This window comes from Pimephales promelas, chromosome 4, assembly GCF_988280905.1.
Source record: "Pimephales promelas chromosome 4, fPimPro1.hap1.1, whole genome shotgun sequence".
Taxonomy (NCBI): domain Eukaryota; kingdom Metazoa; phylum Chordata; class Actinopteri; order Cypriniformes; family Leuciscidae; genus Pimephales; species Pimephales promelas.
In genome coordinates this window covers 27,883,788-27,943,311 of record NC_142772.1, presented here as the reverse complement: position 1 = coordinate 27,943,311, position 59,524 = coordinate 27,883,788, and the positions used below count along the sequence as shown (strand labels likewise).

General features: G+C 38.6%; 1 protein-coding gene and 1 pseudogene across 1 annotated transcript; both read right to left on the bottom strand.

Moving 5' to 3' along the window:
* Positions 1-9,762: 9,762 nt before the first annotated feature.
* On the bottom strand, positions 9,763-54,278 carry antxr2a (ANTXR cell adhesion molecule 2a). The gene is made up of 17 exons (XM_039650005.2): positions 53,914-54,278; positions 52,194-52,265; positions 50,078-50,149; positions 49,752-49,833; positions 49,267-49,371; positions 49,113-49,181; positions 48,762-48,842; positions 43,890-43,950; positions 43,661-43,756; positions 42,195-42,264; positions 38,291-38,369; positions 38,038-38,133; positions 35,320-35,370; positions 33,979-34,074; positions 32,473-32,640; positions 32,219-32,299; positions 9,763-9,982 (listed from the first exon to the last, which is right to left on the bottom strand). Exons 1-17 carry the CDS (start codon positions 54,036-54,038, stop codon positions 9,944-9,946), a joined length of 1,443 nt encoding a protein of 480 aa, XP_039505939.2. The 5' UTR covers positions 54,039-54,278; the 3' UTR covers positions 9,763-9,943.
* Positions 54,279-57,081: 2,803 nt separating this feature from the next.
* On the bottom strand, positions 57,082-59,155 carry LOC148981717 (uncharacterized; annotated as a pseudogene).
* Between the last annotated feature and the right edge of the window lie 369 nt (positions 59,156-59,524).

Sequence of the window (59,524 nt, the reverse complement as noted above, 5' to 3'; positions counted from 1 at the left end):
TTTCTTCATAGCCGACTCAAAATCATGTTTTACTTTTATAACAAATGAAAAATATTATACGTATACAGATATATGGACAGTATACATAGCAAAAATCAGAGAAAAATATTTCTTAGCAGTGAAATTGTTTTTTTTTATAGTGTTTATAGTAAATGCTTATCTAATTGTTTGTTGACTATTTAAAATGCAGTTAATATAATCATGTTTATAATGAAAGAAATAATTTGAAAAAAAAAATACTAAAAAGAAATACTAAGGGATTTTAAATACTCAGATTGTTTAAGCTTGCTGTATATACACATAAAACTATAAACAAAAAAAATGTACATCATAGAAATATATATGCCATTATAATAATCTCTTGATTTTACACATTTCACAAGTATGATTATATCGACTGAAGCCCTGCATTTGTGTTTATTGCTAATTCTGAGCATCTGTTTGCAGAGATCCACGCTGCGCCTGCAGTGAGTCGTGACCCAATGCAGATCTGGTGGATGGATGCGTTTTATGGCCTGAGAGACACAAGGATGACATATACATGCTGAGGCAGAAAAGAGCATATTCAAAATTATGACTCTAAATTATGCATCAGGCAGTGGTTGCCAATAAAACAATCATTGCCAATAAACACGGTATTGGGCAATCTGTGTTATGAGCAGTCTGTAAATATATGATTTGTTATTTCGGAACTTGTAAAAATGGATCATGTAAAATACAGCTGTTGATTTTTCTAAAACGTGAACTTGTGTAGTCTTCTGGCAGGATAAAAACTTGAAGTGTATTGCACAATCTTGGGAGTTTTTGATATGGTTAGTCATCATATGCATACACACCTGGTAAAAACACAGATGTAAATTAGCTCAGTGTACAGAGCTGACATATGACTTCACTGCTGGCAGTAGTGAACAGTAATAGTGCTTCAGTCAATAACTGCGCTCTTGTTCTAAATGCAATATGTGGACAGTTAATTAAGCAGCCTTTGGTTTTAGAGTTAATTAATTGTCAAAGTGCATCAAAACAATGTAATTAGTTTACATGCCTATAGATCCTGAGAAGCAGTCACTGAAGAATAAAGATACCACCATCCCCTTAGTTTATGATGTACAGACCCTGCATGTTGCCCACATTTATTGTTTAAATTGGATGTTTTGCTCATGTGAAAATACTCAAAAGAATGATGTTTGGGTTTGTTTGTGTCTGGAAAAGTGAATGGGAAAAATGGGAAAAGGTTACATTTCATTCCTTTTTTTACACAAATAATTGTTCCTCTTCTGTTTTTTTAGACTCGTTCTATAAAAAATATGCAAAAATGATGATCAACACAATAATATTGGCATCATGTAATTCTCTTTCAGTTTCCTGGCTGCTGTTTACTTCTCTTGACCATCAAATGGGGTCCAGCAGATTGGTTGGGACAGACTTTAACATGTCACTGGGTTTTCGTCGTATGAAAAAGGATGACCTTCAAATAATGAGATGTGCCTGCAGGGCCCTCTCGCCTGCCTGTAAAGCACTCCACAGCTGTGTGTCTCTCTTTCTCCCTTTTCACTCTCTCTTTCTCTCCACCTCTCACCTGGTGTGCCCTGGGGTAGGGGGTGAGAGCGACCATCAGTGATCTCTACCCCCAACCTCCAGCCCCTGTCTATCTTCAACAGCATAAAAAAAACACAACATACTGGACTCTGCCCTATATAAGAACAGACAGCTTGAAACTACAGGTATCAAGGGATTCTCTCTGATTCATATAAAGGCTGTAGGATATTATTGCTGATATAATCTCATTGTACATATCTGAGGATTTAAAAAAAAAAAAGAAAATTTTTTTCCCTAATCTTGGCTTATGTTATGAGTGTTATCAAAAAGACGTAATATTACTTTACAGTATCCATTCATCCATCTGTTTGTCTGTCTGTCTGTCTGATTGTTTTTCATAATCAAAGGAAAGTATAATTATGATTTGTAGGGTTTTTGATTAATATTGAATGATTGAAGATAATATAGATAGGCTTAGACTAGATTTAAAAATAACAGATTATTTGATTCTGACGAAAATGGATAAAAAACGCAAAACACAAAAGGGATTTATTAAATGCATTATCGCATGAGATGAAGGTTACATTGAAAACAACAGGTGTGCTTTATTTTTGAGAAGCTGGCACCTTATAAACAGGTTTAGTACAAATAAATGTAGTGGTCTTAAATGATATAGTGACAAATAGAGATGCTAAAAGCGGTCTGTCCAGTTTTTAATTTAATTTTCCTGATGCGGCCATAGATCAGCACATAGCTGGCTTTACTAATGAACTTTTAGAAAAGATGTGCTTCATAAAACTGTAATTCATGGCTTGATCACTTCTATTCAGGGCTTGGAGTCTGTGAACCTACAGTATGTAATATTGATTGATGAAGAAATCTATCACATTGATCGTGAACATTTTCCACAATGAAAATGATTGAATTACAGCAGTTCGGCCTTTAATGGATCTTTGGCTCGTAAAAGGTAAGACATAAAGTCTGCTTCAGACCTGCTCAATTAAAACTGGGAGGGTAGTGGTCAGCCTTCTGCCGCTCGGGACATGAGTTATGGATGCCAGTGCGGCGTTTAAGAGTTGAAGTAGTTCAGGATACCAGATCAATGAAGATCAATCTTTGAGCTTGTTACAAACATGTTACATAATATTAGTTGTTATAACATATGTTACTATCAAGTGGAGTGCTGCTTCAAGTGCAGATTCAAGTTAGAAAAACATACCAAAGAAGGAGATCTGTGATCTCTGTTACTGTATACTGTATATGTTATGCAGCAAGCTTATCTCGCCTAGTTTGGAGAAACACTGACCACCTGGGGTATGACTAATACACACACACACAAACAAACAGTTTGCTGATGCGGCTGCTTCAAAGGCTGTTTTTGTGAACATCATAATCACATAACACACTGCAGCTGTTGGCTGTTAAGGATTATGGCGAAGGTGACGTTAGCCGGGGGATTAGCATATTTTCATTTCACTAAACAAAAGGGGTAAGGCATTACTTCTGAAAATATTTCTACAGTAATAATGGGTCATTTCTTCATAATGCTCTTTTATATACAATAAAAGTGAATGGTGACATGAGCCGGTCAAGTCCCAAAAAGGGATTAGTCCATATGAGCAATTTGACAGCTTGGTGTAAAAAAACTTGTATGATTTAAGGCTGCAAGTGTCATTTAGATTGCTGTTGCAGTACTTTCGGTTGCACTTACTTTTACAGTATGTGTACTTACAGTGTACTTAAGAAAATACTGGGTAATTTAAGCATTAGGTGTAGGTGGGGTCTTCTTACAAAGATATTGTAAGTACATGCGGGGAACAAAAAATACTAGTGCATTTTGTCTTTTTTGGACATACACGGTGCGGTCTGTCCTTTAAATGTTTTTTTTGGGGGGAAAAAGTCACTTATGCTTACCATTTGATTTTACCATCTATTGATAAAATCAGTAAAAACAACAATAATATTATTTCAAAATGATTATTACTCTGCTCAGGAAACATTTTGTATTATCAAAGTTGAAAGCAGCTGTGCAGCTTACTATTTTTGTGCAAACCATCATACATTTTTGTCACACTGTAGAAAAATAGTGTTGGTTTAACTTAAAAAAGTAAGTAACCTGGTTGCCTTAAAATTTTAAGTTGATTGAACTGGGAAAAAGTGAGTTAATACAATGAAGGAGATTAATTTAATCATCAGAAACTCAAAATAATAAGTTATCTCAGCTAAATAAATTATTTAAGTTGATTTGACAAAAGAAAATGTTGTGATAAGTTTTGAAAATATATTTTTTTTTACAGTTGCTGGATGAATAGATTTATGCATTTATTTAAAATATTTTTTGACTATTTAATACACCCTTGCTACATAATCATAATTTCTTACTATTGTGCATATATGCAGATCACACCTAGGCTATAGTGTATGTGTCCACAAAGAAGTAATTATGATGAAAAAAATAAATCATAATTCAGATTATTCTTTCATTGGTTTGTTTGTCCAAAAGCTTTGACATTGCATGAAGGTGATAAACATGTTATCACTGAACCCTTTGTTTGTTTTCATTTCTGCTGTTTTGAGGATTAACCAAAGTAAAGGTAGCAGGTTGATACTGCCATATCTTTGCTTTTTTCCCGCTGCTCACTGACCCAATTCATTAAGATGGCTTGCGTTCACCCCACCTTGTGCCTCTACCATTCACTGAGCATCAGGCATTTATAATCCCTGGATTTTATATCCACCAAAACAGCTTGGTCCCATCAGCAAATTGCGATGGCATATGGTATAGGTTTATGATTCATCTGGCACTTGCATAGCAATGAGGCCCCATCAGCCATCAAAAAAACAGGGAAAATATCGTAATGTTAAATGATGCCAGCGACTGGGAGAGGTGCTGCTGGGTGCGTGGGCGGCCTGTGTTTGTGCGTAGAGAACTTGGAGCATCTAAGGTAGTAAAGCGCCTCCTCTCAGTGCATCACTGCGGTGGGCAGGCTGGATTATGGGCGGTGTTGGCCGAGCTGGAATGGTCCGTGTTCTTCCGACGGCCCTAGTCAATGACAATTAAAACATTGTCCGACATGTGTCGCTGATTTGACAGCGAATCACCTTTTGATCCCTAACACTCTGCTAATGTTTAGTAACATCCTGAAAATGGGAAATAAAGGAAATCTTTAACTACTCTAGCATTTTTTCTGTTGCAGCCTGAAATGTTATTGCAAATTGCTCAAACATCTGCTGGAAAATTTTAAAAGCTGTTCTGGGCTTCAGATGACACAAAGGTTCTGAAAACAGCAGAAAAATCACCTCCGGTCATTGTTTCTTTCATGTCCATTAACTGAACTTCTCTGACCAGTGGCAAGGTGACTTCTGTTAGCTGCTGCAGGCTCCGCCCTCATTCGTGGCAGCTTATCGTTTCTCGTTTTGGATTGGCTAAAAGACATGCCAGTCATTTCTTGCAGCAAGCTGCGCAGAGAGCAATATTTTCACTCTCATGCTGGAGTCAAAAGTGAAGTGACACTCGTATGTTGTTTTTTAGCATTAACAGACGGAGCGATTCGCCCACCCCTAACCCTCCCAGCACCGAGGTGAGTGTGCCGGCTCTCAGTGTCAGCAAATGCCTCATGGTTGGTTTGCTTTGATTTTTTGAGCTACGCTGCAAAACATCATTTATAGGAGGGGAAATCACTAAAACTCCATGTAATTGTTTTAAGTAAAAACATTTTTTTTTTTAACATTCAGTAAAATACCATAACACACTAATCCCCCACCTGCACTTTCCACATGGTGCAGTTAAACTCTTCACTGCATGATCAGGACTTGGTTTTATCCACTTTGAAACACATTGCATAAAATCAAGTGTCAAGTCTAACAAGACTGTCTTTAAAAGAAACCAGCTGATTCCAGCGACCTCCCTTTGAAAGGTTAGTATTTCAGCAGGGTTAAATTACCGTAACCCACAATTCTTAGATAACTGTGAAAACTGGTATAACCTGTAAACTTAGACCAGCTTAAACAGAGAACAGCTGCATTAATCTGCCCTTTCTGTTTATGGCCATCGTTAGTTGAGAAGATGCTGTCGGATTTTGTTCACAAAGCACATACTGCTCTTTTAGAACAATATAAACATTATATGTCTGTGTTTGACCACACATTTTTTTTTTCAAGAAAATGTAATACTATAACAAGTTTCAAAGATGACATAAAATAACCAAACCACCTAATTATTTGGCAAAAAAAAGAAGTGGACCTCCTCTGGTGGAATAAATAAATAAATATTTGATGAAATTCAGAGCTTTCTGATCCCTCCTAAAAAAAACAATGCCATTGCAACTTTCAAGGCCGTGAAAGGTAGTAAATACATTGTTAAAATAGTCCATGTGACTACAGTGGTTCACATGTAATGTTATGAAGGATCTGACACATATAGAATTAAATCAAATTATATAATTATATAAAGTACATAAATTGTCAAATAAAGTCGTTATTTTTTATTTTTTTCCACACAAAAGTATTTTCATCGCTTCATAAGATTAAGATTGAACCACTGTATCACATAGACTATTTTAACATTGTCTTCACTACCTTTGGGCCTTTGAAAGTTGCAATGACGTTGCGGTCTATATGGAAGGATCACACAGCTCTCAAATTTCATCAAAAATAATCTTAATTTATGTTCTAAAGATGAACGAAGGTCTACGGGTTTAAAAACAGCATCAGGGTAAATTATTAATGACAGAATTTTAATTCTTGAGTGAACTATCCTTTTAATTCCAACAAGTCTTTGAAGAAAGTTTGAAGTTCCTCTTCATCAAACTTGGAGGATGAATATTTTTTTTATATAATTCAGCATTTACAGCCCATAAAATAGCTTTCAGACAATGTGAACCTGTGATAATGAGTCATGCCACTCAACTCAAAGCGTTTTCTTAGCTTAAGTGGAACATCTCATTTTGAGACCTAATGTTGTGTTAAAGGCACAAGTTTGGACTCTAAAAGAAGTGGTTTTATGTTCATAACCAGGTGCGTGAAACGTCTCTTACGCCTCATTTCAAGGGGAAATTATGAGCAGCACTGAACCCTATAAAGCTTTTGGTCACGCATTACTGGAGTATGAGGCACAGCTTGAGAGCAGGGTTAGGTGGGAATCCTGTAGGTTTAATGACGGTTGAGTGTATGCTTAACAAGGGCCTTGGATTGAGAACAATGAGTTAAGTGTGTAACCTATATCACAGCCTAGAATTAGGAGATAGACCTACTGTAAATGGGAGCATGTGTAAGGAACCAAACTAATCAAACTGTGTATTCAAAATAATGTTAGCTACAGAAGAAATGTGTGTTTAAAAGCGTTCAACACATTAAGTCAGTCCGCTAATAGTCAGATAAGACAGATAAGCAGATGTTTTGGTTTAGAGCAGTTTATCACATGAAAATATGGCTTTTAATAATTCACTATTACTGAGTGTAAGCTGTGCAGAATCATTTACAGTAATCTGCTTAAGTGTGATGCCTGATGAATCATTAAAGTTCAGTGTCAGTGATACTGACAAGTGCTTAGAATGGACACGGGGGTCATTTAAAAACAATGTGCCATTTATTTTATACAAAATGCAAATACAAAAGATACAAAAATGTTTGAAACTTCAATGCTGAATAGGAAAAATAAGATCATGTTATGTGCTAAATGCTATTGTGTGTATGGTGTGCATTACTTTCAGACAACAACTGCAGAAAAACAGATGACTAACATTGTGAACATAGTCTAATTGTTTATGGTGAATCTGAGTTCCAGCTCCAGCTTTCTGCAATGGATCAAACTATTTTTAGAGTTTGCTGCCGATTGCGAGGGCGAATTTTCTGCCCACTTCTTTTCCTTGTCGGTTTCTTTTTATTTCTGTGCATTTTACTCAAATTATTTCTGTACACTAACATTGCTTTAAAAGTAATTTTTAACAAGTGCACTAGTGAAGTTTATATCTGCAGACCAATTGGTGTCAGGGAAAAAAGAATCATGAAATATTACATTGTCAAAAAAAAGGGCTGAAAGTTCACAAGGGCTGAAAGTACTAATATAAACCTGACCTGGTTTTCAGTTCAAATAAAAAAATATCATTACTAATACATTGTTTCTTTACATTTTAAAGTACAAAAAAATAGTGCACAGTTGTCATCACTGAGTTGCTTAAAAACAATTTTTTGTAAATCCAATTTCTAAAAATTAAAAACTTTTTTCACCTAAAACAGGTGCAATTATCCTATTTTACAATATTCAGATTTTTTTTACATAAGTTATTATTAATAATATTTTTTTTTAGCTGGAGCTTATTTCAACACTAAAAGAATAAATCCAATTTGCTACGCAAAAACAAAAGGTTTGCAATAACTTCTCTTTCCACACACATTAGTGGCTATATAAAAAACAAACAAAAATAAAAAAACACACACACAGGAACCACAATCAATAAGAAAATATAAATATAACAATATAAAATGCATAAAACAAGACATAAAAATAAAAGGTAAATAAAAACAACAAATAAGATAAAACAAAGCAGAAGCTCTGGTGAGGTGGAAAAATAGCATGTAAGGAGCCGTTAAACACATCAAGCCATTTTGCAGCTAGTATGTAAAATACTCAACCAAACATTTTTTTTTTAAATTGACATTCTGTGATCTGTGACGTATAAAAAGAAACAAAAGCTGAATTACACTCACCTATCTATCCATTAAGTCCATTAGCTAAACTTGTACAGTAAGTGCCACTCTGAGAACGATTCCAAATGTTTCAACTTTTCTATGTATTTTTTCGGCTGTTTCTTTTTTTTTTTTTTTGGAGGGGGTGGAGGGGAACAATAATGAACGTCCCAACAATTATGACGCTACAAACAAAGAAATAATTAAACAAGGGCTTTTTTCCCCCGATGGTCCTGCCATCTTGCACACTTGCATGCCCACCGAGTGCGAGCGACTGCGCCCCATTCTGTTCCCCCCTCAAACTTGATGGTTGTTGAACTTATTTTTAGTGTCATTTGATAAGCTTCCCTGCTTGCACCGAGACATCCCACTGACCCAGCCACTGGTCATTGTCTATACCACTTCCCGTCAAAGCCGGCACGCTTTGTCAGATTTCGACTCGAATATCCATTTTGCATCTGAAGTAGCGTATCGAAAGTGACTGGATCGTTCGAGCCTTTTTCTTCAGCTGCCGCCCCCTTCCTCCCCCACAGTGTTTCCACTGACACTGACATCATTCACGATCGTCGTCATGACAGCGCGTTAAAGAAATCTAAAATAAATATATATTGCTCGCTTTTCTGTGTGCAAGTGGAGGGGGGAGTGCGATGTGGATAATTTCTGGAAATGAACAATACTTATCCGTCCGTCGCCCCTTTCGGTTTGATCTTTCGAGAGTATTGGACGAGGGTGTCATGTTAGCACAGCTAAGGAACTCCTTAATTGTACAAAATTCTAAAGTGGTCAGACCTCAAACAAAAGATAAATCTCTAAAGTTGCCTTTACACTAATCAAAGTTTGATATTCCTATCCCAAGAGAACTTGAGCACAAAATGCTTGTAGATCAGATGGATGGACGGTTGTATTGATGCTTTAAACCTTTTAACTGAGGGGCATGTTTCTGAATTGGGACCGTCTATGCATTAGTGAGCACAGAACAGACTGCCAAATAAGTGGGGAGGAAGCACCGACCACCAGAGTTAAATCTGTCCCTCAAAACCTTGCCGGAGAGCTTTGGTCACAGGGTGTCTCGCGGTGCAATAACGCTCTATTAATTTCTCTGCGCTGTCCTCGCACTGATAGAAAGGTGTCTTCACGAACTAAAGGGCAAAGTCTTACTGCGTCCAATACCTTAGGGCATTCTGTCTACAATTTGTCATGCGTGTGCACTTCTCAGTGTTAAAATGACAAGATCTCCAGTCAAAGAAGCCCCGCTAGGCATCCGACGATAGTGGGCTTGGAGAGATTTTTGTGAAGAGACATTGCCAAGAGGCAAAGTACTTCTGCACTCCATGAGCCTACTGGGATTAGTTCTACTTCCCAGCCAACGGCAAAGAGCCTCATCTGATTCTGCTTTTTTTTCCTCCTTTTTCTCTGAAATAGCCTCCGTCTGTGTCCATAAGATTAGTTTTTTATTTCCTCAGAAGGCACAATATGGTCAGAACACGAAAAAGCCTTTGCTGTGCATTAAAGCTGCAAAATCAGACACTTTTTGGGGGGTTAATCTATTTAGTCATCTGCTTGCCATTCAATAGCTTGAAAGAAGTTTTGGAAAGCCAATACGAAGATACTCTAAAGTGGTCAAAGAAGCGGTCATCTCGAGGAAATGATGCTTTTTTTTTCTGTTGTCCCATCTGATATACTTGGAAGTCAAAGTATTTCAGAGACCGGAGACTGTCGTCTATTGATGCTGCATCCGATTGAAATTTATACAGCGTCCCTAGAAGAAAAAGAAAAGGTCAGGAGAAGATTTATTTAATTAACTGACTGATTAAATCATGTATTTTTAGAGTATCATTGCATTTATAATAACAACAATTGTTATTAACATGTTTTTGTGCCTATTTAAGACATGTCAGGGTGGTGAAAATATGATAAAATGAAATATATAATATAAAACATAAAATGTGAAAATAAATATATATACATGAAAAAAAAACTTATTGGCTTTTTTTCTTTTCAAAATGGCCCTTATTTTACTTTTCCATATATATCTGATTCCCTTTAAAAAGTATTTATAAATAAATACATAGATAATAAAAAAATGTAATGTATATTATATTCAATTATTTAAATAACACATCAAGATTGGATAAATTCTAAATAAAATTACTTATTTATTTTTCCTTACAAATAACAACTGGATCACACCCTTATACCCAGACACAAACAAATAAAAACAACACAATAAAAAAATACTCTTTTTTACAGTACTTATGTTCAGTGATTAAATGAATCATAAATATGTGGTGTTTGCCCCTGTGCTCTATAGTTTGTGTTTCATCAAACGGATAAACTGGGTGCAATGGCACCAAGAGGGAGCTCTCGCATAGCGTATAACCACCATACACACTCCCAAGCACTCACTCCCACACACACACACACACACACAGGATTCATTAATGCTCTACTGAACCCAGGCACTTTTATCATTGAGAGTTAATATATTTCCCCCATCATGTATGATTGATAACTAGTGTGTAACAACCAACAATGAAAAACTAAAATCACAGTCGCCTGCCCTAGTTTCAAGTCGCAATTGGCATTAGATATTGGAAGAAACCCAGAGTCTTCATAGACTAACCACGAATAAAGGGCTTTACGTTGTCCCTGCATCGTAAGCCATGTGAGGCGCACCCTCTGCGATAGATCTCACTCCGTCAACAAATAAGGCACATCAGATGCTGTTTTGGCCACAGCCGATTGTGTGGCTAAGTTTACTGGATTTTGCAGGCTTTGAAGCAGGAACTCTGAAAGCTGTCCTCCTCCACCACAATATCCGTGAAGGGGCTCTGCTGTAAGATTCGACCAGGTGCAGAGCAATACGGTCACATCCAAACCCACGGTCAGACCCATTTTAACTCCATCGCTCCCGGGCAAGAGCACTTGGTGTTGGACACTATTGTCCAACACCAGACAGAGCCCACCTGTGCCATGAGAATAGAAGGACCATGGGCTAGATATTAAGGTGACTTTATTGGATAGGGTGTTGTGGGTAAAAGCGTATATGCTGAAGAGACATTTGTTTCTCACTCGAGACACGCAAAATGTCATATTAAAATGTAACATTTCTCTTGTGTTTGTTACATTGTATAAATAATATTGTGTTTTTGGTTTATCTTTACAAAATGATCCTGACTCCAAGCTTCAGAGTCTCTGTGTGTAGTCTTTGTGCTAAATTGGTCAATATGCACCTCAATTATCACAAATACCACGAAGAGACAAATATCAAACAAGTTGAGCTGAAAGTTGTTGAATGCATAAAAGCAGAAATAATTACACCACTCTGGAAAGACACTTGATTGGACTGATCAGATTTCTCATGGTTTCATGCCATCTTTAAGAGATCTCACAAGGCTCAGTTCATCAAGAGCTTCACCTCTGTGACCCCACACATATGCTACACCTATACAGATCAGTCAAACAGAGCCAGCCGGTTGGGGGGCCGTCATTATCGCTGCTCTTTGGAGCGCTCTCCGAGCCGCACCATTCAGACGGCCACCAGACTTTACAGAAAGATGTCCGCTGCTCTGATTAGCCGTGTACATGGGCACTTGTCCAAAAGAGTCTGCATGTGTTTTTGCATCTAATCTTCTGCTAGCCACTCTCTGGAACAGCTTGATTCCCCCAACCCTGGAACTCGCAGAGGAGACGTCTTGCACTTTCTGTTCTTTGGAGGAGTGAGATCCAGGAATCGAGAAAGGTGGAACTTGGAAAGCAGCCCATGTCTTTTTCAGGACCATCCCATTTCATCTCATATTCCACCAAAAAGATAAGTAAAATACTATGTACACTACAGACATGAATCATTGTGTGGCTGTTTGTCAAAATGGCTTTTTTTATTACTAGCTCAAATAGCTGATTCCCTTAAAAAGTAAAAGCAAATATATATATTACAAAAAATGAATAAATATGTATAATTTAAATAACGCATAGATACTTTTATTAATCAAGAATACATTAAATTAATCAAAGGTTACACTCAAACTTGTAAAATAATATGTCCAATTAAAATATATAATTTAAATGTATAATTTAAATAATATACATAGATACTTTTATTAAGCAAGAATGCATTAAATTAATCAAAGGTAACACTAAAACTTGCTAAAAACTTATATCATTTCAAATAAATGCTGCTCTTTTGAACTTTCTATTCATCAGAGAATCCTGAAAAACACTAAAATATTAAGCAGCACAGGTTTTTTTTTCCGTTTTGTTGATATAAAGAAAAAAAAGTAACAAAATCTTAGTATCACGATGATTTCTGAAGGATCATGACACTGAAGACTGGAGTAATGATGCTGAAAATTCAGCTTTGTCATCACAGGAATAAAATTACATTTGTAAATATATTCAAATACAAAACAGTTCTTTTAAATTGTAATAATATTTCACAAAACGACTGTATTTTAAAGGGTTTTCAATTCTTTCTTTCTTTCAATTATGCCTTATTTATAAAAACCTACTGTGACATTACACAGATTAAGCGCTGTCTTCTAAACCCTATCCGCATATTGAACATTTTAGAAGATCAAAATGGGACAGGAAGTGCAGCTGCAAACAGGCCTGGGAAATGCCAGAATGTGAGCAATCCTGCACTCTAGAGCTGGCCCCCACTATCTCCACACCCATGGTCCACATACGGCCCACATAGCACCGCCATCTGGTCTGGTGGAGATTCAGAACCAAGCCAAGAGAGCCTAAAATCAATGCCTGCTGACAACTTGGATACATTTTCCAGTTATTAAAAAGTGATATAGGCACTGAAACAGTGAATACATTAAACGCCTCAAGAAAAGGACAGTTACTTTGAGAAATCAGAAAAAAAAAGTGAAGAAGCTCACAATTTTACGGTTCTGAAACTGTAGCTGTCACGGGTGAATCAAAACGGATCCTCTGACAAGCATTAAATTTAGAAAAAAATCATGTCAGCTTGAGTCTCATGAGGCTACGGAGGGCCTAATAATGCTCTACCCGCGGCTTGCTTTGAAACTGAGAGTTGACAGCATGATGGTGATCCCTGTAATTTAAGTCCACAGCCACAATGTCTTTTGGAAGCACATAGACACCATAAATTACAAGGGGATAAAATACCCTCTCCTGCTGACAATATTTACAGCAAGTCCTGCTGGCTCAAATCAAGTCTTCTGGGTAAATAAAGTGGCATATGATCAGCAATCAAGAGCTGATGACTACCGGATTGACCCACGAGACAGAAGGAGAATGATGGTTTTTAATCTAGAGACACCGGTAAAAAACCCAACACTGACATTAGGTGTCATGATGTTTACAAATTGGTCATTACTGGCTCACATTTTTAGCATAACATTAGAGGCAAAGTTGACGGTAAACAACAACAAGAAAAAAACCCTCCAAACCATCAACCTCTACTAACAATGTTTGCAGTGACCAGGGAACACCATTGTCATGAAGGGTTGTACCTGGTCTTCAACAATGTTTAGGTAGGTAGCACCGTAGTCAAATTTACATCCACACGAATAGCCAGACCCACGGTTTCCCAGCAAGGGTATTGCCCAGAGCATCACACTCTCTCCACCAGCTTGTCGTCGTCCCACAGTGCATTTTGGTGGCATCACTTGAGCAGATATATGGCACACACATACACGGCCATCCATGTGATGCCTTCATTGCTCTTGTGCATCGATGAGCCTTGGATACCAACAATACTTGCCTTTTCAGAGATACTCTGACCCAGGAGTCAGAGTATCTCTTGCTGTAAAATTTGGCCCATTTCAAGGTTGCTCAGACTTTAATTCCTGCCCATCTCTTCTGGATCCAACATGTTGATTATGAACAACGACTGTTTGTTTACCATGTAATCTACCCAGACCTTAATACATAGCCTTGTTAGGAGATGATCAACGATATTTGCTTCACCTGTGACTGGTCATTATGTTTTGGCTCATCAGAGTATATACTGCTGTATATCCACCTTATTCTGCTCTAAACAATGCGCACTGCCATGGCGACGACTCCGGTTGCCAACTTCTGGATCGAGTCTGGTCTATGTTTTTTTGCCATGTGTTTTAGATTGTGTCATCCCCACATCGCTAAACTAAATCGAAAAAAAAAAAACATTCATCAAATGTGATCTGATCACGATATTTTTTATTAAATCGCAGATAAAAACAAAATGACCGTTTTTCTTTTCTTCATAACTTCCAAAGGATAGCTGATGCATGACTGCATGATCCCCCTAATCCAGCAATACATGAATATCCAACAGTTTCTATCACCCCGACTGCTGCAGAATAACAGTACTATAAGGTTAGGCTGGTTAGCCATTTGACTCCTCAAAGATGCATAGTCTATTTATTTCTCAGGCCTGTGAGGAGAGTTACATTAACATGAGACTACATTATACGCCGAGTTTCATTCATTTATGAGACCAAAGTCCAGTTTGCGCGCTGTCACCTCCGTCATGATCATCTATTGTTCACTACATACTTCTTATTTATTAAAACCAGGCAATTGGTTGATAAAACATTGATTGAAATTAACATACAATTAATTAAACACAAAATTCACTTTAAAGAAAGGTTTCTTTGTGGTTTCTCTTTAAGATCTCTGTGAAAGTTTAAAAGTCGCTTAGTTTCAGAACGGTCATGTCCGTGAATATAAAACGCATGTGTAGACTGATATTTTTCTAATGTCTGGACCACCGATCTATATAATATAGCATTGTATATACTATAGATGAGTGGTCTGGACTAGAGTACTAGCATTCTATGTAAACAGATACTTCAACAGGAAGTAGAAAAACGTTTAGTCAGTTGAACCCGCTATGAATCATGGGAAATAGAATGGGCGCAGAAAAAAAGGTGGATAGTACTCAGTGTTGTGGCTGAACACGTTCATTGGACGATAGTTTATGAACTCGTTAATTTTTTGGGCGAACGTGAACTGAAATTTTTTCATTCACACAATACATTGTGTGTCATTACATACTACAGTAAATAAGGACACACTACATTTCAACTATTCCTTTCTGTGACACATAGAATGTAAATATTTACAGTAATCGGCTCATTCAGAGATGCCGACACACTACAATACAAGTAGGTGGATTGTGTCTTTAATCTAGGGATGGAAAATCTAATGATTCAGTTTTGACTAATAAATTAGTTCAATAAATTCTGTCATCATTTACCCTAATTTTGTTCCAAACCTGTATGACTATTTATTGTGTAGACCACCAAATATATTTAGAATTTTCTTAAACAGCGTTAGTCAACGATGACAGAACCTTTCTTGTAAAGAACAAATTTCTGTTTTTCCAAATGTGCATCTTTCAAAAACTTCAATTCAACCTACTTGAATCCAATGTAAATTTGGGACCAATGAAGACTTATTACAAGGGTTGCTGATCATCTGATATCTGGAGATGACTTGCTCTGAGGAAGCAGTGTGTTGGAAGAGCTCAAGTTTACAAAGCTTGGTTTAGCTGCATGGTCACCAGAAAAGTCTTTCCCTGTGAAAGTAGCTTAAGCAAAGCTGCACTACATGTGCAGATGTTTTCTGCTCCCCATCCTGTCTTTCTTTCCCCGGGTTTGTCAGAAAAAGTGCACATCATTGCCAGCTAGCAGCTCTGGGCACCATCCCCTGGTTGTTTGAGAGAAAATGCCAGTCATTTTGGCGGAGCGCAGGCGCTCACAGACGGCACAGGCGGGCACAGATGGCACTAATGGACAAGCAGAATCCAACAGAGGGAGCAGGAACGAGCCACCGAGGAGAGCTATTCCAAATAGCGGCAGTGAAAGCCAGGCCCTGATCAGCTTTAGCAAGGTTACCACTGCAGCGTTTCATCATAAAGAATTTAAAGTGATAAAATAATCATAAGGATGAAGAAATCTGTTTGGCCGGATGCCAGTGGATCAGATGGAAGGAGATTGTTCCTAGTTAAATACATGTTCCAGTGTAACAAAACTTGAGACAGCAGGTATATGCTTCAGCTTGCCAGTTGACGAGTAGGAATTGGTTTTTTTTGGGAATGTTTTATGTTTCCAAGGTTGCACGCTTAAAATGATGTTCATTTTAGTCAATAATATACCGTTCATTTTTAGGCGAGGTAAAAAATGCAACTGAAAAATCTGCAAAAATCTGCAAAAGTAATTATGCATTAAAATAAAATAATATAATTGGTTACATATTACAAAATAAAACACTCCCCTCTCTGTGAACGTTCTTTTTTTCTCAAACAGTTGTTTTGAAAGTGAATATGCAGCAAAGTACATGAGCATTAGTTTTTTTTAACTGTATTTTACAAAAGAGACAGATGCAAATTGTGAGAGCTGTAATGCGCTTGTGGTTCTTCTGTTTAATCACTGAAACCTCTCAAGCCACTTAAAACTCCCCGTTCTCACTTCCATGCTTGTATCCCATTTCCCTTCTTCCCCTCCTCAGAGAAATCTCACGACACTGCAAATGAGCATCCAAACAAAGCTGTTGGGCTCATCTGTACTTTTTCATTTCTGGCCTCTCTGCAGCTTCAACTGGCCTGCAGTCAGGCCCCTAGACACGATAAACATCCAGCTGCACAAAAACCATAAGCTTGCATGCAAACTTAGTCCAAGAGAAAACACACTAACTACAATTTAAAAAGTAGGGCTGTTAAAATTAGCATGTTAACACATACGATTAAATATGTGTTAAAAAGTGAATATGTTTAAAACTCTGTTAATTCGTATCCTCAATCTGACACTTTGACTTAACCATAAACTCTCTTAGAAACATCTTATATAGAGAGGTGAATTGGGACTATTGCTATTGAGATGACTAGGAAAAAATATCCCAAGTATCCTGAATTAACCCTACATGTATAGAGTATATATAGGCTAAAACTACTTCTGTCAAAAGAAATGGTAATATTAACAATATTCTGCAAATATAAATGTAAAAACAAAGCCTTATTAAAAAAACATATTTTAATCAATGTTTTAGTTCACATTACGCCTTTAAAATATAAAAATGGGGGAAGGTTATCTTATATTTTCTTATTATATAATCTTTAATTTTACACAGGATTGACAATGGCAATTGTTACATAGGAGGAAGGATGGAAATAAAAATCGACCAACACAATATTGGCAATATGGTGGTAGTGGGGAGTGGGGTGGTGATGGTAATGACAATGGTAATAAATAATAAATGGTTACTTTGTTTAAGCATACACACACATATACATACCCACACTCACACCCACTCACATACACACTTAAATCACTCTTATGTCACTTCTGGAATTATGGATTTACAAGATTGCTCACTACTGCACTATGTTGGTTTGTATGTATGTCTGACTGTTAAATAAAAAATAAATAAATAAATAAATAAAAATACACTTTTTATTAAATCTACTAAAACTGTTAACGCGATAACTTCAAAAGAAATGAACCACGATTAAATATTTGAATGGATTAACAACCCTACCATAGGAAAAGAAATAAACCCCACCGACTAGTTGCTGAGAAGAAGAATGTGCAAAAAGCAGAAGAAGTATTTGAGTGTATGTTTGTGTGAGCCTCCCTTTCCCCTTGGACTCCTCTGTCTCCCCTTTCGCTTCCACCAGCGTGGCAGCGAGCGGGGTCACATGCGATCTGGGCCAGAGAGAGATGGGAGGTATGCGACAGGAGTGGCGGTAATTGGAGGGAGCTGTCAGGATGGAGCAGTGTTGCATCCATGTGAGATTCCTGCCATTTGGATAGGACCACACACACGTGCCAGGGCGCCTACAATCCCGTGGGGTGGCATGCATTAAAGCTAGTGATGAGGCTAATGTGTGTGGAATCGCTTTTGGCACCCAGCCCACAAAGGGGTCAATGGGTGACCTGTTAGAGAAACTGCAATCAAAAGGAACGTATACAACAATTTAAAATACTACATTATAAGGTGTCTTGGACTGTTACAATCTGGCTAACTCTAAATGCAGCTTGTTATTTTTTTTGTCTTGCCAGTGATAAAAAGACCAATGACTATATGTTTATAATAATCATATATCTCTATTCCTTTGAATACAGAGAAAACATAACTAAACTGATATACAGTTGTTGTTGTTTTTTAAATACAGCTATTTTTTATTTATTAAATGAAAACAATAATATTAAAATAAAAGTTTTCATATACAATTATTAATATTATTTGTATACAAAATCATTTACTCAAAAAAGTTTCCAAAGAGTTGAGTCTGCACATATTCTCTTTTGTTTTGATTTAAGACATCATGATGCTTTTACGAGCAAGTTCCCCTCATTATTTAATGCAAAAAATTCAGCTTTAAATTACAGTAGAGAAAAGGTTTATTTATGTGGTGCTATAAAGCACAGGAGTGTAAATACACACTGGATGCACACCCTACTATATTCAGTAGTAACCCTGGTGATAAACCATCTTGTTATGTCTACTGGGGAAAATATGCTTATCAAGCCGCATGGTAATGTAAGCAGTAAATAACTTGATCATTGCACAGCAACAGTGGAAATCTAACAGCATGAAGCAGCTTCAGGCCACACTACATTACTAAGGAGAGCTGTATGTGTGCGGTTTTTTTTTTTCCTTCTAGACCAACACTGTGAGAACTGGGTTAATGTGACCTGAGTTGGTCAGACAACAACTGGTCAAGAGGAGAACACACACACACACACAAAAAAAAAACCACACACAAAAATAACACTACTTTAACGGAAGATAAATTTTCAATGTACATACATACTATCTGAAAAGATTCCACGGTGAGAGCACTTAACCAAAGACAAGCCAATTGCAGTATTGGTGTAACACAATGATTCAAGCCAATAATCACAACGAATAGCTAGACTTAATCCCATTGCGTCAGCCTCTTGATCACTATTGTTCAGGACTCCACACAAGACAACCCGTGACCTTTTCTCTAGCGTCTGCCCCAGCCTCCCATGGAGACCAGACACCAGTCACCCCCTTCACACCTTACATCTACTTTCTCTTCAGACAATTTGTTCATCTCCTCATCAGGTTCCATTGACTCACAGCTGCATTTCTATTGCAGATTCTATCATTTCAATACAGTTTACTGTGATCATCAGGGAATGGCCAATAAACACACTGGACTAAACTGACGAGAAAACAATCACTGCAAATCTCTGATAATACTCACTGACTACTAAGCGCAAGAATTTTTGTTTTAAATATAATTATTTTCAATTCAATATATTAGTGACTATAACAAATAGCATCTATGAATTGTGCACACACAGATTTGCAGCATTAATTACACTGTAATATTTTGAAACCTATTCCATAATTATTATTATTATGGTTTTTGCCAAACTATTGGTATCTGTATTGATATTTATCGTGGTACCGGTTCAGAGATATTTTAGTCGGGTATCGTATCAAAATCATACATGTATATGAGACTCTTTTTTTTACATTTAAAAATTGTAATGACCCCAAACTTTTGAAAAGTATTATACTTAAAGTGCAGAATCTGAGATAAGCTTCAGAACAAACACTACTGCAAGGATGTGAATAGCCTAAATTATCAACTGCAAGATTGTTGTCTGTACAGATCCAAAATGGATCAGGTACCATAACAAATCAAATGAAATCATAACGAGATTCAGGAAGAAAAGGTCTTGTGCCCTGAGAGAAAGAGGCTGTACCACAGCTCTGTTTGCTCTGTTTTAGGAGGAGGAGTCTCAACTATGCAGATGTAATGATAATGAGCTGCACGCTCAGGCTGGATGTATTGTGACTGCATGTTTCTATCTGTGTGCGAGAGCATGTTTTTCTTCCACCAAAACCAAACACTGTTACTGGCAGTGGCGTCAGCTGGTTTCCCAGTCATTCTCTTTAAATGAAGTTTGCAAATACTATTGAATCACCTAAAAGCAAAAGACAAAGGGTTAGGAGGAGTGTGTACGCTCTTTACTTTGATGGTCCAACCAGTAACAGCATTTAAGGCTGAGTGTGTGTTAGACCCTGTGGATGAGTGTGGGTATATTTGGAGGGGGGGGGGACTGGCTATTAAATGGAGGATGACAGGGAGTAATTATTCTAATGCGCTACTTTGCAGTGTGGCTGGGTTAAGGTGTCAGCTGCGAGTCATTAGGCCTGACATGCGCTGGATAGCGACGAGACAGCTGTCTCCCTCCCAGGTGGGCTGACCCATACCGCTGCCACCGCGCTAACCGGCCACCATCAGGGTGCCTCTAGAACCGGTTAGTCTAGTCCTGGTAGCAGCCATGTTGTACCCTGGCTAATGAACACAACCTCTTCAATTGTACTGCCCTAACACTCGTTAACTTTCTGACTCTTCAGAGGGGGAAACATTAGTAGAAAGAATTTCAAAAATAATTATTTTTCATTTTTGTTGTTTTGCCAAAACAAACCTGTAATAAGTCATCCCATATCCCAGAGCAGAACAAAACAGTTTTATGCTACACTGAAACACCCCCAAAATGTAAGTCAAAGAGAACTAATACGGGGAATTCATCAAGAATGATCGCAGAGTTCATTTGCAAACGTTGTCTTTTACGGCTGTTTCAGTGAATTATTCAAATCAGGTACAAATACACCCAAAAAAGCAATTTGCACTAGCCTGGCTAATGTCAGACCCAAGTCTCATTCAGACCCAAGTCTCATTGAGTTTATTTTCTCATATTTGAGGCGTGGTTTACAAATGCCCAGAGCCGTTAATTGGGTGCTAAGGATGTCTATCAAATGAATGACAGCCGGGTAAAAAGTGACAGTGATGAGCGCTGCGTTTCATCCAAAGTGGAACATTTTTCAACTCGCGGCAAGCAGTAAAAACGCTGGGTGCTCAGCGCTTCAGGGTTAAAAAAAGCGCTCAGTGCCTCGTTACGCTCATGGCGTTCAAAAAACTTGGCGCAACACGGCCTAACTCCAGTTGAAATATTCACCCCATAATGGCGGCCGAAGCGCCACCTAGTTGCTGTAACCAAAAGAGCATCGGAGTTTCATCTCTTTGGTTTCACACTGCACGCGTGACTGCATTCACATCGGGAGCAGAAGCAGTGCGTGAGCGTCGAGCAGGAGCGGCGCGTGAGTAGCAGTAAAGCGGGGTTTCGGTGTCAAATCTGTTTTTGCTGCACTGCTCACGCTCAAAAAGTGAAAGCACACTTTTGATGGACAAAAATTAATATGATTTCACACAAAAAGTGCCCCGAGTCCCACGGAGGAGTTTAGTAAAGATAAAAGGAGGAGTGACGACAGTGAAGGATGAGAGAGGACCAGGCCTGGACTTTATGCTGTGTTTATATGCAGCAGGAGTCCATATGAGACATTCGTCTCGTTGTTTGTTTATTTTGTCATTAAAAGTTATATTATGCTAAATGTTCACCGGTTCCTTATTACTCTTTCCCTTATCAAAAAACTTTGCTAGAACAATATAATATAAATATAATATAATTGTATTATAATGAATGTATTTTAATGATAATGTATTATAATTTGTAAAAAAAAAAAAAAAAAAAATGCTATTGCTGTAAATGAGGTAATAAAAGCTACCGGCATAATAATTTAAAAACATTTAATCAAAATGCTGTTTAAAATTATTTTAGACGTAGCACAGCATCTCACACAACAGGAAGTCAAATTTCCAAAAGTATTTCATGTCAACTACCTTAAATGGTAAAATGGTAAATGGACTGCATTTCAATAGCGCTTTCACAGACCCAGTGGCCACCAGAGCGCTTTACATTTTGCCTCACATTCACCCATTCACTCACTGACGGCGGTGTCAACCATGCACACCTAACTTGTCGAGAGCAGCTGGGGTTAGGTGTCTTGCTCAAATACACACCTCGACACTTGATCAGGTGGAAACAGGGATTGAACCACCAACCTTCCGAATTGTAGACAACCTACATAAACCATTGAGCCACTGCCACCTTACAGTAACAAAAGATCAAATCTATTGTGGTCTCATATGAAACAAACAATGTTAAAAAATCCATACTCTTTTTTTTTCTTTATTAAAAATGTTAAAGGGATACTCCACTTTTTTTGGAAATAGGCTCATTTTACAACTCAATGACTTCCATAGTAGGAAAAAAATATACTATGGAAGTCAATGAGACCAGAAACTGTCTGGTTGCTGATATTCTTCTAAATATCAGAAAATCGGCTGAATGGATTCGAAAACGGCAAAACTGGGGGAGTTGTAAAATGAGCCTATTTCCGAAAAAAAAAAGTGGAGTATCCCTTTAAGCGACGAAGGTATTAGACAAAATAAAGATCCAGTCTGTGACAACACACAGCAAGAAAAATCATAACTCTGTGTACAGTATAAATATATATAAATATGATTTATTTGCATGTTTTGATTCTGGAGAGTCAGTGCCCCTGAGCCAAGCCTTGGATGGCAAAGACAGAATTAGTGCTAATATATGCAACCATAACAAAGAGCAGAACTTTCCATATCCTTATGTTCCAGAGGATCATATCAACCCATACCCGATGGCCTTACTTATGAAAAGTCATGAGTCTGTGCATATGTACCTTAGAGCAAAGTTCACAGAAAAGACTTTCGAAGGCAAAACAGTGTTAAACTAACCAAAATGAGACCGCAACATCCCACAGACAGATATGAAAACAGAAGCTGAAATGTTCACAGAAAATGTTAATGCTTCTGCTCTTCTCCATATTCGTTAAATTTGAACTTATCAATGTAAAGCAACGTTTTTGAAAGAAGGATTTGTGTAGTATATTTTTGCATGATTTTTTTTAACCATTTTGTGTTAGAAAAAAGTCCTCAAAAAACTTTCACTTAAATCCTGAATCCTCATTCTGTTTTCAGTTCTCAGAGTTTTCAGTTTTCAAAGTCTTCTCAGCTGGTGGGTTTATGACCCCCCCCCAAAAAAAAAGGTTCTGACAGAATTGTAAGAAGGAAAAACAATGCTAAAAGCAAATAATGAAATGCATAAAATCATAACCAAATTATAGTGCAAAGTTAGAATATCAAAATATCAGTGGCGCAGATTCATTTTTTGTTGTTGTTGTCATTGATGTCAAATCCTGTAACGCCAATCAATCTCTACAGGTCCCAACAAGAATAGATTTAACGAAATGCTTTATTTTAAGGATATTTTTGCTTACTTTAATACATTACACAAGTCTGCTTCTTTCACCACTTGTTTTGTCCAATGTAAAATCTGAATACTAAAGCAAAACCAGTTGAGAACCACTTTCACTTTCACCAACAAATAATACCTAGTTTCCTGCATGAGTCAGAGTTTTTTCACAATGTATTATTAAACATTACAGGAAAATCCCTCAGTCTTTAAATGCCGTAAGACAAACCTTTTTACATTTTCAAAAAACATCACTTAGTATGATTCATAATCATAAGCTGTTTTCCACATGGGGACTAAAAAAATTACCCACAAGGACAAGGATCTAGGATAGTGCCATCTTTGAGGGGACAACCACACACACACACACACATTTGTTTCACTACATCAGTGAGAATATTGCATATATGTCCATTGACTTTATATCAGGTTAATGATATTTTCAATTGCATAACCCATAACAAAAGTGTGCAAAAAATAGATTTAAATAAAAACATGTTTTAACTGATTTATAAGCCTTTTTAACTAGTGAGGTTCAATAAAATGTCTTCACTAGCTGGTTGTCATAATATTTCACTATGTAAGTAAGGAAATTAGACTCTCACAAGTGTAGGCAAATATGCACACACACACACCTCCAGAATACCTGCCTTTCAATAGATCTTCACATCAGACTTCACAGTCTAGAGATTATCACACCATCAGTGGTTTGATAGTTTTTCACTTTTACTTACCGTAACTATCCTGCAGACCACAGTTTATGTCTTTATTAGTTCCAATGTCGCTACAAAAAATAAAAATAAAAAAGACAGCTTGTGACCGTGAATTCCTAATTCCTCTTTCGTAGTGATTCTAGAGTATATTTCTAGATATAATGACATACAATTGTATGCATTGGAACAAAATGAGCAGCATTCTGAGATTTATACTGTGTAAAGCATTCGTGTTGGACAGATAGATGGGTAAAATATGCAAAACTTCTTGGGGGTGGAAATTTATGCGACTGCCACTTCGGAAGGGTTTGGGCCATCTGATGGGTTAAAACTATTAAGACCACAAGAGCAGTTCTGCATCTGTGCACACAAAAATCGGGATTCAGAACTACTTAAATGCATTTGTTTTGAGACCCACAGAATGCACAGATACATATCCAGATTATTGTGATCAAAACAAAGGAAAGTAAACAAGCCATTTCTCATAGATCTGCTCCCTTTATGTCGAAATCTCTCAGCTGCAACAAACCCAGAGACCTTCGTTTCTACTTGATTTGATGATATATGATGTACGGGACAGAATGACCTATAACTCATTAAGTTTGACATCATCATTAAACTTACTATGTTAGATTATAAACTGTTATGATGATCTATTATGATGATGAATGTCATATGGATCGTGATTCACGTTTCTTTAATTTTGATAATCCGTGAGATCGGCGAACAGAAGTTTTGGAGTGACACTAGAGAACAGAAGCATGACTTTTTGATTTCGTTTTTTGAGGGCACTAGCTTTCCTCCTCTGAGAGAATGTTTGACTGACAGGATGGAACAAATACATAAATGAGTAAACCAATTTTTTCAACAGCTGCACGATAATTGTCACATCTGTGTCCTTTCTTCCAATCAATAATGAACCACAAGTTGTAATTTATTTATGGCCAATTCAGGCTCTAGTGATGAAATGTTAAAGACACTCCAAACACAAAGTGATATACGGATGCCAAACTTGCCTTCTTGAAAAAATACATCTGCTCAAAATTACATGCTGCATTGCATCAGACCTGAAAGAAAGTGACTTTTTGCCCAAATTGTGGGACCATGAGTCTTATCTATAATATGATGTGATACAAGATCTAGGGGGAGATCCCGGGGTGCTGTTTCACAGCGTCTAGCCAAACCCTGAGTTTCAGTAGTAAGAAAAATCAAGCCATAGCGTCAAAGTCCTGCGTTTTAACACTATTAAAGTCATGCTTTTATGAGCACAATTAATTACTGTCTAATAAAGATTAGAACTGCATTTAATATTGCTTGGGCCAATGGTTTAAAATAAAGAGGGCTCCCACATTTGCATATTAAAACTAATTAGCATAATCAAGCCGCTGAAATCCCGTGCATGGTATTCAGAGAGCTGAAAATGTGCAGCACAAGCTTAAATGATCCATTATGGGTTATACAGTTTATAAAATATACAGGATTTGTACTGCTGGTATACCTTTAATATCTAAATATTTAATTGATTTCAATATTCAATTCAATTAATATAATCCAAATTTGTGTAAAAAGTGGATTTATTGAATTGAATTTGAATTTGAATTACTCCACTATTATCATATCGTATTTTAATATGACTACCGTTGCAAATTGTGCATATTTAAATATCTTAAAAACAAAACCACTAAAACAAAGGTCCACAAATTTCCTTTCAAACAGTCATGCACTGTATTCATCACTTTAAATATTCAAATTGATCAGACGAGGGAAGGAGTGAATTACAATACATTACCGATTCCCTGTATGATTTCCATAGGTCTGTCACACTTAAGGAGAAAAATCAATGCGACAAAGCAGCCCAGGGAATGTCTGACACTAACAGTAATGCTGCTTAATTAAAGCCAAGATTCCAGCTCTCATTGCAACGAGGATTTGATTTTAATAGACGATGAAGAAATGGCCCGGCACATTGACGCAAGCACATTTGTAGCCAGTCTGGCCAAGGGAAAGAGAACACACACACACACACATAGACAAACACGGCAGGACATCAGCTCGGATAGAATCAGGGGGTTAAGGGGAAGTACACAGAAGCTTGTGCCTGTGTTAAACAGTCTGCTAAAGGGGGCAGGTACCAGCCCACCCAGCTAATCAGCAGAATCTGCTCCGATACAGGAGGAAAGGGATTTCTGAGCACATGCCTCTGTCACATACATCACTAATATAAAAACCTCTGTAGGCTAAAATGCTTGACCTCAATATGGAAATAAATTACAATGCAAACAAAAAAGGACAAAAAAAAAAATAAGATCGTTAATGGATTGCATTTTGCTTTTCTCGGATCAAGCCTTCAATGCAGAAAGAAAGTTTTAAGTCAAATTAAGCCATGCTGATAGATTATAAAAAAGGATTGAAAGCATAAAGGGAAATCATAACAACGACAAAAAAAAAAGGTTTATTTTTTTGCTAAATGTTTTTTCTCCAATTTAAACCATGTTGAAAAAAATAAAATTAAAAGTTTCCAGTTCAAACCATGTTTTTTTTTTATATTTTGAGGTGAATGGAAATTTATTTGCACTGCTGAGGATTGAAAGATTACACTAATGGCAATTTAATAGTGCTTAATGTACTGAGACAGTGGCTAAAGCCTCATCAAAAAAGGAAAACGCTATTTATCTACATTTGTGGACATGTTAGTTCCTCTCCAAACCCATCTAGTGCATACACTACTCCAACCCAAAAGCTCTGTCATGATTTTGGCACTCCCCACCCCCACTTTCTAGTTCCCAGTGCCACCCTCCAAACCAGCTCATTGGGGTCCCCAATCTAATCCTGTTACCAGGAGGACTGGCAGTTTGAGGAGGCTCACAGATTAACACGGCAGACATTGTCGAATTTACAACCAGCCACGTGGACATCTGCCCTACTTTCTGCAATACACACAAAAAACAGAGAGAGAGACCTGGTTCAAAGAGCAAGGGGCCATTTCATGAAATCGGCAAGCCAGTCATTGTTAAAGCTGTCATTTCTCCTCTGGGGCCGGTGTGCTTTAACTGAACTGTCAGCCTTCTTCTTAATGCTTGTTAAGGGTAACAGGACAGTCTGCTGATAGCACTAATGAGGACCAGAAAAAAAGACAAGCATGTTTAAAGGATGCACACCAATTGTCATAACAAACACAATGGTGTCGCAATGGCTACAAAAATCAGCTACTTAAGGAAAATTATGAAGATGTGAAGATTTACAGCAGATGGCGAAAGACTCATACTTCTATAAATATGATAATGTTTTGTTACACGGTCAGCTCTCCGCTTCCATAAACAAGTGTTTTCCTCTGCTTTATTATTTGTGACGCTCTGATTTAATTCCAATTACACCATTAATTAGAAATCTTGTGCCCTCTGATCTAGGGTATGTTTCAACTTAATAACATTTGCCAGGTTTTATTTGTTCATGGAAACCGGCACTTGCATCTGTTCACAGAACAGAAAGTGTTTTTTTTCCTAAAGTCCGAAAAAAAGAGAAAAATCTGTATTTGTCACTCAACATCATGTGATAACACAATCAGAGAGAGAGAGAGAGAGAGATTAAATCATTAAATACTATTAAGCACTCTTATCTGCTGTCATTTTTCTTGAAATGCGAGTACACAATTTGTGTTCTTGTTTAATCAGCACATTGATTATATGAAATCTGCATATCAATGGGATTCATGACAAAAGGATTTTTTTGGCAAGAAATTAAGTCATTTCAATGCAACCGAAAACAATAGTGCCTTAAAGCTGAAGTGATTCATGTCAACACACAGCATCACTAACTGGAATTTCAGTAATAATTGTTAAATCAGATTAAGTAGATTCTCCTGCCTCAAACTAACACCACTGGTTGAGTCAATGTTGAGTGCAATCGCTGCAAAAATAACAAATACGAATCAGTATTTTCAGTATCTTGGTCTTATTATCCAGTAAAAACATTAAAAAATCCTCAAAAAATAAACTTTTTCTGAGATGTAAAATTTTCCCCTTCATTCTTGTCTCTTTTTTAAGCATAAACCTCGCTAAATGTTGTTCGATGTATGCTTAAAACACAAAAACAACCATTTGGAAATGGGGTTATAATTCAAGATATAATCTTTGAAAGCATCTTGAAGAATATTTAGATATTAATAAAAAAAAAAAGAAAAAGCAAAAAAATAACAAAATGCTTTTTTTTGCAATGATATTTTGAAACCAAAGAGCAACAGTGTTTACGCATTTTAAGGAAATCAGTCTAGTCTCTAGAATAGGAGAAAGTATTGCAAAAAATCTCATAAAGGAGCTTGAAAGGCAACACATATTGCATATCTAAATGAGGTTGCTTCTACCAAGCGCCAAGCAAACCACATTTTCTGACGGTTGTTGCATCGCTGATTTGTTCAGCACAGCTCAGTTCTGCTCATTAGGCAGTTGTCCCTCACTACAGCAGCCAGACCCACTTCATACTGGCCTTGCTAGTTCATTAGGACACTGTTCACTCTCTTGGCTCCCGGGGTAAAACACAAACAGTTCGCGGTCTGCCACTCTGCGCCCTAATCCAGTCATGAGACTGGGCTCTTAAACACTATTGCGGCTAAGCCTGGCCATGTGTGCCTCCGACCTGAGGGACCCGGCCCGCCAGCCTAGAGCCTTAATTTTCCCCCGCTCACTCTCTCTCTCTCTCTCTCTCTTTCTCACTCTCTCCTTCGTCCTCAACCCCGTCGCTATTTCTCCATGCCAGCGTTGCCTCCCTCTCTTCCTCTCTCCTGCTTCTATAATGGCATTCTTCAAGAGTTGGCCCCGCCGTGCCGCCCGCTTGCAGTCTCTTAATTAAAATGCTCCCACCGCTCTGTTTATGTGACCGATGACTGTTAAATTAAGATGCTGTCACACTGGGCCGCAACAGTACATTTTTATTATTTATTTTTGCCGGGGAAAGTTCCGCCACGAGCACCATGCCTCGGGACTGCGAGCTGACATGTTTTCTTTGTCTGAGGTTGGAATTTACACCATTTAAAAATACACTCCACCTCATTACAGCACTGCCCTAAGGAGGCAAGCAGTCGGCATGGGCTAATAAGGTACGTGTTATACAGAGAATGATTTTAATAGGGTTTAATGTATGCAGAGACAACGCTAAAGTGAAATTATACGTCTTGAACAATGCTTTCTGGGGGTGTGGGGGCTGCAATCTGAAAATCATGTCTGTATTACACATTGAGCTCGCCTTGGCTTCGAAACATCTGACAATATCGGCTCAGCCCGAGTAAGAGAGTGTGGGAGTTGAAACCAGTGAGAAAATGAGGATTGATTTCCTCAAAAAATAACAAATCCCGCGGAACGACGTCTTGAAAATTAATATTGTAAAATCACCCTATCTATAATCACCATCAGTTATCATCATTACTCTCATACCACCCCCGAAGCCTCTAGTATGGAAACAAAAGCAATAAAAAAGAAATTGTCATAATTTACTCTCTCATGGCATTGCAAATCAGTATGACTCTTTCTTTTGAAAAACAAAATTTTAAATTTAACTAAATGTTAAATCAATGAAGTACAAATCCACACTGTTCGCTACCTGACTTTCATTGTTAGAAGACATTTGTTTAACTATCTTCTTAGTTCTTACTTATAAGTCATATAGGTTTGGAATAACATAGCGACATAATGATAGAACTGTCAGTTTTGGGAGAACTACTATTTAATCTTAAAACAACCAAACAAATGCTTCAAATTCCCTATTTTGGAAGATAAGTTAAATCATAGTGTCCACGTAAACAGCATGGACATGCACAGTCTGTTTTCTTCAGGGCTAATTTTGTAGGATGATACACTTGACAGTTCAAAAGTTTGGGATCAATATGTGTATTTTTTAAGAAATTAATACTTCAACAAGGATGCAATTAATTGACCAATATGATAATGATAAAAATAAGATTTTATTTCAAATAAATACTGTTCTTTTAAACTTTCTATTAATCAAATAATCCTGGGGAAAAGAAATATAAATGACTGCTGAAAAATGTGTTTTGCTATCACTATTTTTGATCAAACAATTGCAGCCTTGGTGGAAGTAAGAGACTGCTTTCAAACAAAAAAAAAAAAAAAAAAATACCGTCCCCAAACGTTTGAATGGCAGAGTAAATGATGACAATATTGAAATTTTTGAGTGAACAATCCTTTTAAGACCCACAGCAGCAGGAGAAACAAAAGCCTTTTCTATGGGTCCCATCTCGATTTTGCCTTTGTGTGGCAGCTCTCTAGGGTTAATGTATGTTAATGTATCATTTATAAAGGTGCTTATTAGTGTGTTTTGCAGACTGCTGCTTTGTAAAACAATACCGAGCCCTGCCGAGACTGTTAGTTAGAGGTGGGAGCGAGAAAGAGAGAGAAACACAGGGGCGGGCGTGCGTGCGTTCAAAAGAGCCCCCGCCAGTAATAGGCCAGCCCTTGACGCGCTGCCACCTTCTCTACCTGCTGTCCCCTGCCGCTCTTTCCGGAAACTTGACGGCAGATGTTGCAGCGCTAAGCTGGCTCTGAAGTGCCTCTCTGGCTCCCCGGTCTCCCTAACAACACAGTCAAACCACATTAGATCTCTTTATTTGTGCCCCAGGCAAGTTCGGCAGTGCAGCTGTGTCCACCCTCCGCTCTACCTTTGGTGTTGGAGCCCCTCAGGCGGTAAATGGGAGAGCAGAAAGTGTTCAGGCTGTCTTGAAAAAACTACATCTGCTGACAATCCAGCAGTCTGTCTGTGGGCGGAGTGGGGGGAGGGGCCGGGAGGGGTCTCCGAGCTGAACAGATGTCTGCGACAACCTGCTTCCTTACACCTGTATGAGTCCTCGTAACCCCATGGATCCAACGCTGAAAAATTCATGACCCCCGAGGGTTCCTGTCGGGCATCAAAGCCCCCCTCTCTCTAGCTGAGAGTACGCGGCCCACCTTGGCTCTGGCGAGGGACTCCTCGGGCTTTGATAGCTCATGCCTGCACCCAGTGCACTTGATCAAGGGCTTGAAAGTCTGCACGATCGAGCTGTGGCCTCACTGAAGTGTGCCAGGGTCCCGCTTGGAGGCTCCAGACCCTCATCTCAGATGTATTGAGAGTTACAAAGGTTTTAACAGTTCTTTTGAAGAAAGTAAAACCGAACAAGTGGCTCAAGCGTGACTGGGATATTTCAGCTAATGGGAGCACCAGCACCACGGATGCGGTGAGGGCTTTTTCAAGATGAAACAAACCCAAACAAATGCTTCAAACTGTGCACTACTATGGATTTTTTTTTTTTCAATTGTAGTACACACGTAGTCAGCACAGACTTGTGAAGCCTGTTTACTTCAGTGCTAATTTTGTCTCACTTCATATTCTATATACGCTACAGTTCAAAATATTACAGTCAATTCATACTATTATTCACCAAGGATGCATTAAATTGATTAAAAGTAACAGTAAAGACATTTATAATGTCACATAAGATTTCCATTTCCAATAAATTCTAGTCGTTTGAAAGTTGTATTTATCAAAATATCCTGAAAAATATTCCTAAAAAAATATAAAACAGTACTTCTACTACTACATTAAAAACTCAGCTGAAAAAATTTTGAAAATGTATCTTTGCCATCAAAGAAATAGATTATAAATTATCAAAAAAAAAGAGTTAAAAAGTTATTTGTAATTGTGATAAAACTTCACAATATTACTATTTTACTATTTTTTTGATCAAACAAATGCAGCCTTGGTAAGTATAAGAAACGTTTCTATGGTTGAGTAATCTATGCAACAATGAAAACAAAACAGCACATTCTGTTCTTAAATTGAATGCCTCTGAATGTTGTCTTTGCACATTCATAGGACTTTTTGTGGACATGTATTATTGCTCTACAAACGTTACAAAAGAGGAAGTATCTGCAGCACAAGTTCATGACAGTTACATCCTGTTGTGAGTCTTTGCAGCTGAGGTTTGTGAAACTTGCACGCATTTAATACACACAAACTCACACACTCATAAATATCCCATGAACGCTTACACCACACATTGACACCCCATGCTTTATGTACAACAATAGATTGGCTCAACTTTGGGAGTATACAAGAGTGATGAATCATGTTTGCATTTTGTATTGGGGTAAACCATCTGTGGCTTACCTTATCTGCGGTCGTTGGGCGCATGAGCGAAACTCGGTCATACTGCCGCCGCAGAAGAGCCCACAGTGCGTCAAGGCGGCCCTATGATAAAACAAGAAATATCAATATGTGGCCTTAGCTTGGCTCATTTTTCCACTCATCTCAAGCAAAGGCTTCAAAAATTATAGAGTGGAACTTTTAGATGTACTCAAAATAAGGGAAAAGAGGCGACAGAAAGATGATAATAGCCTCAATTGCAACAGGAAGTGACTCACCCTGATAGGAGTATACCACTTGGATTCAGGTTGATGGTATGTGGGTGGGGATGCAGTTGGCTTTTTGATCATGGGTTCTTCGGCCTCCTCTTGTATCGATATCACTGCATTCTTGGCTTTCTCTAGCCGTGCGCCCTCCTCTGTGGACCCTTTCTCTCCCCAACGGACCTACACAGATATTTGAAAAAGAAAATGTATCATATTAGATTATATTACATTACATTACATAAATAAAAAGTATATATAAATATATATACATACAATAAAGTACTTTTTCTTAGTTCTAGGCCTGTCCCCCACTGAAAAGTGCTTAATTATAACTGCACTTCTCAAGCTCTAAATTAAGTCACATCAATATAGAAAAGCTTTTCAATAGAATCCCTGGACAACAACTCTCAATTAATAAAACATTCTTTGCATCCCATATTTCCATCTTCACAGGTCAGCATGCGTTTTAAGTAAAGAGGAAGTAGGCATACTTAGGTAAACCTCCTCCACAGGTCCAGAGATAGCTTCAGAAATGGAGATAGGTTGTCTGGATGAATGAAAGCTTTCTAAACATTAAAGATAGTTGTAACTCAGTAAGCCCTGAGCCCATCTCATCCCTTGCACACTAATGGGAAAGGTTAGTAGAAACGATTTTCCAAAGCTTCCAGAAGAAAATTCAGAGATGTCTTCTTTACATGGGAGACTGGAGGAGGGGTGGCTGAGCATGAAACAAATATGAACAAAGATGAACAAAAGTTGAATGACAGAATGGAAGTCAGCAAGAGGAATTAATCTCGTCACAGCAGTTCTCAATCCTTTAGCGTCAACATGACTTAAGACAGCGGGACATCGTTGAGGCCTAACTGGCAGGGCCCTGTCACGTCAAAACCATCAGTCAGGGGCTGTGATACATTTAAGGAGATTTCTATCAGAACCTTTGAGGTGTGCTGAGCTTGACATCACAGACACAATGGCTTTCATACAGGAAAGAAGAACAAGTGCTCTTCTGTGGATCAAGAGAATAATAAGCTTTCTTAGTTAGTTCAATATTTGTTTCTACAACAATATATCCAAGTAATGCAAAGACTGGAACAGTGCAGGTGACTAGGGATGCACCGATATTTATATTCATGTTATATCCGATAACCCATGAATGGCTTATATTGAAATGACTGAAATTTCTAATGTCAGCCGATGACTGATATGGTGTCAATATATTGTCCATGTGACCCCAATCAAAGCACTTTAAAATTACTCAGCTCAATGTCCACTCCAGATTTTCAATTCATTGCTCAACTCTCAGTACATGGTCACTGGTAAGAGAAAGCCAAAGAAAACAAAAATGGTCCAAGTTATCTCCAGTCTCCATGCAAAATTAACCCTCCCTACCCCCTACACCCAGAGAAAGAGAGACGTGGTGGTAGACTGGAAAATGCTTAAAGACAGCTGTGATGACATCAAAACATTTTCTGTCATCAGGGGGCTGCACATCATTATAGGTTCAAATGTAACGTTTACCTCCATGCGTTTGATTCCACCAGCTCCTCTTCCTCCATAGTAAGATGCATCCACAGTTGGCCACTTCTTCTTGGGTAGTGGGTCTGGCTCTGGTCTCTGCAAAAATATGGACAGAAGATAAATAAAATTGAGACTTAAAGCCACAAAGAAATATGTGCATTGCAAATACAAGAGCAAATGCGTAATTACAATCTTTATGTACACTTCCTTTCAAAAGTTTTGATTAAAAGAAGTCACTTTTGCTCACCAATAGTGTGGTGCAGGCATGACATCACTTTTTAGGCCAAAAAGTGGAAGCGAGTTATCATTTTAGCAATTCCAGTTCAATTGTCCCGGAGTCAATGGGTTTTTTGAATGGGGTTTTGGTTAAATGGCTGAAATAAGGTCTATGGTGAGCACAAGCTCAAGACACTTTGACGTTTTATTCTACAACATAATATTCATCAGTATTACCCCACTCGTGATTGTTTTTCAGCAAATTGCTAAATGGGACTACAACGGCTGTCGAGGATATTAAACGTTATCATACCGAACAGGTAAGATCACCCAGTCCGCTTTTACAGCCTTGTTATGTTTGTAATTGTGATCTTAAAAACTAAATCAAACGTTCTAGAAAAATGTTAAAAACTAAATCAAACGTTCTAGAAAAATGTTATTTGATAAAAAGAATTGTTGGAAGGTTAGTGATGGTGACCTTGAATTCATGGTACTGTGGTGTAGTTCGTTTGTAGCCTAGCTTTAGCTTTTTACTTCACACGACTACATTTAGGCTTCAAAATTCATAAAAGTTATCTTGATGGACAAATCGCGCAAATATCATAAACTTTTGTTGATCAGAGAGATTGTTTTAAGCGATAATCCAAAAGCCTATGGGAAAAACCAGTGTGATTATAACTGCTGGTTGGCCTACTAAGTGACGTCACACCAGCACCACTCTATTGATAATAAAAAAATACATTAAAAACAGTCATACTGTCAAATATTCATTCAAATTATTATATTTTAAAATGTAATTTTTTTTTCCAGTAATGGCAAAGCAGAATTTTCAGCATCATTACTCCAGTCTTCAGTGTCACGTGATCTTCCAGAATTCGTTCAAATATGCTGATTTTTTTCAGGATTCCTTGATGAATTCAAAAAGTACTGACCCAAAACTTTTGAACTTTCATGCATATTTAAAATATTTTAAAAATAATGCCTTCAAATTAACAGTAAATAAACATTGTATGTACTCTATAAAATAATTATATCTATTTTTATAACAAATGTACATTTAAAAAACACTGATAAAAATTTTTTTCATTAAAAAATATTCATATTTTATACAAAAAATAATCTTACAGGTGGAGGTGGAGGTCGAGGAGTTCTTTGAGGGGGTGGGTCTTTAATAACCTAACAAGAGAGAGGAAAAAATGCAAAGTTAATTAAGCAAAGTTAGTTATCGCTGTCTAAGGATGTGATTCACAATTGAACAACTGAAGCCTGAGACCACCACAATTGAGGGTTTGCTTGTAAACTAACGCTGTAGGCCCCTTGTGCAAAATAAAGAACGCTCAAAAATCAACTTGTTGACAGGGGAGTCTTTGGGGTGAGCATGGTGGTCCGTTTATCTCTTAATTAATTGGATGAGGTTCAATCCCCATGCATTTCCCCAATCATAAAGTCCTGAGGAATTAATTAGCTGCAATGAAATGCAGAAGGGAAACTTGGGCTTCACTCCAGGTCAATCCCCAGTGCAAAGGAGAGGAGCGTTAACAGGATGAAATGTCTTCCTGTGGCACTTTTGTGACGGCCTATCTGTCATGAGAAACACTATGCTGGATTCAGCAGGTGACTTCTCTCACAGAGAAGATGTCTTCATCACTGGGAATGTCTTTGGCATCCTCTGACTCTGTTGTTGTCAGAGTAGTGACTGCTCAGCAAACTGCTTATCAACTGACCTGACACATCTAACCACTCTTGGATGTGATGGGTAAATGTGTTAATAGACAAAAGGCGAAATACTGCAATGTAAAGGCTACATATGTAATTTGAAAACTTAAGCCTGTGTAACAGAATAGACTCCAACAATGTAGATACAACGCCTTGGATGTGATCAGGTTTCACCAGTCAACCATGTAACCCCTTTCATTGCAGATGCTTTCCAAAATGGAAGCAAGCCTTGTCTCATTAAACATGAAAGATTCATACAGTGCCATTGCAGGTTAAGCATTTACTAAATTAGTTTTCAGGAAAAAATGCCTTTTAATCATCACATATCATGGGCAGAACAGCTGTTTCATTCGCATTAAAGTGCGATGATACCATTTTGCCATTTTTACCATTATAATGATGGAAAATGATCAATTAGAGTTAATTAATTGCTCTTTGACTCATAACTGACTGTTGGAAAATCCAGTCCTATTCGTCCATGGGGCCCCAGTGTGTTATAATTAACATAACTTTGGACAGAACCTTGTGCTAAAGGATTAGCTTTTTTTTTTTTTTTTTTACAGAGTAATTAAATAACAGATTTATATTTGCCAGCCATATTGTGGGATAAATAAGGCATTACACAAATGACATGCTGGGCTGTTAGGTTCTCAAACTACCTGACGGACAGATGTGAAGCTGGGACAACCCTTTAAATGTGTTTCAGGCGATGAAGAGCTGATAATTAAATCTAAAATGTCAGTATACTTAGCCATCTGACGCTCGCATGAGGGGCTAAGAACTAGTGGCACAGCTGTGGAATCAACCAATCACAGTCCAGTGGTGCAAAATCCCCATATGGCTTTTGGGATAATTGTTCAATTGGAGTTTATAATCTGTCCATTTCACCCCTCTGAACACACGGTTGTGTCAAGCTGTTTTCCAGGCTTAACATGATCATGGACAAGTAGCAGGTAGCATATTTGCAAATTAAAATGGTGCATTTCCATTAACATAAAATTAACCTGTTTGCAGTAAAACAACAAATGAATGACCTAAGAATGTATCATCAAAACATAATTAAACAGATGCCTTTATCCAACAGTAATGATATTTTTTTAGATTATATATTATAAACTGTACATATATATTTTGGCACTTAAATTATATATAAAATATAAATTAAAGTTTGGGTAAAAATAAGTGTTGTGTGATATACTTGACCCTCCACTTTCTTATGACCAAAATGAATACCAAACGTCCACATTTAATTTGACTCATATTTGGTACATTTGCAGAGGACATGCTGGTGTGGCTGTGGATACTAATGAGTGTTGTGGAGGGGTGGGGGTAAGGTGCTTCTGTATTTCTCTGATTGCTGAAAACTGGCAAGGCTGAGTTTAAATATTAACAAAGCACACATGGCCCTTCTCTTGTGCCGGGGTCCCTGATGGAGAGGAACAGCAGCTCCTCCACCAAGACAAACAGGGCCGAGTCCAGACATGCTGCGGGGGGTTTACATTTTAATGCCTTTGTTGGTTTTCCAAAATATGCTTCCATCTCATCCTGGAATGGCTCCCACCAGGTTCTCAAAGAGAGGTGGTGAATTTCATTTGGTTGTGCAGAGTGATGCTGACTGCCATAGTGATACATGCCAGCTTCACAAATTCTAGATCTTATCTCTAGAGCTTCTATATATACAAGTGTATTAGAGCCTGAGAAGTGTTGCTGCTTTTCCATTATTAGTATAGGAGAGCAAACTTTTCATTTTTAGTCTGCAGCCAAACTTGGGTAACAATTTTTTTGTTTGTTTTTGCACATTTAAAAAATAATATATGTATAGTCAGGATGTGGTATGGTCTATTTCTATGTACTGTGCTTCCTTAGAAGGCTGTCTTTGAAAAATACTGCTTAGACAAGAATATTACAGCAATAGAGCTCCTACTACTGATTTCTTATTTTACTGTAGCTAGATTATGTAAACCAAAAGAGAATCTATAGTGAAAATGTTATATAGGAAATTATAAATATGGAAAATAAACATGTTAATCTCAATTCCAGAATCTACCCAATCAATCCAGATTCTGTGTGAGAAAAGGGACAAAATCTTAAGATTTGCCACTGAGAGCTGGAAGATGTGACACTTACGACAGTGCAGCAGAGAGGCCAGAACCACCACATCAGAGCCAAAGCCAACAGGAGAAAGAGCACCAAGAACACAATGGCCACCACTGTGCCGTCTGACTAATGAGAGAGGGAATATTTACAATTAGCCGAAAAATAGGATAATATCAAAAATGTTATAAAAACAGAAAAAATGCATTTTTTTTAATTCTAAATTATTTTATAGGATGAAGAGACATTTATGGATGTTTTCTTTCCGATCTCAAGTTTGACTTACACATAAGGAGGTCGTTATGGTGAAAGCACTGGTGAGGTACAATGTGCCATTGTTCAAACTGATCAGGACCTCCATTTGTCTGTAGGAAGAGAACACAAACACAATGAGATGGTGTGTTTAAGGTCATATTGAGTCACACTGGCTTTGAATAAATGGTGAAAATAACAGTAAAATTAACAGTAAATTCAGCTATGAAGAGATCTTTCCATGAATACGGTAGTGTGATGACAATTACAACAGAAATGGGGAAGCTAAAATAAGGAAAAGTCTAGTTAGGGATTATTTGGAGTATGATTTCTGATAAAAACAAGAGTAAAAAGAGGCAGTGTTGGATCAGTTTAAGCAAAAACGGGAAGAAAACTAAAATCTACACCGAAACTAAACAAAAATACTTATTTTCAAAAAACAGAAGTTAAATTATATTCATACACAATTAAAACTAACAGAAGCTAAAGTGAACTGAAAAAAAAAACATACTAGTGAAGCTCACTGGTGTCATTCCTACAGAATTTGTCGGAAATTCTCTTATTTACCGTGGAAGGAGTTGAAGGTGGCTCGCAATTAAAGCACTAATGATGAACGGCATTGTAATTTCCATATGTCTATTATGCAGGAGACAATTACCATGGGGCTAATGAGAATCCTCAAGCAGGAAATCGACTGACTGAACGCCTGAGATCCCTCCCAAAATGAGAGAATATGTAAAAAAGACAGGCTACTGTCTGCAGAGCCGATGAGGAAAGAAAGAGTTACCAACAGCAAACAACAAAATCCCACTAACGTTTGGGTCTAGCGCAAAGCATTCCCACCAATGAGACCAGCAACGTTCCTCCATAAACACCACCAACTGAAGCACTAACTTTCTAAAAGGTGTTTCCTATTACAGCGCAAACCACAATCTCTGACTGCACTGTAATGTTGCTTTGTGGATCTCTTGAGGACTTTTGGATTACATTAGCTTTAACTGTCATTACCTTTAGATATATCTAGTCTTGAGGCAGGAGGAAGCTCGTAAAAGGTTTTTTGCATGTTAACTAGGTCCGTGTGCTGAATGGATGAAAGGAGAGGCTAATTCAGCTGACATACTCAATACATGCAAATGGCAGGCAGGTTGTTAATCAAGCTGGAAGTATGTATGTTTGGTGAAGGATGAAAAGTGATCTAAGACTAAATTATTTTATTTCCTTGCACTTGACTGGATAGTCTAAAATTCCTCAGATCGCTTTTGGACACTTTGTAGTGGACACAAAGCATTTCTGGAGGAATATTTATGTGAGACTTGACAACATTCAATCGGTAGGCTTGGACATTGCAATTGGCAACAAACGTTATAAACAATGAAGGCTGATTTATTTATCTTCAGAGGTACTCTGATACCACAATGTACATAACATCGCATATCAAAGGAGGAAACTTGGTGGTAAACTCTAAAAGGCATTCCAAAAAGCCTCCAGATTACATTTATACTGAAAACAGGTTAATCCTGTGCTAAACATTCAAAGCTGTCTCCTGAAACTGATTGCCTCATTGAATGGTTTTCTTTTGTCTAGAAATGCAGAGAAGAAAATGTGACAGAAGTTCAGCAGAATAGCTAAAGCACATGGACACAAGTGCTCTTGCCATCACAGAAGGCCCCTTATGGCACCACAAGAGACTGCGAGTGGTGTGCGAGTTTGATTCCTTGTCACAAAACACATGCTGATGAAAAGTGAACGTGACGTAGCAAGCTGAATGGGATGACACGGGTGTCACTAAGAGCTTTCTAACTTCCCTTTTAAAATAAAAGCGAAAAACCTGCATTATTGAAGGCCTAACATATGCATCAGCACTGACTGACGTTAAATCTTTCTGAAACTTTCTGAAGTTAAATCTGTTAGATTCATATAGATTTCTTAATTAAATCCGTCTGTGTGCGATGTACTGTCTTTTCATTTCATTTTCTAATAGTTTTTGTGTCAGATTAAAACTGCTCTGATTAGAAAAATGAATTATATTAACTGATGACAGTTTCTGATATACAAATAATTAAAAACATTTAAGCCACTGTAAATAGCTTCAATTTGGTTAGCCATTTGTTAGTAGCTTGTAGCATGCACTACCAATTAATAGTTTGGGGTCAGTAAAACTTTCTAAAATAAATTAATACTTTTATTTAGAAATAATGCATTAAATTGATTAAAAAAAAATGAGAGTAAAGACATTTATAATGTTTTATAATATTTTCCATTTCAAACTAAAGCTGCTCTTTTAAACTTTATATTCATCAAATAATACTAAAACAAAAGTATCACAGTTTCGACAAAAATATTAAGCAGCACAAATAGTTTGAACTTTTATAATAGAAAGAAATGTTGCTTGAGCACTAAATTAGCATTTCTGAATTCCTGAAGGATCATTTGGCACTGAAGACTGGAGTAATGGCTGCTGAAAATTCAGCTTTTAATTTAAAATTATATACAAATAGCACATTTTAAACAACAGTTTGGCATAAGAGACTTCTTTGAAAAAAATTACAAAATCTTACCGACCACAAATTTTGAATGGCAGTAGATCTACTTTTCCAAAAGAATGGACTGAATCTAGATTAGCTAATTCGAATCATGATTGGTTTGTAGCTTGGCAAGTAGCTTCCAAGCACTAGTGAAAAATCCAATGTGACATATCCATATTTGAAAACATCACACTTTGATTCAAAAATAAATAAACCAATTCAGTACAACATTGCCTTTCATTTTGGACAGAGTAACCTTTTAATCATCGAGCAGAGTGAGAGTAGGTTCTCCTGTGGAGGCAGTGCTGCCATGTTAACTGGCTGCATCTCCACCCCCTACACAGATGGAACTAAAATGGCGGCCTGACAGATCAGATTGATTATTGATGAGGCACGTTCCACCGCTCGCGCTGCAGGCAGGTGTCAGGTCTGTCCCTCAGTTATTTTTCTCACTCCGCAGTTGTTGTGAAAACGCAGGTGAGGACATGCTGCTGCCAGACAAAAGTTCCTCACCCCCTCCAGCCAATGACTCGAAGGGACGGGGCCGGCCAGCGCTAATGGGCAGGCTGACAGATGCCCTAGATCCTGGTTTGACGAACCAACAGCTGTCGCTGCAGATGAGACCCTGATATCTGGCGCTACGTCACTGAACCACAAAGACCCTCTGAATCCCAAAATGCCTCAGAAAAGACACTATCTGATATTCCCTAGTGGTCTGTTCCTGGAAGGATTGTTCAGGACAACTCATATACAGTTTGTCTGCAAATATGATATAAATGGCATTACCAACTGGTTTTCTTGGTGGCATTCCTCGAAATGCTGTAAAATTGGCAGCAATGTAAACTTGACAGATAGGTAGACAGGTAGAAAGAAATTTCTAGCGCTCAGACATGATGCAGGTGTTATGTGGTCGCCTATGCATCCTGAATTATTTAAATGGGAGCATGGTAAAGGGAATCAGTGCATCTGTCGCACATCCTTTTAAAGCCCTCCACCAGATGTGTTTACTAGCCGTTCATAGCAGCAAACTACTTAATGGGTCACAATTGCCAGCCAAGAGTTAATTAAGCAAGCCTTTTGAACGGCGACCACGTATAGGGGATCAAACGTCCCGGGTAAGTCGCACCATAATTTCACACAAGCTGCTCACAGTTAATCCCAGATCTACACAGGGTGCTGTGTCTCAGTCAATTCAATAACATAATGCTGTAACATGACATTTTAGGCTGGCATATCACATGATAATTTAATGGGTCATAATGTTGCAGTTCATAGTATGCACGATAGGCTGTAACAGTCCATTCATGTGGGGTTGAAATTATGCAAGAAACATTTAATTGAGTTCAATGCATGCTTTCTGTACATTTGGAGATCTTAATGACACTTGCTGCTTTATGAAACATAAATACTCACTGTCCCACTGAATACAGCACTGGAGCAGGACACAGGACATAGTTATCCTTCACCTTGCTTGGCTTTTCCTCTGCAAAATGAATAGAAAGTTGATTTTGTTATGATCCATTGCCAAACTAGGTTTTTTCATCACACTTGAAAATGATTCCTTTGCCGCATCACTGCTGAAGGCACCCAGAATTCAACGTTTATGTATTTCCTGTCTGGTTCCAATAGCACTGAGCAAACATGTGGATCCCATATGAGGATCTGTCGTCAAATGGTTTTGCACTCATAAAGGAAACACTATTCCGTGTCTGATAGGGACAGCACTAAAGTGCAGAGTATAGTGACCCTATAGACCATTTCACAAGATGTAAACAAGACTAGTCCAGAAGCACTTCCTGTTTCAGTTTGCAACTATTTTCTTTATTTCACATGTAAAGAAAACCTCTTAAAGATGTTTGTTTAACTTTTTGATTCAGTTTTAAATGTTCTGTTGGTTGTATTTCATCCCAGCTTTTTTTTAGTGTTAAAAAACTGAAACAGGAAGTTCTTCTGGACCAGTGTTGTTCACATCTTGTGAAATGGTCTATAGCATATGACTACTAATGAAAAAAACATTTATATGACTGTTATACACATTTAAAGGGACAGTTCAACTTCACACACACAAATTATGATAATTTTCTTACCCTAGTGTCGTTCCAAACCTGTAAGACTTTCTTTATTCTGTGAAACACAAATGAAGATGTATTGAAAAATGTCTTGATACAATGAAAGTCATTGGTGTCAAATAGTGTTGGACTCCCTTGGCTTTCACTGTATGGAAAATAAATAAAGCAGAGATTTTTTTTCTTTTATCTTCATTTATGTTTTATAGAATAAAGAAAGTCATACAGGTTTGGAATGACATGAGGATGAGTAGGTGACAGAATTTTTCAATTTTGGGTTAAACTATCCTATTGAGAAAATTTTGCACGAAAATATTGTTGCTTTAGACGTTTTCAATGTTTTTGATATATAATATAAAATTATAATATTTGAACAGAAACTGGGGGTGTCAATAATTGTGTCTTTCCATCATAAATGGAGCATTTTAGTTGTTAGATTGCTATTATTAATACATTAAACCAATTTTATTAATAAGAATTTAAATAATATGAAGTCATCCTGGAGCTCTTTTGGAAGTTTGCTGAGGTCCCCAGTGGACCCCTGGTTAAGAACCACTGATTTAGATGTTTGCTGGTCTATTTGAGTATCTTTTACTGTCTTTAGTAACCTAAAGTGACAGTTAAGCCACAAAAAACGTCTTGCAACTTAGATGCATTGCATGCTAGGTGTGACCACCTTGTCAGTTCCTGTATGATACAACTGACTTTCACAGACACAACATCTCTCTTTTATCATTTGGCTTTATCTATGGAATATCATATCAAGCTTGAGGGTAAGACTGAGGGCAATATATGTGGTATTTTCATACTTACTGTAAGTAACTCCATCCACTATGAAACTGCAGACAACTCCTTCTTTCTGTCTCCCCAGTGTGAACCCGTTCCCTCTTAAAACAATGTCAAAGGACTCTGTGGTATGTAAACCAGATGAGAACATAATGAGAAGCACTCCTGGGCGTTCACCCAAATCAACGACCACGTACACACACACAAAGGCAATTTCATCCACCCTGATAGCTGTAAAAGCCCTTGAAATGCTTACGGTTCACGCAGACGCTGGACGGCTCCACTGTTAGGATCTCTGTGCATGATTGCTTGAGGATCTGAACGATAAAAAAAAAAAATGTATTAAAATCAGTACTTGTCACTGCTGAATCACTATATCAGCTATCACAGTGTCCGGGTCTTTAGCATTCACGCCGGAGATGTTTGCTATGCCAAATCAAGCTCAATGAGACGAGCATCCCATACAGTGCGGTGTCGGATAGACCCGTGTCAGCCGTTATGGGGAAATTATGCGGTGCCATTTTCCCTCTTCAGCTCTATTAGAGACCGCAGGCTGACATTATCATATAAACAGGCCTGTGAGAGGACACCATCGCCTCTCCCATCATCCACACAAATCAACAGAGGACAAAGTATGCAAATCTCTGTACACAATAGGCAAAAATACAACATTAACAGAAAGATATGGTCCTCCAAATCACCTGCAGCGGAGATGAGGCTTCAGACTGAAGTGGAGGACATGTATAAAACAGGCGGATTGAATATGACACTTGATAAACTCTGCTATCATTAAAGGGGAGAAGGAACACTGAATAAACGTCAGGGCTGAAAAATATTCAGGATGGTCTTTATGGGTCTTTAATGAGTTATGAGACGGCACGATACAAGGGGTGTTCATTGCAAGACGTTTTCACCTTATTTTCTCTGACAGGTCTCTATACACAGGACTAGACTTAAAGCATATCAAAGCTTCCATCCATCCATCTGTGTCTATCTGTCTGTCTCTCTGTCTGTCTATCTATCTATGATTATTAGACATCTCTTTAAAAACACGTGATTGACTTTTTTTCACTAGGTTTTTACCACCATCCTGCTGAAAATCTTTTTTTTTTCCAAGCTTCTGTATTCTCCAGTGTTTTGCTTTGACATTCTTCTCTAACGACTCCACAGCATGATACTGCCATGACTTCACCGTATGATGTATAGGAGCCGAGGTGTCAGTGGTGTGAGAATTAGCACTACAAATTTGGCTGAAAATGTTCTTGACCTCATCTGACAGCAACATCTTTCCCATTCATAATCACCATTGGGTCAACATTGTGTTTTACTCAGAAAAACATGCTTAGTTCTTTCTGTCTGTTTGAGCGATAGCAAATTTCTTAAATAAATGAATAAATAAATCTTACTAACCCCAAACGTTTGAACAGTAGTGTAGATATGCACCAGTCAACCATATATGATGATATGGCCACACAATATATATATATATATATATATATATATATATAAAATAAACTGCCATCATTCAAACCATTCTTGGAATATTAAAATAGGCCTGAATAAATCTATTCTTTAGGCTTTTGCTTTTTGCAAAATCTCTGTTAAGTCTACTTTAGCCCCGGACTGCAAAGCTGCACAGATGATCTCAAATCCTGGAAATCTGAGCAGAGAGCAACATGAGGCCAACTAGCCCAGCCTCCAAGATTACTAATCACTAGAGAATGCCTATGTTTCGGTGGGCCTAAAACTACATTTGGCCAAACAAGCTAACTAAGAAACGAGATGATGGGTCTTTTTTTCATATCTTTTTTCTTAACAAAACAATAAATTACAAGGAGGTCCTGTCTTATGTATTGCATGACTAAATCTGAAAAAATATGCCAGAAACTGATTCCTGTGGTCAGAAAACAACACACCCATGTTCAACAACACTGACCTCAGCTGTTGATGGTTTACTGATGGCAGATGATGTTCAGTCTTCGTACCATGTTTACAATGTTAAACCGCATCATTGGTAAATGCCAAGACAAGGAACATTTCAAAGCATCATGAAGCAAATGGAAAGTATCACAAATGAATTGTCAACAAACACATTGTTTCACAAAGTCATTTATAACTAACAATATACATCCAAGTGATGCTAGAGCTTTCAAAAGGTATATTTAATAAATTTGCTTTACAAAACAGCATTTTTAAAAAAACTTTATTTTAGTCAAATAACAAATCTGGACTGCTTTAGCATCATGCATATGTCTGAAGCCAATTTTTAACTGAAAAAATATGTCCATTTCAAAAGAACACAAGATATAGATATAGAATGGCTTAAAGGATTAGTTCACTTTTGAAAAAACTTTTGCTGATAATTTACTCACCCCCATGTCATCCAAGATGTCCATCATGTCTTTCTTTCCTCAGTCGAAAAGAAATTAAGGTTTTTGATGAAAACATTCTGGGATTTTACATGGGAACCAGACGGTCCGAGGTCCAAACGACAGTTAATAACAGTTTGCAGATGCAGCTTCAAATGTCTTTAAACGACACCAGACGATGAATAAGGGTCTTATCATGCGAAACGATCGGTTATTTCAAAGCTTATTCCAAATATGTAACTTTTCTAAGGACAAATGCTAGCCTTGCTCCATTCTGTAAGGCGCGTTTGTAACGTCACGTAATACGTAATTACGTTCAAAAGGTCACGGGCGACGTAGCCAAAAGTACAGAGTCAGTGTTTACAAGTTGAACGCATAGGTTGAACGTGCAAACTAACTCAAACGCCGTTTACAAAAAAGGAATTAAAAGGTAAAACAACGATGTCGGACGATTTTGATTCTGTACTTCTGGCTACGTCGCCCGTGACCTTTTGAACGCAATTGCGTATTACGTGACGTTGCAAACGCGCCTCACAGAATGGAGCAAGGCTAGCATTTGTCCTTAGAAAAGTTACATTTTTGGAATAAGCTTTGAAATAACCGATCGTTTCGCATGATAAGACCCTTATTCATCGTCTGGTGTTGTTTAAAGACATTTGAAGCTGCATCTGAAACTGTTATTAACTGTCGTTTGGACCTCGGACCTTCTGGTTCCCATTGAAGTCCATTATATGGAGAAAAATCCTGGAATGTTTTCATCAAAAACTTTAATTTCTTTTCGACTGAGGAAAGAAAGACATGGACATCTTGGATGACATGGGGGTGAGTAAATTATCAGCAAAAGTTTTTTCAAAAGTGAACTAATCCTTTAAGGGTTAAAACATGGGCTTGTTGTAGTTTCTCTCAGCATTTTCCCTTGAGTAAGGCACTTAACACCTTTTTGCTCCAGGGGACTGTTTACATGATAAGTCTAGTGCTAAGCTCTATTCTGTGCGTGTTCGCCACTGCAACACCACCCTTCTAAAAGAGCAGCGAGACATTTTTTAAAGATGTCTCGCACTTCCTGCGGCTCGTGCATAGCCCCGCTCAGCGTCGGAGACCGCCATGTGATCTGTGCTCTCTGCCTGGGCCCAGACCACGCAGCCCTCTCTCTTCATGTGGAGGCTGCGTCCACTGCAAAGAACTCCTGATGTCGAACCCTGCGGGCTCGACTCGAGGTGTTCAACGCCGAAGCTGTCACTCCGCCCTCTGCTGGACCGCAAGAAGAAGCGCCGTTCACAAAGACCGCCTGAGCCTGATGCAAGGCGGAAGAAGATGCAGAGGTGACACCTGCTCTATCCTGGCTTTTTATGTTGGAACTCCACACTGAGTGGAATGCACCATTCTCCGCGAGACAGCGGTAGCAATAAGGAAAAGGCGGTTGAGTCCCGCCACAGCCGGACCACCGTCGAAATATCTCGCTCTGTCAGTCCCCTTTGAAATAGGTGACTGCAGCGGTGTATTCGACAGCCAGCGAGCCGTTAATGCAACCCACTTGCCTGCACACAACAGAGAAATCTCAAGTGTATAACATACCCAAGAAGGACGGATCCCTCAGACCTACTTTAGATCTGAGACACTTGATGAGAAGACTATTCAAAATGCTTACGACCAGAAAACCTCTCGCGCAAATTCGCCCGAGGGACTGGTTTATCTCTCTCGATATAAAAGATGCCTATTTTCAGATTCAGATAATATCCGTCACAGGCCATTCTTGAGATTTGCCTTCGACGGTCAGGTATATCAATACACCATCCTGCCATTTGGCCTGTCTTTAGCACCCCGTACATTAACGAAGTGCATGGCAAGGCTCACGCCCCATTAAGAAGTCAGGGCTTGGAAATTATGAACTATCTGGAAGATTGGCTGATTCTGGCACAGTCAGAGATAGAACTTTTAACTCTCAGAACAGTACTCCACAGTCATCTGGAAAGCCTGGGTCTCATGGTCAACTGGATCAAGAGCTCATTACTGCCCAGCCAGCCAGATTCTTTTCAAGGAATAGAACTGGACACTGTGGCTAGGATGCCTCGTTTATCAACACAGTGAACGCGCCGTATTCGACACCTGGCCGCGACTTTCCAGAAAGGCAGTATCTCTGAGTATCTCTATGCGTTGTGGAAAGAGATTTCCACAACGCATGCGCGAGAACTGAACTGAAGTAGTTGAAGGAGATCGCAATTCTCGCGCATGCGTCGTGGAAATCTCTTGAAGTCTCGTTTCAGGCGAACAAGGAAGAAAAGGAATAGTCGAATAAAGTCGTTATTTTTGTTTGTTTTTTCCGCACAAAAAGTATTCTCGTCACTTGATAAACTTATAGTTGAGCCACTGTAGTCACATGGAATATTTAAACATTTTCTTTATTGACTTTCTGGGCCGTCAAGTGTCATTCCCTTAGGAGCCTATGTGGTAGTGATACAGCTCTCAAATTTAATCAAAAATATCTTCATTTGTGTTCCGAAGACGAATGAAGGTCTTACGGGGTTGGTACAGCATGGGGGTGAGTAATTAATGACTTAATTTTCATTTTTGGGTGAACTAACCCTTTACCTCAAAATGTGCCAAATTATGTGACATTGCACATTATACATTTCTGGATTGTGGAAATCATAGGGACCTACATTTTTTAGCCCACTTTGCAGGCTGAACTCCTTGACTTAAACCACAGAGGTATTTATGACACCTTTTGGGATGGGTGCCCCTTTGCATGGAGAACTTACCGAATTAACGATGCCTTTGAGAGCTTGAAAGCCTCCTTTGACTGGGAACACTTGCTCCCTATTATCAGCCACATCGGCGAGCTGTTGGGAGACAAATAGAAATATAATAATAACAGGGCTGATAGACAAGCAAGAAAAATAAATTGCTGACATTTCCTCTCCTTTAACTCAGTTATTGTCATTGCTACAGAAACAGGAAAAGAGCAGCAGTCCTGCAATTACAGGCAACTCTGCAAAAACCCTGCTCTGGGTGGAGCCTTAGAGAGCATTTGAAGTGTTATTTGCAAATAGATTCTGTGCATGAATGTAGTATGCACATTATTTTCAAATCTGCTGGAATGCCACCATCACCTGTTCTTCATCAAAGTCCTTTACGCCAACACAGTATACACGAGCTCCATAACGCCTTGCTGTATCAGCCTATAAACACAGCATAAGTCATAACAATGTAATTATTTGTTGCCATAAAAGTATAAATTATGTAAAGTGTTAGACAACAGCTCACCTCATCCTTAGTGAGTTGATGGATATATGGTTCAAGCTTTCCATCAGTTAAGGCCACAATGATACTAGAGGACTTTTTTTGTTGTTCTTTCATTTGTTCAGATGCCTGGAAAGAAGGAGGGGTTATTAAGTTGTATCAGTAGAAACCTAATTTTCTCAAAAATCGCAGGAATAAAAATGCACAGTAATTTATATAAATATACTGTATAAAATATATATAATGTATCTATTATTGTAATAAAGACATGATCCAAGATTCAGGGCATTGAATGTGGTGTGTTTATTTAGATAGATGTAATTATGCCTCATCATAGTCACGAGGGGAACCAATCAGTTTACAGTATTATTTTGTTTATTCTAGTAAAAGACTAAAGTACAGGAAATACATTCAGTCAAGCTGATTTGAGTGTCCTCAAAACATGAAAAAAAGCCTATTTTTTTGATAAATTAATTGTAAAAATTTAATTCCACTGTTCATATATTTACCAATTTCATTCCTTCATGCATATAGGTTTCTCCTGCTGGTTTGACCTCATTTAAAATCCTCAGGCCATCATGAATTTTTCCCCTGATAATGAAAAGCAAGAAATATTCTGAAGAATATTCAAGAAAAATATTCTACTAAATGTTATGCATGCAATATGATGACATGGTCATTTTAAAGAGTCATTGAACCACATCTACATAAAGGAAACCTTTACACTATAAATATTTACTCGTCTTTAATGTACAATACAACACAAACACATGGCGTGTTACTAGCTTTCTTACACTAGGGACTGCAAATACTTCATGCAAGCCTGATTCCATACCTGTCTCCAGTGAGCAGTAACACAGTCTCTGCTCTTGATGAAAACACTATGAAGGACACTCGCATATTTGGACTGGAATGAAAAGATATGAGAAAAATGGAAAAACGCTGTAGATGAGTGACAAATGGAAAATCAAATACAACCACAAATTCTATCTCTATACACATCTCTTTTTTGTACCACAGTAAGAAAAAGAAGCTCTTGAGAAGTGACTTATATATTTATACTTTAATAATAAAGCTAAATACAAGCATTGGTGCAAATGATGCTATCAGAGAAATCCTGTGATGTTGACAGTCTTGCTGTCCTCAAGTTCCTTTTGCAATCATCAGGGTTTATGAGTAAGATAGCCAATGTGACTAGCTAATAAAAGCTTGTGACTGGGAAAAAAAACCCTTCTGCTTAGACCAAGGAAGTGAATAATTGATATACCGACAGGAAACAGGTCGTCATGTGTGATTCATGCATACATCCTGTTGGTGATTATATTTATACCTGTCACTTCCTATATTTATTCCTCCTACCTTTCGCAATATGAATATTGCGAAAGGTGGGAATATTGTTAAAGGTGTCTGCATGTTTGCGAATATCGCAAACATGCAGCCACACAATTTTTCTGGAAAACAGTGATGTGCATTTCTAGGTCTACGTTTAAAAAAAATACAACAAATGACTTTTAACTATGGTGTGTCGCTTTGTTCATGCTGTCCAAAAAAAAATTCCATTTTTGAAATTGCTTTTATTTTTTAATTTTTGTATGTGTTTGTTTTTCTATTTATCTTTATTTTTATTTCAGTTTTAGCTTAAGTCGTTTTAACACATGAAATTAAACATTTCATTTCAGTTAGTTGACAAAGCAAATAAACAAAACAAAACAAAAAATTATTTTAGTTTTTGATATAATAATAGTATTTCAGTTTTATTTCAATAGTTTTAGTTAACAATAACACCACTGCTGTTTTACAAAAAAACAGGGATTTTGTGTCAGTGATATTGAAATAAAAATATGTTTTTTTTCCTCAAAGGGAACGGATACATAATCTGAAAACAAATTTATAGCTGATTATAACAAGTATATTTCAATGAAGCAGTTGGTCTTTTTCACAACCTTCTGTCTCGACGCCGATACAGCATAGGAACATGTTGCGTTCCTCTACACTTTTGAAGTCAGGTCTCAGGACTAAGCATAAGGAGATGTGCTGCTTTTTCTCACTCAGAATGACATCCAATCTACAACCATCCCCCACATGAGATACTCAGGGAGAACATCCAAATGTGCTCAAGCAGCCAAATTTTACAAATGAAGAACAGGCAGGAGGACTGAACATTTTGACAGGCTGATTGAGGGATAAATATAACAATGAATCGCCAAATGGTATTACGATGCCCTGCGTGAATTGCCCAGAAAGGGAACTTATCTTGAATGTTCCTGAAGATATAAAGACATGTTGTAAAGTACAGTACTTGTGTCATCACTCGGGTTGGTCCCTTATTACACCATAAAACAACACGGGAACCCTTCGCACAGCTTTGAGATAATTCTTATACTAGATACTTAAGATACTTAATACACTTACTTAATATACACCAGGTCCCTTCAACTCTTAACAAGACACCACATGGCATGGCACAACAGAAGACCATCAAAATCTATGGCAGACTGCACTGGTCTTCCTGCACTCATGACTTAAAGTACATTGGCTGCGTCTTCTCCTTTCATGTGTGAGGGATAAGTGTGCTGTTGGATGGTTGCAGTGCAAATGGCCATTCTCACAGCCCAGAAGACTGAGCCTCCTTGCCACCCACTCCCACCTGCTCCCTTTGCTATTTTCTCAAGCAGACTGCTTTCTTCTGGCTAGGTCGCTACCGTCTGTACTGGCACATACATTGAGTCAACGTTACATAAGTTCATCACATTCATCTGTGATTTTTTTTTTATATCCCCACCCCCACCCAAGGGCCATCTCATAACCAGATGTGTAGCTACTGAGTAGCCAAGTTAGCAATTAGCTTTGATTCAAGTTGTTATGGCTAACTTCCTTTGATGAGGTGGATTGGGAGTTACATTCAAAATTTGACGCAGAACAATAAACAGAAATAACGCAAGAATATTTACCTCACAAATCTCTCTGTAAGATTTTTGACAAAGCCATAGATCTGACTCCAGTCGTCCCCCACGCTTCCAGATCTGTAACGAAGCATTAAAAACAATGTCAGCACAAAAAAAGAAAAAAGCAAAGCAAAGAAACAGCTTAAGGCAATTATACTTAAATCTTTACGTCAAATCTCTTCATGTGGTTATTGTAAATTTAAATTATGTGCTGTTGATTACACTGTGGCAAAGAGGCTGAGTCAGCAACACTTCAGAATTAGTCCTTGTGTATCTCAGAGAAAAGAGGAAGTCTGTCATCCAACACAATACAAATTGAGTCAAGGCACTTTATTACTGGCCACTTCAGTTCCCAGCAGCACTCAGTCTTAAACACATCATTCCAACACCAAACATCAAGCTACCAGTCAGAGGCCGATGTCCATGCTAATGTATTTTTTTGCTATTATATGTCTACTATGCTCACCAAAGCTAAATTTATTTGATGAAAAAAAAACAGTAATATTGTGAAATAATATTGCCATTTAAAACAACCTTTTTCAATATTTTTTAAAAATATTTTTTTTTTTAAATGTGCATAACAAAAAACAACTTTTGCCAAGCTAGAACTCAAAAGCCAGAGCAAATACAGTGAACACCACACAAATCAAGCAGAGCTATCAATGAACATATCAGTGTTACTGTAGATACAGAGATGCATTCATAATAATTTCTCAATATATGAGAAATCTACATTTCACAACATAAAATCCATGGAAGTGGACTTTTGTGAGATTAACCTCAATGCAATGCAGTGTCTTTAATGAAAAAAGGTGTGTAAAATGTGCCCTTGATGTAATAGCTACAGGGTAATGAACTAATAATTATAGTCCACTGCATGTGCTGAGAACATAAAACACAAGCGATAGGTAATTAGAAAATAATTTTTTATGCATCGTCTTCCTTGTATCAAGCCAAGGTCAGAGAATCTAGATAAGCTTTAGTGGGACCACCAAAGAACATCAAACCACATTTATTATAAGGAATGATCTGGAGGTGTGAAGGCAAGTTTCATTCCGGGGCCGGGAACAGAGTCAGACACTCAAGGCCGGATCAGTCTTTGACTGGTCATTATGCCTAGCTAGTTCTGTGCTGCCCTCAGCATATCAGTGCCATCATCCTGTGGACTGCACTGAGGCCAACAACTATTCTCAAATGGGTGTAATTTAATAAGAAACAATGCAGATAGATAGAGATGACAGGCAGATAGCCAGTTAGTCTTTTTGAACTTGTGTCCATCTATTAAACAGATAGATAGATAGATAGATAGATAGATAGATAGATAGATAGATAGATAGATAGATAGATAGATAGATAGATAGATAGATAGATAGATAGATAGATAGATAGATAGGTCACAATCAAGACTTCAGAAACAGAAGATGACAACGTTTCTCCATAGCTTTTACAATCATCAATTCCCCAGCTGGATCAATCGAAACTGTAAGACTCAAAAAGAGTTGTTGTTTTTTTCAGCCTAGTGTCGTGTGGCCCCTGGGTAGTGCTGGTCGCCAGTAGTAACTGGCACATGTAAAATCAGGTCAAACTGACACGGGCAGTAATTCTTGGACCTTATTCACAACTTAACAAAAACGAGTAGCCTATTGTATTATTGTGTAAATATGCAACCATAAAAAGTAACTATGCGCCATAAGTAGACTGGATATATATTTTTCCGATTACTTACCGGTCTAAAACAAAGTAAAGGTCGTAGGCGCCGTGGCAAGAAGGGATCTCTGCTTTAAAAGATGAAAAACATAAACAGATGAAAAGCGTCGTGGTTGCCACGGTCCTGAGAGTTTCCTTTGTCATGATGAGTTAAGCATACGCGGGATAAAAATCATAAGAAACCGACTTGAATGACGTTTTCTTATAAAAAATGACATAAAACCAATGTCAGGTTCAAAACAAAAGCGATGTGTCCGCCGGTCTGGAGTAACATAGCCTAACTGCACTCCACTTTAGAGCCTCGCATTGCAGAAAAGTTCAACTTCTTCCTGTGAAATGGCATTTGCAACATCACTACATCTGATTTCTTCACATATCCGTTTTACGCCACCCCAAAACAAACTGGCGGTCACCTTTTTAACAGGAAAAAGGCAGAGTAACGTAATCGTTTAAAAAGTTGCTTGCGAGTTGTTCACCTAATTGTTGATGCGCATGCGCGTCCGCCCAGATGTTCAACAGGGTTTTGAGTTCAAAATGACACACACACACACACACACAGCAGCTGTGATCCTCAAACAGGATGTGTATTTGAATGGGGATATAAAAGACACATTGCTTTCTTTTCTGTGGGATACTGATTGTATTAAGTAGGGATAGCTACTATTTAACAGTGATTGCATTTTGATTGCAGACAGTAAACAGATAAGCCCTGTGTTAACTTGTATGTGGCAAGAAGATATGGCCTTGAGTCATGTTTTGTGTGATCTGCATGGGGAAATTTTTATGTGAGTAAAATGAGCCCTGATGATAATGTAGGCAAATTTGGTAAATTATCAAAAGAGGTTGTACTTGAAGAAGCCAAGCAGATGAGCAAATAGATTTGCTACGAAATAGAAAACCACTTCAATAAAACACTTCCTGTTTGTAACCAGTTCTATTGCTTCACAACATGATCTGTTGCTTTGCTTAAAATGATCCTTGTATTAAGAAAAAAAAGAAATGTATTCATAAATTAAGTTAACTAAATTAACTCTATTATTAACATAGCTTTGCTAAGAAAAGCTTTGCTTTTTTCCCTTATTATTATAATAATAATAATAAAGGTGGTAGCACAGGCAAGTGACTGCCTGCTGAGCCTTTCTGCTTGACGCACCTCCGACGATGTCGTTGCATGTAGCTGCAGGGTCATCAGCTGGGAGCCACCCTTCATTCATGTTTCATTCCATTAATCCCGGAACATTTCACAGTGGTGGGATGTTCACCCGCTGCAGCTGACCCTATGACCCTTGCTTTCCCCACGCCTGTTAGGTACTTCCTTCTTAACCAAAGCCAAAAGCTCCCCTGCTCAGTCTTTCAGAGCCTTTCTGAGTTTGGGGCCGGTGACTCCCATGCTCCTTCAGGAAGTGAAATGCTCCTACGAACCCCCAACAGCCGACTTTAACCAGCTGACCATCCAGCATCTCTGCATTCAGCTGTGAGGTCGAGGTACCTATCTTTTTTCCTCTTAAAGGCTGCCTCCATTCCTCCCTTCCATGTGACAGTAAGCTCTACCAAAACTACTGCCCTGGCTGTTGCAGACCAGAGAATGATGTCCTGTCAAAGGTTGGTTGTGGTGATCTCTGTTGGAAACCTAAGCAGACTTGCCGTCGTAGAGCACTCTCCAACCTTGGTTGGGGGAGTCTGTGAAAATTACTTTCCTCCTATAGGCCACACACATAACGCCCAACTGGTATCAGTTCTGGGCTTTCCAGGCTTTTCAGCTCTCACACAGTGCTGGTTCACCATAATGTGCAGGCAGCCTAACCTCCTCACATATGCTGGCACACAGCACTTCAGCCAGTGCTAAAGGGGGCGCATATGCAATAATCCTAGCTGGAGTACTGAAGATGCAGTGACTATGAGATCGAGAAGCCTCCGAAACTTCCCGAAGAGCACCCGTGGACCTACCCAGAAGGAGGCTACCAGCTGTTGGATAGAGAGAGTGGGCTATGGTGTGAGCCGCACTCTCATCGTTGTAGAGTCGATAACTGTACCCAGAAAATTTACGTTTTAACTGGGTAACAGTTTGCTCTTGGAAAAACTGATCCTGAGACATAGGCATTCCTTGGGGAATAGTATCATGGATCTGTGTGTCAATAATTTAGTCCTCAACTGAGACATAAAGAGCCAATCATCGAGATGCACAGCAGCATTCAGCATGCGCACTCCCTGTTGCCTCAGGGGAGAAAGTGCTGCATCCATGCACTTCGTAAAAGTACGAGGTGCTAGGGACAGATCAAACGGTATGACCGTGCATTGATGTGCCTTCCCTTCAAAGGCGAATCTCAAGAATGGCCTGTGATTGGGCGTTATCTCAATGTGTAAGTATGCATCTTTGAGATCCAAAAAAAATCTCTCGGGCAAACTTGCGCAAGGATTTATTTGGTAGTTATTCTGAACGGCCATCTCATGAGGGCTTTGTTCAGATGTCTCAGATTTAAAATGGGGAGGGTACCACCATCATTTTGTGGTACGAGGAAGTAGCGGCTGTAAAACCCTGACCGGCTCTGCGCGGGGGGTGGGGGACTGGTTCTATCGCTCCTTTTGCTAGCAGATTTTGCACTTTGATGCGAAGCACGTCAGCCACGTTGCTTCTCACTGAGATCTCGACAACCGCCTGAAACCACAGGGGCCTGCGAGCAAATTGGAGCAAGTAATGTTCACAACTGTACGGAATCTCTAATTTGCTCAGATAGAGTGAATATAATTTTAATAAATAATCATGAAACATGATCGGGAATCACCTACAAATGATAAAACTACCTGTAAGGGAATAAGTTTCCAATGTTCTGTATGAACGATTGAATTTAACAAACGATTGGGGCTGGGCTGCCTAGCAAAGAGGGACCTAATACCCTTGGGTTGTGTTTTGTGCACATTCTCTTTTGGGCTGTTTTGACGGTTCGACAGAGAGATAGAGTGACAACTGGGGGAGGGTCGACTACTGAAGGGGGACCGGTTACCCAGGTGTTGTGTGTTTGAAACACACTCTTTTTATGCTTTATTTGGGTTGATGTAAAAACAGTACTTCTTCGTAGGGGCGCATGCAGCACAACAGGCCCATTGACGCCAGTATTAAAATCTCCAGCTGACTGAGCTGAAGAGGGAGCTGTGAGATTTAAGTGAGCTCTTTTCGAGGGCGGTCCGGCTAGCACAAAACACAGACCCTCTCTCCTTCCTCCTGCAGCTGGGAGGGCTTCAGCGGCTCAGGGTCCAACTCAATGCTGGGTCGGGGCCCTGGCACCAGGTTGCGCTTAACTGACCTTGAGTGATTTCGGGTATCAGACACATGAAGGGGCTGGGAGACCGTATTTCTTGGCCTTCCTCTTTTCCTTTTGCCTTGGGGATTCCAGGTGAGCACTTACCTGGTGATGTTGGAAGCTTGCTTGTGGAGTGTGTGGCCAATCCATCTCCAGCGTCGTTTCAGGATCTCATCTTCTGCAGGAAGCTGATTGGTTCTCTGCCAAAGGTCCTGGATGATGATGGTGTTTGCCCAGCGGATCTGGAGGATTCTTCGCAGACAGGAGTTGATCTTCATTGATCTTCATCAAGGTCTGTGCTTTCTTCATTGTTGCCACTGTTGTCCTTTATGTCTGCACCATAGAGAAGGACTGCCTTGGCATTGGTGTTGAACAGCTTGACCTTTGTCCTTAGGCCCAGTTTCTTCGAGCTCCAGATGTTCCTCAGCTGTAGGAAAGCTGCTCTTGCTTTACATATTCGTGCCTTGACGTCAGCGTCTATTACACCCTGCTTGTCGATGACACCGCCCAGGTAGGTGAAGGCCTTCACTTCTAACGCCCAACTAACAGTCCAACTGGACTGGGTTGTTGTAGGTGTTATTTACCTTGAGGATCTCTGTCTTCTGCTTGTTGATATTCAGACCTTCTTGAGTGGAGGTGGCAGCTGTGCCTTCTGTCTACTCTTGCATCTGCTGTCGAGTGTGGGATAGCAAGGCCAAATCATCCGCAAAGTCCAGGTCGTCAAGTTATGTGAAGGGTGTCCACTGGATTCCTGTTCTTGTACATACCGTTGTGATCTTCATTATCCAATCGATGGCTAGCAAGAGAAAGGGGGAGAGCAGGTATCCATCCCTCCATGGACCACTCTGCTGGTCATACCATCATACGAGTTTCGGATTATGTTAACAATCTTGGCTGGCACACCATAATGCCGGAGAAGGTTCCAAAAGGCACTCCTATCCAGGCTGTCAAAAGCCTTCTCATAGTCTATGAAGATGAGGTAGAGGGAAGAGTTCCACTCCAGCGAATGCTCAATAATGATACGCAGGGTGGCAATCTGATCCATACAGGATCTGTCTGCTGATCACGGAGTTGGGTGTCCACTTGGTCCTTCATTCTATTCAGGATGATCTTGTTGAACACTTTCCCTGGAATGGACAGTAGTGTAATCCCTCGGTAGTTGTAACACTTGCTAAGGGTCGCCTTTCTTAGGTAGCTTTATATTGTATCCCTTCTTCCACTCCGTGGGCACCTGTTCCTCCATCCAGATTTTCTTGAACAACGGGAACAGTATCTCTACCGTTGTTTCCAGGTCCGCCTTCAATGCTTCTGCTGGTATGCTGTCTGGACCTGCTGCCTTGTCGTTACTCTGCTGGCCTACTGCCTTGCGGATCTCTTCTCTGGTGGGCGCAGTACAGTCTTTTGGTAGATCCTCTGCTGCTGGATTGATGGTTGGTGGGTTTGCTGGCATTTGTCGTCCATCTGTCCATTTGTTGTTCCTCTCCCTAAAATATCTCTCCCTCCTTGTCTTTCACCGGCCTACCTGGCTTGCAGAACTTCCCTGACAGCATCTTTGTGATGGAGTGCAGATCTTTCATGTTGCCATTTCTTGCTGCTTTTTCTGCTTTGGCTGCCAGACTATCAACATAGTTCTGCTTGTCGGTTCTAATAAGCTTCTTCACCTCTTTGTTGGCAGCTGTGAAATCTTCTTGTGCATTGGCCTTCTCTGCTCTTGCTCTGCTGTTGCTGAGGGATGCTTTCTTCTTTTTCCTTTCGTGAATCTTCCTCAATGTTTCTGTCGACAACCACTTCTTATGTTATGGTTTCTTTCACTCTCTTCCATCTGCCATCCACTGTATCCTCCTCTTCTAGTTCTTGCAGCATTTGGAACCTGTTGCTCAAAGCCACTCTAAATTCCTCCAGCTTGTGTCCGTCCCTCAGAAAGAAGCTGTTGTACTTGTGCCTCTGTGTTGTAGTTCCCATCCACCCCTTCTTCAACTGCAGTGTTGAAAAATTTTCTTCTAAAGTGTAGGAACTCAGAAGCGAAGACCAGGAGACTCAGTTGTATCTTTTTAAGCAGGATTCTTTGTTGCATCAATGTAGTCTGCTTCTTTCAAAAATCATGGCCAAGTCAAACTAAAGCAGTATACATTGTGTTTTATGCACATTTCAAGGGGCTGGGATACCATAGAGGTGGAGACCCTCTGAAACAAAGCAAATGTACATGCATGAGACCTGAGAACAGGACGGTGCAGGACTTCTCGCACTGAGACAAGAACTCCAAGACAAACGGTCTCAGTAATTACTTCACTCGGTAAGACACAGGCATGTCAGGAATATCCCGCAGGGAAC

What these genes read in the sequence shown, in the direction of transcription:
- antxr2a (XM_039650005.2), bottom strand. Translation starts at nt 54,038, where the DNA reads ATGACAAAGGAAACTCTCAGGACCGTGGCAACCACGACGCTTTTCATC. An exon ending in CTTTACTTTGTTTTAGACCG is followed by an intron (nt 52,266 to 53,913) that starts GTAAGTAATCGG and finishes GCTTCGTTACAG; the next exon opens with ATCTGGAAGCGTGGGGGACG. An exon ending in TCAAAGGCATCGTTAATTCG is followed by an intron (nt 43,951 to 48,761) that starts GTAAGTTCTCCA and finishes TTTATCGTTCAG; the next exon opens with ATCCTCAAGCAATCATGCAC.